The sequence below is a fragment of the Pseudophryne corroboree genome, chromosome 1 (genome assembly GCF_028390025.1).
Source record: "Pseudophryne corroboree isolate aPseCor3 chromosome 1, aPseCor3.hap2, whole genome shotgun sequence".
NCBI lineage: Eukaryota > Metazoa > Chordata > Amphibia > Anura > Myobatrachidae > Pseudophryne > Pseudophryne corroboree.
Window position 1 is genome coordinate 1154625435 of NC_086444.1, and position 72089 is coordinate 1154697523.

Here is a 72089-nt window from a genome sequence, read left to right on the forward strand (position 1 = left end):
CATGCGTACAGATTGTAACGCGCAGGCCAAACGGCGAAAAAATCCTGCGTCTTTTTTGATCGCTAGGTGAACGCCGGTTGATTGACAGGAAGCGGACGTTTTGGGGGTTGTGACTGGCTGTTTTATGGGAGTATCAGGAAAAACGCAGGCGTTCTCAAGCGTTTTCAGGGAGGGTGTGTGACGTTAACTTCCGGCCCCGATCAGCCTGTTTATATCACACTGTAGAAGTAAGTCCTGGGCTACGCACAGACTGCAAAAATCGTTCGATGGTGAGTGAGTTGCAAACGGATTTGCAGCTGACCGGAGTTTGCGATAATTTTTGCATGGCATACGTAGACTTGCACGCGGTGGTCTTTCACTCTGTCTGGGCGGCGACTATCTGATTGCAAACCTCTGCAAATTCGCAGAGGTGCGATCAGGTCTGATTTAGGCCCTACAGTAGATTGCCTCACTTTCAAGATTTACTTAAGGCATTTATAGACTAAACAGAGTAGTATTCTAAGTAGAGATGAGCGGGTTCGTTCTAAGATAACACAGGAAAGTCAAAATTAATAAAAGTCAACATTAATGGAAGGATGGGATTAAGTAACAGTTTCACTTTTTTCCACCACACCCTTTTCATATTAAACCCGCGGTCTTACAAAATCCCGGGGAGTGGGTCAGAAACTACAGTCATCCGAGCGTCGGATCAATCCTTGTCCTGCGTGTCTATTGATTATGGTGTCAGGATCATAAAGCTACATCTCTCTGCTGCTGTGTCATCTGCAGTCTCCTCTGAGACGCCCTATACCCCTGGACTTCATTTAAAAGACCAAACCAGAGGTGGGGGAGGAAACTGCATTCCCCACTTGCCTCTGCAGCTAGGTGGACAGATTAATTTGCCTCCTGCGGTTCCTTGCTGGAGTAACAGAGTGGAGAAGTTTATCTCCTACAAAGGAATCCCACGTAGGAGCATGTTGTATCAGCTGGGAAAGTCAGTGTGCAGTGGGGGCAGCTTCTAATCAACTGCGCTCTCTCCACAACAGGTTTTTTCTATTTAACTAACACTGTGATAAAGGACAAGGATGTCTTCTTAGAGACAGATACAAACAATGAAATGTTATCGGCTACGTCACGGTAAGGAACAGTTCCCCATCTCACATAAAAACAACACAAGCATTCTAGATTCTTTCCCATGCAGGGGATATTCGTCAGTCTCCCGATATAATAATAAGGGGGAGATTTATCAAAGCTTGGAGAGAAAATTGAAAGAGATGGGCCTAATTCAGTAAGGATTGCAAATTAAGCTAATTAGCAGAACTTGCAATCCTTTGGATCGCATGCTGGGGGCCGCCCATCGCTGGGCAAGCCCGCCCAACATGGTGACCCCTCTTCAACAAGCAAAAATTGCGAACGCATCGCAATTTCTGATTGTTAGTAGAAATTGAGGATGCCTCCTGCCGGCGCAGCTTAGCTGCACCCGCAGGAGGCCCTCCACCATGTTCTCGATCTCGGCGACTGCGTGTGATGTCACAAAACTGCCACGATCATGCCCCTGACACGCACCCGTTCGCACCGCACCGCCCCCCCCCCCCCCCCCCCCGTTTGGCCGTCTCCGCCCTGGAAATGGAGCATTGCCGCCCTCCCCGGGCACAGGGCCCAGAGACAGTATGGGCGCATGTGCAGGACAGACACTGTGCTTGCGCCCGCGGGGCGAACGCAAGAATTCCAATTGGACCGCCATTTGCGATCCATCCTGAATTACCCCCAAAGTGCCAACCAGTCAGCTCCTGTCATTTTTTCAAACACAGCCTGTAACATGTCAGTTAGGAGCTGACTGGCTGGTACTTTGTTTCCGTCCACTGTATCTCTCTCCAACGTTTGATACCTCTCCCCCCTACATGTTTTAAATCAATGAAAGAAAAAAGGTATAGAAACGTTACAGACAGAGTGACAGACATCATTTTGAGCAGTCACAGAGAAATAAACATGTTTCCTGCTTGTACACTGGGGGTAATTCCAAGTTGATCGCAGCAGGACATTTTTTTTAGCAGTTGGGCAAAACCATGTGCACTGCAGGGGGGCAGATATAACATTTGCAGAGAGAGTTAGTTTTGGGTGGGTTATATTGTTTCTGTGCAGGGTAAATACTGGCTGCTTTATCTTTACACTGCAATTTAGATTGCAGATTGAACACACCACACCCAAATCTAACTCTCTCTGCACATGTTATATCTGTCCCCCCTGCAGTGCACATGGTTTTGCCCAACTGATAACAAATTTCCTGCTGCGATCAACTTGGAATTACCCCCACTGTGCACATAAATACATGGGGGTGTCTATAATCATATAGGAGATACTTCCCCAAATGACAGCTCTTCAACTGCTCGGCTTACTGCCAGTTATCACTAAATGCAATAAGTTTGGGTGGTGGCTAGCCAGCGCAGTAGTGTTGCGGTCAGCAACTGCATCCAGTGACGCAGTTGCACTGACACAGATGGCCATGTTCAGTCAGTGAAATTGCACTTGCCATAGGTTTGGTGTTGCAATGATGGTGCGTCTCAGTACATGCTGTGACGTAATACTGTAGCTGTCGGTGGTATATTATCAGTCACGGCCGGGAGCAGTTGTGAAGTTGGGGCAACAGCCAGTTTAAAACTAAAAGAGGGGAGACACACCAACCGCACCTCCAGTGGGGCAGATGTATTAAGCCTGGAGAAGTGATAAAGCAGAATCAGAATCAGCTTTATTGGCCAGGTGTACACTAGGGGGTATATTTACTAAGGTCCCGATTTTGACCGAGATGCCGTTTTTTCTTCAAAGTGTCATCTCGGTAATTTACTAAACTCAAATCACGGCAGTGATGAGGGCATTCGTATTTTTTGGGTAGTCCATGAAAATAATTCCGAATGAATACACCATCGGTCAAAACGCGGCTGTTTAAGTATGAATCTCGGTCATTTACTAAGAAGTGCAAAGCAAAAAAAAAAATAAAACACTGCCGTGAAAAATTACAACTCGTAAAAAGGTGCTAAAAAAAAACAGACCTGCTTTTTTAATCCGTGATTGTATAGGCATGCAGGGATCCATGAGATCCGTGCATGTATATCAGTGGGAAGGGGTGGGAAAGTGGTTATTTTCTAAAAAAAAATTGCGTGGGGTCCCCCCTCCTAAGCATAAGCAGCCTCGGGCTCTTTGAGCCGACCCTGGTTGCAGAAATATGGGGAAAAAAATGACAGGGGTTCCCCCATATTTAAGCAACCAGCATCGGGCTCTGCGCCTGGTCCTGGTTCCAAAAATACGGGGGACAAAAAGAGTAGGGGTCCCCCGTATTTCTAAAACCAGCACCGGGCTCCACTAGCTGGACAGATAATGCCACAGCCGGGGGTCACTTTTATATAGTGATTGAAGGGGTCCCCACTCCCCCAGGGTACCCCAGCCAGGGGTGACTAGTTGGATTTTTGATGCCACGGCCGCAGGGCACTATATAAAAGTGACCCCCGGCTGTGGCATTATCTGTCCAGCTAGTGGAGCCCGGTGCTGGTTTTAGAAATACGGGGGACCCCTACTCTTTTTGTCCCCCGTATTTTTGGAACCAGGACCAGGCGCAGAGCCCGATGCTGGTTGCTTAAATATGGGGGAGCCCCTGTCCTTTTTCCCCCCATATTTCTGCAACCAGGGTCGGCACAAAGAGCCCGAGGCTGGTTATGCTTAGGAGGGGGGACCCCACGCATTTTTTTTCTCCGTTTTACAGTGTTTATTTAAAAAAAAAAAAATGAACCCCAGCACGGATCACACAGATCCGGCCGAGATTCAGTTTGAAAAAGTCGGCAGTGTTTTGCTAATTACTGCCGTAAAAAAGGTAAAAAAAACACGAATGACATCGACATCGGAACAAATGAAAAATCCGAATACGACAGCTTAGTAAATTAGTCGTAATAAATTCAAAAAGTTGCAGTTTTACACTTTCGATGTCATTCGTGATTGAACTTTGACCTTTTTCCGAAAATTACGAATGTTAGTAAATATACCCCCAGGAATTGTTTGTGGTGCATTACATCGCCAAGCAGCAACATGAAGGGGCAATACATAGCATAAGAAGGGGGAAAAACATAGCATACATTACAAACATTACACGTATGAGTTCATACTGCACATTGCAACTGTACAATAGACTCTACATATTACATGTAAGACTAAAAACGAAGGCTGTTTGGCAGGGCAGCACCGAGGCAGCCATCCGCGGAGCCAACTAGAACTCAAACAATGCACATAATACAGAAGATTTAAGTACAGGTTGAGTATCCCATATCCAAATATCGAAATACGGAATATTCCGAAATACGGACTTTTTTGAGTGAGAGTGAGATAGTGAAACCTTTGTTTTTTGATGGCTCAATGTACACAAACTTTGTTTAATACACAAAGTTATTAAAAATATTGTATTAAATGACCTTCAGGCTGTGTGTATAAGGTGTATATGAAACATAAATGAATTGTGTGAATGTAGACACACTTTGTTTAATGCACAAAGTTATAAAAAATATTGTATTAAATGACCTTCAGGCTGTGTGTATAAGGTGTATATGAAACATAAATGCATTCTGTGCTTAGACTTAGATCCCATCACCATGATATCTCATTATGGTATGCAATTATTCCAAAATACGGAAAAATCCGATATCCAAAATACCTCTGGTCCCAAGCATTTTGGATAAGGGATACTCAACCTGTATTACACATCAAAAGATAAACCACACAGACAAAAAAGACAGAAAGAATAATGCATGATTGGTGTAGGCATTTTGGGTAATAACTTCCATGGGCTGTGTATTCCACCCTCACAGGGTACCAGGTGCAGCAGCCATCTTCGGCGCACTGCGTAGGATTACCCTGGGTGGAGTAGTCCATCCTTTGAGGGGTAGCCCTGTAAGGTACTACTGATGTTCTCTGCCAGAGGGTTAGTGGGCATAGTCCTGGTGATTTCATTTCAGAGGTTTGATGAGTCCACATAATGTTCTGGATTTCTTTCTTGATGTTGTTCAATGTTTGTTCAACTGTTTTTTTTAACTGTTAGTTTTCAAAACGCTTAGAGATAGGAACGTTTTGAGTATTGGAACGCACAGCTGACACACAATATGTAAATTGACAGTTAGGAGCTGATTGGTTGGTGTGTTATCACTTTCCCCTTATCACAGCTTTATCACTGCTTTATCACTTCTCCAGGCTTAATACATCTGCCCCATAGTCCGGGAGTCAACAGGAAGCCACTAGGAAGGCGGGGACCTGGAGCCTGGGAGGCAAGCAGACAGCTATTCAATGAAAGCTGATTGGAACCAGAGTCTGGAGGGGCTGGCTGATTCATCGCTGCTTTCCTGTGCTGCTAAAGACTGCTCACCGGTGGCTTTCCGCTAACTCCTGTCTGGCGTTTGGGGGTGAGGTTGGCGTGGCTCCCCTCTATTTGGACATGTGCTGCAGTCCCCAGTACAATTATTACGTCACATAAGAGGAGGGCTGGCACTAAGCACAGGGCCGTCTTTTCGTATGAGCTCAATGGGCTCTTGCCCAAGGGCCCCAGGAGAAAAAGGGCCCTAGGCTGATAGCTGAGGGTCTCCTCTTTCCAGGGGTACCATATTTTTGAAAATCGGCCCTGGGGAACCGGAGATATCTGACTTCAAAGCAGTGGTCCCCATCCAAGCCTGTTCATTGTTCTTCCCAGCCAGATATCTCGGGTTCTGTCTGACTTAGAGTTTTTCTGAGGGTATACTCCAAAAGCTGGGACTCTCCCCTTTCAGAGGACATTGGCAGCTTGTCTGCACTTTGCCCAGAACCACAGATATCAGCCTTCAAGCAGCTGGTCCCTGATCCAGCTCCACACGCCTAATATGCAGTTTTATATTTTTGTTGGTGGATTGCTCTGGCTCCTGAAGTCTGATCCCCAAGTCCCCAGTTCCACCTGAAAGGTAAGACACTCTAGTATTTTTTTATCCCATTAAAGCTAAGAAATCGATTTCCAGGAACTGGAGATATCTACAGTAAAGCAAGCTGCCCTGACCCTCGTAAAATAATGAATATTAAGCCCACTCCACTATCCACCCCTCCCCTGTGTATTAAACACCCCTTACCGCCCTGGAAGTCATGTAGCAGGGCCCCTTCATTCAGCGCAATGCCCTCTTCTACAGTTTAGTGTTCTCCCTCCCACCCCATCTGTGCAGTAAAGGAGTAATTAGCAGAAATTATTTCTCCAGGTCCTACATGCTGAGCGAAAGATAGAACCCCCCTACCCCCCGCGGGACATCAAAGCTGCCTACCCCCACCCCTACCGCTGATGGGTGGGTAGGGGCCCCAGTGCATTGCCGTGCCCAGGGGCCTACACTGCTGTTAAGACGGCTCTGACTAAGCATGTCTTAAGGACTCACTGGGCACTACACTAGGCAGAGGCAGCAATGGTGCCACTTCTCAGCCTTGTGGTGGCACTGTTCACACTGCTCTCTGTACTGACCGTGTATTTTAAGTCCCCTAATGGTCTTAATCTTTTTAATTCCCCCTTCACTTTGTTGTCAGCCTTGTTACTGTTCACTGTCAGGTCTGCTGTGTGTCTTTGCTACAGGTGATGTATAGTATAAATAGTACTTATATTGCTATGTTATGAGTGTTTTTGTTGAGCTCTGAGGACAGCAGGCGCGCTGTGTGGACTGTCTTCCAGGAAAGTCAGACACTGGTTGACGTTCTTTTTTCTACTCTGTTGTAAGATTCCTGTAAATGTGCCTCTTCTTGATCCGGCATTCTTCTCTACAACCCCCCCATAGGCTCCTTTCACTTCTAAACCATGGAGATAGTTTTGACAGGACTCATAAAAACCTTATAGTTGTGAGAAAGCTACGTAAAGGACAGGGCATAGGGTCATATTTGCTTATAGAAGAAATAGGAAAGTCATTATTGGACTTCCAGATCTTTTCATGCGATGGTCATGTATATACTTTTCTGTTATTACTTAGGATCAGTTTGTGGGTGAAATGGTTTCAGATTATTATTTTTTTTTATGGCTACTAAACTGTATGTAAACTACTGTACCAACATGAATAATTATGTTCTGATGATATTGTCCGTAGACTGGCATTGAATACATTTAAAGGTATAAAACTAATGCTTGTATTCAGTGATAGGTGATTTTGAAATTTGTTGAAATTCCAGCGGGTGATGATCGTGAATCAATTCATGAATAATCCCAGACTGGGACAAAAGTAGAAAATTAATTTAGGTGTCCGAGAAAATCAGGCCAATCACAGTGCATCTACTTTAAATCAACAAATTGGCGATAAGCACCAAAAAAAAAGTCATATGTTTGCCTTTTTGCTGCTGTGGCACTACACATCCCAGCATGTCCTGCACAATTCTGCTATCGGAGCATGCTAAAACTGTGGCAGAGCATGCTGGGATGTATAGTTCGACAGCAGGTGGAGGACCACCTATTGGCACCCACCTGTTGTAGACCCTTTGATACTCATTGTTTCCGTATTGCTCTATGGTAAACTGTGTATGAATTCTATTATTTGTGACTGTGACTTGTAACGTGAACTGTGGCTTATCAATGGCCTGACCTCTCACTCTCCAACTGTCACATTCCCTGTTCTCTACATGCTCATATTGTATATTATTTATCCCTACTGTGACTCACAAATCTATAAAATGCTGTATGTATAGGGATTCTTTCTCTGTACAATGGGCCTAATTCAAGGTTGATTGCAAAACAAAATTTTCCTCTAATGGGCAAAACCATGTGCACTGCAGGCGGGGCAGATATAACATGTGCAGAGAGTTAGATGTGTGTTCAAATTGAAAGCTAAATTGCAGTGTAAAAATAAAGCAGCCAGTATTTACTCTGCACAGAAACAAATAAATAACCCACCCAAATCTAACTCTCTCTGCACATGTTATATCATAATCTGCCCCACCTGCAGTTCACAAGATTTTGCCCATTAGAGGAAAATGTTGTTTTGCAATCAACTTTGAATTAGGCCCAATGGCCCTCATTCCGAGTTGTTCGCTCGTTGCTGAGTTTCGCTATATTGCGATTAGTCGCTTACTGCGCATGCGCAAGGTTCGCAGAGCGCATGCGCTTAGTTATTTTACACAAAAGTTAGGTATTTTACTCACGGCATAACGAGGATTTTTCATCGTTCTGGTGATCGGAGTGTGATTGACAGGAAGTGGGTGTTTCTGGGCGGAAACTGGCCGTTTTATTGGAGTGTGCGAAAAAACGCTGCCGTTTCTGGGAAAAACGCGGGAGTGGCTGGAGAAACGGGGGAGTGTCTGGGCGAACGCTGGGTGTGTTTGTGACGTCAAACCAGGAACGAAACTGACTGAACTGATCGCAGTGGCAGAGTAAGTCCCGAGCTACTCAGAAACTACAAAGAAATTTCTATTCGCAATTATGCGAATCTTTAGTTCGCAATTCTGCAAAGCTAAGATTCACTCCCAGTAGGCGGCGGCTTAGTGTGTGCAATGCTGCTAAAAGCAGCTAGCGAGCGAACAACTCGGAATGAGGGCCAATGTACCCATATTTGCACATTTTCCCTTTTTTATTTAATTTAATGCTGCAATAAATAATAAAACAAAACATTGTTTCCGTGTACATAAGCCCCAATATACAGTAGGTGACTGCGGCAATACATTGCTTACCATCTGGTGGGTTTATCAAAATGCACTGACCGGTCCTAAGAAAATAATTTGCCATTTGGCAATTGTGCGGGATGCAAAGCAATGTGTGTCTGCAGATTCTGGCGACGTGGTGTCAGAAAATGGAATGACATAATCCAACCTTCCTGCCAAGTTTTGTCAGATGAGGATGATGAAGAGGAAACTAGACGCAGCTGCCAGGCTGAAAAAAATTATGCCTGATTCACAGTCTGCCAACCAGATTTTTTTTTTCAGTAACATGGACAACATGGCAAGGCAGTTATTCATGTTGTCCAAGTATCCCCCCTCCCCATCCAGACGCTCTAATTTCCCCGCAGCCGCCCACATACGGAGCACAAGTGGGTGGTCTGAGGCGGTCATTGAAGCCCTGCCCCCACTATACAATGCATGTTTTCACAGCAAAGTCTAGCAGGGGGCGGAGCCACAGTTAATCAATAATGCCATCACCCCCCCCCCCCCCCCCCGACCGCACAGCACACCTTTGCGGCTGCCATGCCCCCTATGCACCAACCATGCTGTAAAGTTGGTACGTGTGCCATGCATAGTATACTGTGCCCACTGTTTCTGATGGCAGCCTTTGTGGCATTGTTACATAGAGTGTGTTTTACTCAATTGTTAAAACATGTTCACACACCCCTCCTATTTTGTCATATTTATTCACGCTGACATGTCTGGAGCTGGTATGTGTGACTATAGTCTCTCATTAAATAAGCTGCCTGGCTGCTTATGAGCCTCAATTGCTAAGACACACTCGTAGCTCCAACTGTCTCTCTGCTATCTCCTCCTGGATGTCCCAGCGTGTTCTTAAACTTTACATGTCTAAGACTGAGTTGACCATCTTCTCAACCTCCCCCATAACCTCACCTCTCACAATTCCTCTAGCTCTCAAGTGCGCTGTCTTGGAGTCAACCTTGACTCCTCCCTCTCCTTCAAACCACACATTCAGCACCTCTCACAGTCCTGCTGTTTCCAACTCCAACAGAATCAGACCCTTTCTCACCCTGGAGGCAACCAAGACCCTCATCCACTCACTGGCCATCGACAGACTGGAATACTGTAACCTTGTCTTATCTAGTCTGCCTGTCTCCCACCTCTCTCCACTCCAATCTGTCCTCAATGCTGCTGCCCAGCTCATCTTCCTCTCCAAACTTACTATGTTTGCCTCGCCTGTCTTTCAAGCCCTACAGTGCCTCCCCTTCCCCTTCAGCACCCAAATTCAAGCTTCTCACACTCACTTACAAAGTCCTCACCCAATCTCCTACTATTTACTTCTCAGATGTTCTCTCCCATCACACTCCCGCCCATCCACTTCCCTACACAAATTAATGACACCTCTCCTCCCAACTGATTACTTCCTGCCACTTCCGCATCTAAGATTTTGCCCATCCTGCTCCTTACCTCCGGAACTCTCTGCCTATCGGGCTCTCCAGCTCTCTACAGAACCCAGAACAGGCTGTATTAAAGCCTTCCAGCTCTTGCTGCTTCTTGCTCTCCATCTATCCCCATCTGTGTCACCCTTGTCTGTGTGCCATTGCCTTTTCAACTGTATGCTCTCACAAGTAAGACCCTCTTCCCTCGTGTGCTCTTCCTTCCCTCACTAGTGCCATCATCTCTCCACTGCCTACAACCAATCCATTGGGTTCTGCCATCCTGCTGCTTATTTGGGTACTATGACTGCAATGTTCTGTACTGTAAGCCTTTTTTGTTGTTGTTTTGTTCCTTCTGTTTGTGTTTATATACCTTGTAGGCGCTGCAGACCCCTTGTAGCGCCATATAAATAAAGAATAATAATTATAACATAGGTCCAATATACAACTATGAACCCCTGAGTCCTACCCTCTTACTTCACACCCCTTTACCACTAGATAAATTTACCCGTGTTTTTGCACGGGGGCGCGCATCAACACAGGTTTTTAGTACGTGGAAACTGCTCAACACGGGTTGAGTGACCCTGGAATCCTACCCGTGTAGCTACCTGGGTTGAACACAGTAACACGGTAATGATCCAGGTAATTGTGCAGTGGAAATGGTCATTACCCGTGTTTTCAGACCCGAGTAACGAGTGACATCAATAGCTTTTTACAGAGCTTACCAGGGTTAAGTTGAAACCGATCCGACCTGGGAATAACCCGTGTCGAAGTGCAGTGGAAACGGTTGAGCCGAAACGGGTTGTAGCCAGGTAAAAATCCTGGATCGGACCCGGTACTCAAGTGGAAAAGGGGTAACATTTTCCATTGGCAGTTACCCCACTACACCTTTATAAATTCTCCACTGGCAAAATATGGGGTTTATTTACATATCTGCTACATTGTTTAAGAAAAACGGCAAAAACGTATTCATAACCCACAGGGGACTGTCAGTTAAGTTATTTACACTGGCGGTAACAGTCCTCTTTTTAATAAAACGGTCAATGTATTGTGACAAATTAATTTGAGAGCACCGTTTACACTGATGAATCCGCATTCTTTCCAGTTCCTGATAGAGTTCAATTTCTTCAAGCATTTCTGATGTCTTCCTAGTGTATCCCTTATTCCCTTATTTCATTATCTCCTTCAACTCGGTAAGACAAGTGCTGTCCATTACACTGCGGTGCTCAGGCTATGCAGCCGATCAGTTACAAACCAGCAGCTGTGTTCATGCCAAACAAGCCGATGCCACAAGCCGACATGTAATTTTATACTGTCGTGTCGCTTATTGTGGTTCTTGTACAATGCTGTTGCATATATGTACTCAGAAATAAGGAGAAGCAATCTTTGTGACCCCAGCTGTTGCCGTACTATTCTCAGCTATGAACATCATCTGATGTCAGCCTACATTTCTACACCAGGTGAAGAGAGGAAGAAATGTATCGCCAATAAAGACACAGAGCAATATTGACCGCGGGAAAAAAGTCAGCTTTATTTCATTATTTATTGGGAGGTGGAAAAAGTTGTGGGGGTGAACAATGACTGTCACAGTGTCGCAGTCATGGCCATATGGGTGGCAGTTGATTTACCGTCAGTCAAAATACCGACACGATCAAAATACAGACATTCATTACACCTACATGTTCAAAATGTCGACATAGTCAGAATCCCGACATGTTCAAAATGCCAACATGCATTTTTAAGGAATTTTTGCCCCAAAACAGACTTGTTCATGCTTTACCATCCCATGCATGTCGGTATTTTGAACATGTCGGTTGACCTGGAGGGGGAACATGATGGCGAGCGCAGCGAGCCATGCGTTGGGAAGTGGCACACTTATACAGTGTCCATGTCGACCTATGTTGACATTGACACATAAAACCCCAGAAAAACTCATGTCAGTATTTTGAAATGTCGGTATTACATAGAACCATAGAATTTGACGGCAGATAAGAACCACTTGGCCTATCTAGTCTGCCTCTTTTTTTATCCTTTGGGCAATCTCAACCCTTTTGAACCTTAATTCTTTGTAAGGATATTCATATGCCTTTCCCAAGCATGTTTAAATTGCTCTACAGTCTTAGCCTCTACCACCTCTGATGGGAGGCTATTCCACTTATCCACTACCCTTTCTGTGAAGTAATTTTACCTTATATTTCCCCTGAACCTCCCCCCCTCCAGTCTCAGTGTATGTCCTCGAGTTCTAATACTTCTCTTCCTTTGAAGAATGTTTTCCTCCTGAACTTTGTTAAGACCCTTGATATATTTGAAAGTTTCTATCATGTCCCCCCTTTCCCTTCTCTCCTCCAAACTATACATGTTAAGATCTTTTAGCCTTTCCGGGTAAGTTTTGTGATGTAGGCCATGCACCATTTTAGTTTCCCTTCTTTGTACACTCTCTAATGTATTTATATCCTTCTGGAGATATGGTCTCCAGAACTGGACACAGTATTCCAGATGGGGCGATACCAATGACCTGTACAGTGGCATTATCAATTCTTTTTTCCTGCTACTGATTCCTCTCCCTATGCAACCAAGCATCTGACTTGCCTTTCTCATTGCTTTGTTGCATTGCTTTCCTGCCTTCAAGTCACTTGAAACAGTGACTCCTAAATCCCTTTCCTCCTTAATAGTTTCCATTATAGTACCCTTGATACTATATTTAGCCTTTGGGTTTTTGAGACCCAGGTGCATGATTTTGCATTTTTTTTGCATTAAACTGTAGTTGCCACGTTCTTGACCATTTCTCATTTCTCAAGCCTACCTAGGTCATCAATCATTTGTTTTACCCCTCCCGGTGTGTCTACCCTGTTGCATATCTTTGTATCATCTGCAAAAAGGCATACCTTCCCTTCAATACCATTTGCAATGTCACCAACAAAGATATTAAAGAGAACTGGACCAAGTACAGATCCCTGGGGTACTATACTGGTAACATTTCCCTCCATAGATTGCACTCCATTAACTACAACTGTCTGTTTCCTATCCTGCAACCAGTTTCTTATCCATTTAACTGTTTTATAATCCACCCCCACGCTTTCAAGTTTATTTAGCAGTCTGCGATGTGGGACAGTGTCAAATGCCTTACTAAAGTCTAGATATGCTACATCTACAGCTCCCCCTTGATCTATTATTTTCGTCACAGAGTCAAAAAAGTCAACAAGATTTGTTTGGCATGATCTCCCACCAGTAAATCCATGCTGTTTTGCATCCTGTAAGTTGTTCGATTTAAGATATTCCACAACTCTTTCTTTTAATAGTTTTTCCATTACTTTCCCTACTACTGATGTAAGGCTTACTGGTCTGTAGTTACTTGCTTCTTCCTTGCTTCCACTTTTGTGCAGTGGAACTACATTTGCTCTTTTCCAGTCTTCTGGAATGGCACCTGTACTTAGAGACTAGTTAAATAATTCTGTTAAAGGTGTAACCAGAACATCTATTAGCTCTTTGAGTATCCTTGGGTGTATCCCATCTGGTCCCATTGATTTATCCACTTTTAGTTTTGAAAGTTCTGCTAGGACCTTCTCCTCTGTAAATGTACTTTCATCTACCTTATTTTTATGAATGTCCTTGCAACTTAACTGTGGCCCCATCCCTTCTTCTGTAGTAAATACTGAGCAAAAATAATTATTTAGGGGATCTGCTATTGCCTTGTCTCCCTCCACCAAATGCTCACTCTCCATCTTAAGTCTTATTATTCCTCCATTTGATTTTCTCCTTTCACTTACATACTTAAAAAAAGTTTTGCCCCCTTTATCTACTGACTGGGCCATTTTCTCCTCAGCTTCTGCCTTTGCATGTCTTATCACTTTCTTAGCAACCTTCCATCTGTCCAGATACACCTCTTTGTCATTATTATTTTGAGTCGGTTTGTATTTCCTAAAAGCCATCTTTTTTTGCTTTCACACTAGTTGATACTTCTTTTGTGAACCACACTGGTTTCCTTTTCCTGGTGCTTTTCCTAACCCCTTTGATACAAAGGTCTGTTGCACTTAGTATTGCACTTTTCAGTTTTCCCCACCTCTCCTGCACTCCTTCCAAATTCTTCCAGTCCGCCAGTGAATCACTTAAACATATCCCCATATTTGCAATGTCAGCATTTCTAAAATCCAACACCTTTGTTTTTGTGTGACAGGAGTTGGATCCTGTCTTTATACTAAGCCATACTGCTTGATGATCACTGGATCCCAGGTGCTCACCCACATATGTGTCGGATATCCTATCACCATTTGTAAGAATTAAATCTAATATTGAGTCTTTGCGAGTGGGCTCCCTCACCAATTGCTTGAGAGATGCTCCCTGTAAGGAATGGAGAAATTTGCCACTTGTAGCTGAACTTGCAAAAAACCCCTCTTAATTTACATCAGGTAAATTAAAGTCTCTCATGATTATGACTTCTCCCTTTAAAGCCATTTTAGTGATGTCCAACAATAGGTTCCTGTCCAAATCCTGGCCTGGTGGTCTATAGATCACCCCAATGCGAATAACGTCCTTCTCTGCAGTTTCTATGGTGACCCAAAGGGCCTCAGTTTTGTCTTCAATATTTTGTATTAAAGTAGCATTTATGCTTTTTTTCACATACATTGCCACCCTCCTCCTAGTCTTCCTATTCTATCCTTCCTAAATAAATTGTATCCTGGTATAGCTATGTCCCAGTCATGATTCTCATTGCACCATGACTCGGTAATTGCCACAAAATCTAAGTTATCCCTTGTCATTATTGCAATTAGCTCTGGAATTCTGTCTCCTAAGCTCCTAGCATTTGCACACATAGCTTTAAGAATTTTGTCTGTGCATTTGGTATTAGTAGCTATGTCCAGACAGTACAAAATAAATTACAAGTTTAAAGTTGAAATTACCTGTTTGGGGATGTTGCTCAGTGTTTTTTTTTACTAATCAGGAATCACACTCTGTCCTGTACACCACGACTACACCTCAGTAAATGTAAAGATACTGTATAGTACCCTGACCACAATGGCCAAATGTCAGGGCCGAGTGTTTTTGTGAATCCGTTAACCCTGGACCAACCAAAGGTGTAGGCTCTGGGGTATGATGAAAGCAGGGAGGACGAAGAAAGTTCCGTTTCATATATTTATTAAAGGCAACAATTCCAGTAAGGAGTTAAATGACAAATTATTAATAACTATATATATATATATATATATATATATATACTGACGTATTGCAAAGAATGGTATAATGATAAGCAGGAACAGTCTTAAAGATGTATTGAAGAAATGTTCATAGAACTGAGTTTTTAAACAGTCTTATGAATGAATGACGAATTGTCCAAATGAAGCAATGATTGGTGCCAAACTGTAAGGAGTGTTAACTGGATATTGCAGACATAAATGAAAAACTGTAGAGACCTGTACTGAAGCTTAAAGATTAAACTGAAAGGCTGTGAAAAATTGTCCTTGATTGCAGCAACAATGAAAATACAATACTGAATGGGTTACTTGCGAGTTCAGAAGATAACACAGCACTGTGAAACTGCAGCAGACGACAATGGTGATGAATGGGTTAAGTTTAGAGCTGAACAAACGAGCACCTGAATTTAGTGGAATCCTCCAAAGGCTGTGTGATTGAAGCAGGCTGACAGGGTAACCTCTTACAAAACTCTGGAAATCCACTTGTTTGCCACTGGGAGAGCGATTATATGACAGCACAGCAGGGAGTTTGGTGGATCTTTTGCAGTGAAGGCTGCAAGCAGACCTCTGGGAGCGGAGGCGATATCTGGACCACGGGAATGCACGGAGAGAGCACAGAGCTAGGGCATAGAGTAGATACAACAAAGCACTGGCTCAGAGTAACATAATCCCTGCCTACTTAAAGGCAGCACAAGCACGGGATTGGCTAACACTTACCCACAGGTGTTTCACAAGTGCTCTCTGGTGCTCATTTGGTCTCCAACATGGCCGCCTCCTATACTGCAGACACACAGCGGTGCCTTTGGCCATTTGGTCCCCGCACTCCCAGCTCCCAGAACCTGCATCACCTGTGCCACTGACCACGCCATGTCCCCACACGGCCGCACAGCACCGCGAGCAACTGCACTGGCAACGGATGGACCCCAGAACCCGCAGAGGTGAGAGATCGGTTTGTGACACCAAATAACCAAACGAGGTAAACACCAGAGAGCATGCATTAATAAACTGTTTCACTGTGCAACTTCCCCACACATGCAATGCCAATTACAAGGCAATCATTACACATATACATACATTAGAAGTTGCAAAGAAGTTCATTTGCAGTTGGTTTTTGATGTTTTCTTTCAGTTGAAGTACAGGCTAAGTACAGTAAAGGCTGAAAACCCACTTATATTTCTCCACTTTGATTTCTACACCCTATCTATGTCAGCCTGGCTTGTCAGCCATGTATCCCTTAATATGTAGACCAAACACCAAGTGTTTGCATTTCCCCTGATTAAGGCCACACCCACACCTCACTACCCATCACCCACAGAGGGTCAGTGAGGAGAGCAATAAAATTAAAACAAACAAATGCTGAGGGGGACAGATACCATCACATAAGTACAAAACAATAACAGATCAAACTACTTTTTTAAACATATTACAATTACCCAAGAATGCAGTTATATCAACTAAGCCCAATGTAACAGTGTCTGCTGGGAGCAGTAGTTCGAATTAATTACCCAAGAATGGTATTCTGACTATGTCAGCTTTTTTGAACATGTCGGCATAATGAATGCTGGTATTTTGGCCGTGTCGGTCAATAGCTGTCGAGATTATGATCATTGGTATTTTTTGTTCGTCGGTAAATCATACTGAACCCGGCCATATAATCCAGTAAAAGGTGTAGATCACTAACAACTCAAAGCTTAGAGGTGGGACAACTACCAGCCGATAAAAGTAAAAAAAACCCATCATGTTGACCTTTTTCTATGTCGACCTTGTTCACGTCAACCTAATGACCGTGTTGACCTATTCCAGGTGTCGACCTAGTCACTGTCGACCAATAGTGGTCGACCTACTGACTGTTGACCTAATGCATGTGGACCCAATAACCCATACCCGAATATACAGTATAGACATCTATTTGCATCTCTGCGGATACTGTAGATTGCCCATTTTGCTAAAATTCCAAGACTGAAAAAGTATTTTTCCGAAGAGCCAGTGAGAGATTAAGAAGCCTGGTAATATAGGTTCTTGTATTGGATAGAGATCACTCAGCCCGATTAGAAGCAATGTCTTCCATCGCTTATTCTTTGACATATGACGAAAGATAAAAAGAATAACCAGAGCAAAAGTACAATACTTGAAAAAATGTGTTGATTAAACTTATCTCTTTTTTAAATCTGCTTTATGTAAGTCTTCAGTAGAATGGCAAGTAAGAGGGATTGTGGGAAATTGTCTGCTATTTCTATATACAGTAAGTACAGGGAAGAGGACGAGTGTCGCTCTCCCATTTCTGCCATGCTTCAGGTCTATACATGACCCCTGGGGGTAAATTTACTAAGATGGGAGTACTATTTAAGATGGGATGTTGCCCATAGCAACCAATCAGATTCCAGGTATTATCTTCTAGAAGGTGCTAGATAAATGAGAAGTAGAAGCTGATTGGTTGTTATGGGCAACATCCCATCTTAAATAGAACTCCAATCTTAGTAAATTTACCCCCTGGTACGCTCTATGCTTTCTGGGTCTGTTTCTTGTCTCCACAGCCGCAAAGCTATGAGGTGTAAAGCCAATCGGCCCATTATATGTATTTCTTTTCACCCTTCGCTTCCTGAAAAATTCTGAATATCTACCAATAATTCAGTTCCTGGCATTAACTTCTTACAGGAACTATTTTCCAGCCTATTGCCTGTTTTTTTTGCACCACTGGAAACAGCGTTAATAGGTCAGTTATCATTCGGCTGGATGTGAAGACGTCATATCTGCCAGTGTGATTGTAAAGCTTCTGATTTATCCTGTCAATATCTCTGATACATCTCAGCTTGTTTTATTGTGCTGCAAGTAATACAGGTTCAGATGAAACGTGAAATTCAGCGTTAGTGTCCCAGCGAGACTCCGACTTCCATGGAAACTCTTTAAATCATGAAGGATGAGCCCTGTCTCCCAGCAGCATTGATTCCTCTCATGTAATTGCCTCAAAATCACATCCTAAGTTCCTCAAATTCCCACACATACAAAGCACCGGGAGCAAACCCGTGGCTGCTGGGAAGGTTCAATCAAAGTGCTTCTGTGGATCCTGCAATGAGAATGTGACTTTGCAGGATCAGATCACAGCCAAATGTGTTTAATTATAGTATGAGCAAGACACTCTGCTTTACATATCTTGTGCCAGACAACGGCTCCGCGTTGGACCACAGATGGGTAAATACGACATGACTTGGAATCTAATATGAAAAAGTGTAGTGTGACTTGTAAGCGCAAACACACAGAGAAAAGAAACAGATGTCTAATTTCAGGCATTGTCGTACTAAGTGTTTCTTGTGTATACTGTTATATTCAACGGGATAGGTACCCCGGGCGTAAATGAGCCTCTGAGGCACGATTTCAGAGTACCTCGCTAAAGAAGTCATCACAGTAGTGGATTTGAGGCATATTTCTACACTCTGATTACGCTTTTATTCCTTGCCCTAGTCTACCAGTCATAGGTGTTTCTATACACCACACACACTGCACCCGTAGAATATACTTAGACCTCTGGAGTCCCACGACAACGGCTCTGCAGTACAGGCAAAAATCACTTGGAAAATGGCCGCCACAGCCATTTCCCAGTGATTTCCGCATGTGCACAGGAGGTGTCCCCAGGAACAAGGCACAGGCGCCCTGTTCCCGTAGACCTGCATATGCGCAGTAGGCTCTGGTTTTAAGCCAGTGTCTACTAGCTGCCGGAGAGGAGGGGGCCAGTGACAGAGGCACCACACAGGCCCCCTCCTCTCTTAAAACACCCCTGCTCCCAGGCCCTCATAGACATGGATTGCAGGCAGCATTGTAAATGTAAGCCATAGTAATGGAAAAGGTGTTAAACACCTCCTTGCTGTATGTGTGATTCCAGCGCTGCGGCTGCGTCACAGCCTGGGATCAACATTGTGACCAATGGTTGCGATGTTCCCTGCAGACTACCAGCTGGCTAAGCAGGCCATGGACTTGCCAATCCCGGAAAATGGGGGGCAACAAGGAAACGCCGGCCATCTCCGCCCCTGCTCCACCTCCCGGACCCCCTTGCCTGTCAATCAGGCAGGGGATATTGGAAAATTGCAAGAAAGATGCTGGATCTGTTCTCCACATGTGCAGAATGGGTCCTACCCCTGCACCGTTTCATTGATAATAAATGCTGAATATTATTATTAATATTGTAATTATTATTAATAATAATAATAATAATAATAATAATAACAATAACATTTATTTATATATTGGTAGCTTTTACAATTTACAACTTAGGGGTAAATTTACTAAGGTGGGAGATTTTTAGAACTGGTGATGTTGCCCCTAGCAACCAATCAGATTATATCTATTATCTGCTAGAAGCAGCTAGATAAATGGTAAGTAGAATCTGATTGGTTGCCATGGGCAACATCACCAGTTCTAAACATCTCCCATCTTAGTAAATTTACCCCTTAATTGGTAACAAAACAGAAATGAGACAAGACTGGGTAATGACAGTCAGACAGAGAGATAAGAGGCACCTGCTCGCAAGCTTACAGTATATAGGGAAATAGAAGTTTAATACAGTACATAATAAGTGCTATATATTGCATATTGGTCCATACAGATTGCAGAGGTCTTGGTGGGCTGTATAATCCAGGCACACAGCAATGTTGGCCTGGGGTCAGTGGGATGTGTGCGCATAGGTAGAGAACATATGTGCAGTACGGATGGTGTAAGGGTTAGCATTACTGCCTCACAGCACTGAGATCATGGGTTCAATTCCCACCATGGCTCTACCTGTGCGGAATTTGTATATTCTCCCCGTACTTGCGTGGGTTTTCTCTGGGTACTCCGGTTTCCTCCCACAGTCCAAAAATATACTGGTAGGTTAATTGGCTCCCAACAAAAATAATTAACCCTGGCGTGAATGTGTCTGTGTGTACATGTGATAGGGAATATAGAATGTAAGCTCCACTGGGGCAGGGACCGATGTGAATGGGCAAATATTCTCTGTAAAGTGCTGCGGAATATGTGTGCGCTATATAAATAACTGGTAATAAATAATATATGTACATTTTGTGTGAACTGTGTAGAGGGCAGGTCATTGGGTAGGATAGCTTATGAAGGTTTGAAAAGCTGCCAGAAGAGGTGAGTTTTCAGGGAATTCTTGTAGGCTTGGAGATTAGAGGAAAGTCTTATTGTGCATAGGAGGGCATCCCACAGAGTGGGTGCTATCAGCAACAATGAATAGAAGCAGGGAATGGGTGTGGGCGAGAGACACAAATCTTTCACAGAGCAGAGGGGTCGAGTTGTGAAATATTTTGAGATAAGTGAAGAGGGCTTATAGATAAGCAGGAGTGTCTTATATTGAATGCAGTAAAATATAGGCAGACAATGTAAGGACTGACAGAACAGAGCAGCTGCATTCAAAATAGATTGATGGGGTAAAAGTCTGACTAGGGGGAGATCAGTAAGAGGCTATTGCAATAGTCAATGCAGGAGAGAATGAGAGCATGAATTACAGCTTTTGCAGTGCATTGTGGGAAGTATGGGCGTATTTTCCTAAATGTATGTAACATGATTTGGATACAGATTGAATGTGTAGAGCAGGGATAACCAGAATTTTGGACTCTACTCTAAAGGCCGAAATCTTTCACAGTCTACCAAGTAGGAACATTTGCTACAAAGTCACACCAAAATAAGGGGGGGGCCTATACCAGTAGTGTCTGTGTAATTAATTTGAAAACAAATAAACATTATTTAACATTATTCATTTAAATATATTCAGTTATGATTCAGTTAAATAGTATCATTGTAATACATCCATTATTGGACCAACAGGGCTCCTGTAGCCTCTTTCAGCCTCTGTTTATGGTGTGGCTGTACACGCTGTCTTCAACATCATGCTTCACTGCCGGATCACCAGTGGGGTAGAATTTGGTATAGGTGGCAGAGGAGTGTGATGGAGGTTAGGCCACACGGTAGATGACTTAGCCAGGTCTTATGTTTATTTACCAAGCAGAACAGGTTTACAGGGTGACACAGGGTTAGCGCTGCAGGCATGTATAATAGGTGCACAGCGCTGTGTATGATGTGTGTACCAGACTTTGTCCCTCATTCCGAGTTGATCACTCGCTAGCTATTTTTTGCAGAGCAGCGATCAGATAGTCACCGCCCACGGGGGGGTGTATTTTTGCTTTGCAAGTGTGCGAACGCTTGTGCAGCCGAGCGGGCGAAAACGTTTTTTGCAGTTTCTGAGTAGGTCTGGACTTACTCAGCCCTTGCGATCACTTCAGACAGTCTGGTCCCGGAATTGATGTCAGACACCCGCCCTGCAAACGCTTGGACATGCCTTAGTTTTCCCTACCACTCCCAGAAAACGGTCAGTTGACACCCATAAACGCCTTCTTCCTGTCAATCTCCTTGCGATCGGTTGTGCGATTGGCTTTGTCGCTAGAAGCATTGCACAGCAATGATGCTGTTTGTACCCGTACGACGCGCCTGCGCATTGCAGTGCATATGCATGCGCAGTAGTAACCTGATCGCTGCGCTGCGAAAATTGGCAGCGTGCGATCAACTTGGAATGACCCCCTTAGCCAGCAAGCAGCAGGTAGGGACACACCCCTGTGTCTGTATACACAGTGGTGACAGTGGAATATACACGCTGACCTATATGTAGTGGTATAGCGATGGTGGTGCAATGGAATTATTTGCAGTCACCAACCTGTGTAACAATGGGGGTAATTCTGATCTGATAGCTGGGCTGCGACTTTTGCAGCCCTGCGATCAGATAGTCGCCGCCTACAGGGGGAGTGTATTTTAGCTGTGCAAGTGTGCGATCGCATGTGTAGCAGAGTTGCACAAACTTATTTTGTGCAATCTCTGCGCAGCCCAGGACTTACTCTTCCAGTGCGACGAGAACAGGCTGATCAGGACTGGATTTGACGTCAGACTCCCTCCCTGAAAACACTTGATCCCCCCAGCATTTTTCCGGACACTCCCTGAAAACAGTCAGTTGTCACCCACAAACGGCCACTTCCTGTCAATCTCCTTGAAAGGTCCGTGCGAATGGATTCTTCGCACCATCCCGTTGCAGGGCGCCGATGCCTTGTGAGATGCGCCGGCGCAGTATGGTGCATACGCATGCGCAGTTCGGATCTGAACGCCCGCTGTGCGAAAATGCACAGAAGCGATCAGATCTGAATGATCCCCAATGTCTCTACTAAGGCATCGCTGAAGACTCGCAGGGGCATGTCCTACTAGCATGGAGCTGAAGGCGCACGGACACGTCGCAGTAGCGCTTAGGGTCGGAGGTTGCGCCTCCTTCAGTCCGGAGGTCCTAGTGAAGTGGACGGAGATGAAGAGCAGGGTGTTGTCTCAGTATGCTCTCCGTGTTAACATGGTTTCTTCCAAGTGGTCCAAATCAAACAGTCCAAAATCTACGGAGAAAACCTGTTGCTTGTGTAGAAAAAATAAAAATAAAACTTTATGATGGATGAGCAATAACCAGGAGACTCTGTAATCATGGACATGATGAGGGCTACGCGAGAAAGGAATCAAGTCGCCCTCCCCCGCAATCTGACAAGCGGGCGCTAGCAACACATTTGTTATAATAAAAAATACAAAATGGTGAGGAAGCCAAAACAGATTTTCCCACTGTACAAATACCCTGAGCAGACAAATATCTTACAGATAAATGTGCTGAGAAAACACTTCTGTAAGCACTATCGTACGAAAGGAAATCATTCTTCTGTTTCTTGCTATTTATAATGCAGCTCACTATAAACTCTACTTTGTTATAACCACTGTAACCTTCTTCTTTTGTATCTGTTTCTATAATAGTCTCTCTGTCACCTCTGTCTGTAAAAAGTTTCACAGTCTACCCAATAACTGGGAATTAGATGTGATAGCGAAGATAAAATGAGTAAAAAAAATTAAAAATATATAACACATAAATAAAAATAGAAAACATTAACCATCAAGATTGAATTTGTATCACTGTGAGGTTTATTCAGGTGATTCATGTTGCTGTCTCAGCAAAGGGTTGTATTACGCTCAGGTAAGAACACCCAAATGGTTAAAAACCAACAAATAATATAATAAAAAATATTTCTTGGTTAGTGGTATTTACAGATTTACTCAGAGCTTCCATTGTGGCTCCTTTCATCTGGAAAGTTCTCTTCTCCTGAAGGTCATGCTTTACTGTCGCACAAAGGTGTAACTACCATAATAGCAAAATTGATGCTACTTTTTGGCAAACTTAGGCTGTTACCATGGATACCACGGTTTAGGGAGCACCTAGAACACTGAAGGCTCTATTAAGTTCAAAAACATGTTCAAACCTCCAGAAACGCCTTTTTTCAGAGGGCTGCGGCATTTTTGATCATCACGAGTAGAGATGAGCGGGTTCGGATTTACTCGGTTCTTAACGCCATAATTATCGCAAAGTCAAATTTTCTGGATTTTTCTTATTGGCTAACCAAAACACGTGACATTCGAGAGCCAAAAAGGAGATTCGAGTAAATCCGAGCAAAACCCAACCCGCTCATCTCTAATCAGGGGTATTTAACAAGGAGATCATGCAGCCAATATTGGAGATACCTGTTCAGTTCCTCCTTTCTATGATCACAAACACAGCTTCCTATGGGGACTACATAAAACACAATTTAAAGAGCTCCAAAAAGCGTAGCTTTTCCAAGCATGGCCACACTAGCTAACGCCATTTATGGTTGGCGTTAGCCCATTGTAGCTTCCTGTAAGGGTGACATTTTCACTCCCCCCCCCCCCATTGTCGCACATGTGCATTAACTATTGTAAATAATCACTTTAATTTTTAGACTTCTCTGGGATAAGAGCCCATCTTGTGACATCTGGGGTATGGTAAACTGTCCTGAAAGGTATTCCAAATTTCAGTGATGTGGCAATGAAAAATTAAACTCTTCTGGGTTTATTGAAAACTATTAATAGACCCCTCGGATACATAATGCTTCTTTCATGTTGCTTTTCATCTGCTGCATCTCCATCTGTCATGGGTGCCACTTCCGAGTGGTAGGATGCCTTCTAGCCCTCCCCCAGGATTAGCACTGGCCCTGCATACTAGCAAGGGGTACAACACATGTGGGAGTTGGCGCCAGTCTACTCTGTCAAAGCCATAAATGCATATGTGTTTTTTTCATGCAGGAGTGTAATACCCCACATTGTGATAGCCTGTGTCACAAATCAAGGCAGTGGGACTACTAAAGACAGCCCGGAATGAATTACCTGCCTCAGACCCTTTAAGAGACCTGCTGGGGGCGGGACCTACCTGGCTGGGTGATTGACAGCTCGTGTAGGAGGGAGACCTGATTGGCTGTGGTATACAGGAAGAGGAAATGAGGTCAGATGCCGGGCTGAGGAAAGAGGAGATGCATGTGGGAGAGTGAGGAGGCAGTGTGAAAAGTTTGAGAGCAGCTTTCCGGCGCCTACCGACGCCGGTGACCTGTCCCGTGTACGTCGGCAGGGGGAGAGGAGGCGCGTGTCAGCAGAGTACGCCAGACGGTGGAGGCACACACCCGGAGAAGCAGTGTGTGTCAGGCGCCACGAGTGTGAAGGCGGGAGAGGCGCGGTAGCCCACAGCACAGCCAAGCAACAAGAACCATGAGTATAGCCCCTGCAGCAAATCTGTTATTCAGAAACTGCTTGAGAGTGATAGAAACAGGCCCTGCTGTCAGCATCAGAGAGACTGAGTGTCATCACACTTAACCTCACTGGGTGCGCCTGCGCAGAGGACTATACATCCTCTGTCACACTACAGAAAACAGAGTCCCTTTTGGGACAAAGATCACCCTTACCAGGGAACTTTAAAGGGGCTACTGACCTAATGGCGTTTACTTGATCAAAAACAGTGAGAGGTCACAGGTGTGATTCTTTTGAAAGGATAACAGTGGATCCAATGCTACGGGACAACAGAGATTTATCTGACACCTGCTCTGCTGAGTTAAATAATTAACACAGCCACAGTTCCTCTTCAAGTCCCACCTTTGTCAGTAGTGGCTCCCCAGTGAGACACAGGGGGATAACCGCGTTGAGATGCCGCGTTACCATTGAGGGTGAGAACTCACTGATGTCACCATACCTAAACCCTGTGCACAGGTCGGGTTTCAGAACCCGTTTAAGTGGGACAGTAATAGTACTTGAGTACCTGAAGGTCACGTTACTTGATGTTGATGTGTTATGTGATGCTTCTATTTTGTGATGTTTCTATGGTGTGATATTTATATTATGTGGTGTTTATATTGTGTTGACTGCTACTAGGCAGTAGGTCGGTTTCAGTGGTGCTGTCACGTCGTGCCCGGGGTAGTGGTGCCCCAATAGTTTTGCACTCCGTTGGGAAACACGGTTAATACCTCCCACTGCCTGACAACACCAATAAACCGAGAGTAATAGTGAACTTTATTGCACCAGTGCAGGAGTGAGTAGATATTATTTAAAGCACAAAACAAACCGTATTTAAGTTGTTGGGCATTATACGTATAGACCACTCTTAGTGGTAGCGTTGGGACGCTCCCTTTGTAAAGCCTTGGTAGTCCAACTTGGATCGTGAGTCCATTGTGGAGTAGTGCTACCACAAATAGTCGCCACACTGTCAAGTTCTAGCGATATGCACACGTTAGGGGTACCTTGCGGATCCATTGTTATTATAGAGAACAAATAAGTGAATTGCACTAAAGTGTTATTATTGCCTTGAGATTTATACCAAAGTGTTACAATGTTACCTCATTCTACTTCAAAAGAATAAAACTTCAGCTGTTGAATACCGTTGCCCGTTTTCTTCTAACCACCGAGAACAAAGAACCTGAGCGAATATGACTACAGTGCATCCTTCACAGAGGTAATAAGAGAATACCCACGACCCGTGTACTACAAATAAGGAACCCCTACAAAATGTTGATCTGGAGCCCACACTTTTCTAGTTGGTGTTGCTGAATAACTGTATTGCTAAGAGAGGCTGCCCGTCACTTTTTATGGGATCCGGTCAGAATCCTGAAGGTCGGGATTCTAAACAGCAGGATGCTGTGGTCGGTAATTTACTATTGGTCCCGCTTTCCGGCATTTCAACCAACCCCAACTCAGGCCTACCATTTGGAAGAGGTCCTTTTCCTTCTCATTCCCCCCCTAGCATTATCCATGCCACGACTGCTCAATCTCTTGTGTCTACATGTTCCTGCTCAGTGACACAGATATGGTGGGTACAGGCTCATTGAATGCTGAATTACCATTCCTCGATCTGTGGCTCACCCCCACTTGCCAATTCAAGCTGAGGCATATTTCCATATCCTCGCCCCTGTTGCTCAGTCTACCCTGACTTTATTTCACTGTCTGTGTTTTGTGCTTTGCTATATGATTACTGCTATAATTATACACTGCAGTGGTTGTAGATAGTTCAAGGGGTGTCCCAAGAGAGGGTGGTCACCTCAACTATCTGTATGCTGGGGGTCACTTGCAGGTACTTTCCTAAGTACGTTGCAGTATTCTCAGCAAGATGCCATGAGGGGACAAAGCTTTGACGTGGTGAGCCATGATTGGATTGGCTGGACAGTGGTGAGCTGCAAATTCAAATTGCCGCTCCACCATTAACTGGGCCTGAATCTCGTCAAATTCAAACCAGCCAACAACGGAACCCAATGCCAACTCGCAAGAGTTGGCTATGGTGTCCATGGCAATCTGGACCCTGATCACTCCTAGGGTGTCCTCCTTTGGGTCTATTACTGGGTGCTGTTCATCAGTCCATGTGCTGGTTCCCGGGAGAATCTTGGCGGTGGCATCAGAGAAGGTTACCAGGATGAAAGCAGCAATTGGAGGCAGCGGGAAGGAATGTGAAGAGACGTGAGGTACAGTAGGAGATTTAGGAGAGGGGTGGCGGGTGTGATTGAATGCTTTGTAAGTGACGGTATAGAGATTGTATTATTGCATTTGGGGTATTAGCACAGACCTGACCTGTTTTTTTCTCTCAATAATGTCAGTACGTGATAAATCCTTACTACCGCTGATGTAATGGTGGTATGTGAGTGCTGGTTAGCAGAAACAACTTTATGGCAAAGGCGGCTGTTATAGATAAAGATAAGGTACTAAGGAATTATCATGTGTATATAGGGGGTCATTCCGAGTTGATCGTAGCTGTGCTAAATTTAGCACAGCTACGATCATTCACACTGACATGCGGGGGGACGCCCGGCACAGGGCTAGTCCGCCCCGCATGTCAGTGCCGCCCCCCCCCCCCTGCAGAAGTGCAAAGGCATCACACAGCGGCGATGCCTTTGCACTTCAAGAGTAGCTCCCGACCAGCGCAGCCGGGAGCTACTCGTCGCTCCCCGGCCCGCAGCGGCCGCGGCCCGTCCCCCCAATGGTCCGGCCACGCCTGTGTTGGCCGGACCGCTCCCACTAAACGGCGGCATAAAGCCGCCGTCCAGCCCCCTCCCGCCCAGCAACCGCCTCTGCCTCAGAGGCGATCGCTAGGCAACGACGGCTGCCATGCGCCGACACACTGCGGCGCTGGTGCATGCGCAGTTTCGACCCAAACGCTGTGCTGCAACAAACTGCAGCGAGCGATCGGGTCGGAATGACCCCCATAGTGTTATTCATTATAATGACATGGGGGAGGGGGATTCTTTGCCAATTAAATCAATAGATTGTGTCTGATTAGCATCTTAAATGTTTGTATAATTATTTCACAGGGAAGACCAGGGTTCTGCACCTTCTTATGTTGGAGCAATTGTGACATCACTGGAAAGTCACCTGCCGGGAGCTGTGATCTGACCTCATAGACCACGTAACAGAATATAACACATTTCTCTTATTACGTGTGTTCAATCGATGCAACGACTGTTCCCGCTGGTGCTTTACAATTCCTGCTCTAACTGAAATAAAATTAGTCACAGCCCAGTATAATGGACATACTTTGTTTTTTTAATAATGTTCATGTTTCTCAGCTTTGATAAATATTTTTGGGTGCAATTATATTTTAAGAACAGATTCCATTATCTGAAAAATTGTTTTACATGAAGCACAAATTCCGTCTTTCATCTCAGAACCAGCCGGGACGCAGTTTACGATCAAATGATTCAGAAATTAAAAGCTAAAATACTCGGAGAGTGAAGAAAGGATTGGGAAATACAGAAAGGATTAAGAATGTTCTCGTGGCATAAGCCAGGCTGAAGATATGTATTTGCTTACAGACTTCTGTCTGTATTCAGAGTACAAGAATTTGGTTTCTGCTTATTCTGAAGAGAGTTTCTGCTTATTCTGAAGAGGCGCTGGTGTCTGAGGTCACAATTGTGCTGCAGGGGAGACGGAGAGAGACAGCATGGCGCACTGGAAGGAGGAAGAGATCCGGGAGCTGCTTGCTATTAGAGGGCAAGAGGAGATCCGGCGTCGAGTATTAGCCATAGATGCCTACCCTCCCGCATTCTGCGGGAGACTCCCGTTTCACTGTGGAGTCTCCCGCTGCCCCGGAAAATGAAATAAACCCCCAGGATTCCCCACTTCCCAGTTGGGTTTCGAACTGCGCATGCGCGAGTCCCGATGTGATTGGGGGTGGGGCATGTATGAGCAACGCCGAGTGACGTTGGGATACTTGCCGGTCACCGTGAAGTTGTTGTTGGCACTGGGAGCGCACTGGCATCGCACAAGTGTGACCTGCCTGCCTTCCTGGCCTCCTGCCAGCCACAATTTTGGAGAGGTGGAGAAGGACAGGGGCCGGAGGTGGACTCCAGTACTAAGGTACAGCCTCACACTCTGTCACACTATGCGAGACACGACTGACACAGCCTGCAGTGAGACTCCAGCCCACATGCTGGAAGCTGACAGCAGTGTCTCTCAGGACGTCCATGACCTGCATTCCACAGTATGCAGATCAGTATCTAAAGTAGGGTGGTACGGGGTACCATTAAGAAATGTGGTGGCATGCAGTACCACCAGTCCACCGCCAGCGCCGCAGGGTGCAGGGTCTCTGTCCGCAATGAGCATGCAACCCCTGGCAACGAGTAAGAAACCCTTGACAATGAGCATGTAACACCTGGCAATGAGCAAGAAACCCCTGGCAACGAGCATGTAGGGCAATAAGCAGGGGGCATTATGCGTGTAAGTGGCACTACAGGGGGCATTATGCGTATAAGTGACACTAAAATGCCATGGGAGGGTGGCGCAAAATGTATAATTATGCCATTGCATGTATAGCGTTACCCAGAAGTGCCAGGAATGCTGACGCCACCAGGAGAAGATGCAGAAAGCTGCATTTTTTGCCATGAAACCCCTGGCAGCAAGTAAATAGAAGCTTTACTGTGGGGCATAATTTGTAAGCGGTATTTTTGTGTGTAGGACATAAAATGGTGTCAGTGGCATAATATGTAATAGGCATTACGGTGTGTGGTATAATATGTAATAGGCATTACGGTGTGTGGCATAATGTGTAATGCGCATTACGGTGTCTGGCATAATGTGTAATGGGCATTACAGTGTGTGGCATAATTGTTAGGGTCTCCTGCTCTGTGCTGCCACGTTGTCATGGCAACCGGGAGACAAGTGCTAGCGGAGTAACCTGAGCGTAGCTGATACTCCGGTTCGGGTCTTTTGCTGTGCAGTGGTTACAGGCTCTGTGCACGGCAGGGGATCCGGTGCTGGTTTTTGTGCTCACAGTCTGTGAGGCCTTTGTGGACAGTGGGGCCGATGGGGTTTTTATGGACCGCCAATTCGCCCTGAAACACTCTGTTCCCTTAGTACCCTTGGCATCGGAAATTGAGATTTGTGGGTTAAACGGGGAACCATTATCCCAGGGTAAAATTACCTCTTGCACTAGCCAGATTTCTTTGTTTATTGGAGCCACACACTCTGAAAAATTGTCCTTTTATGTGACTGTCTGTACTTTTGCCCCATTGGTGTTGGGGTTACCCTGGTTAAGGGCCCACAATCCTCAATTTGACTGGGTCTCTGGGGAGATTCTTAGTTGGGGTACTGATTGTTTCAGGAGTTGCTTGAGCCTTCCAGTCAGGCTTTCGCAGCTAAGTTTGCCAGGATTGCCAGGATGTTATGCAGATTTTGCGGACGTGTTCTCCAAAAGAGTTGCAGAGGTACTACCTCCCCATCGCCCCTATGACTGTGCCATTGATTTGTTGCCGAATGCTAAGCTTCCCAAGAGCAGGTTGTACTCCCTGTCACGTCCTGAGACTCAGGCTATGGCAGAGTACATTCAGGAGAACTTGGCTAAGGGATTTATCAGACCTTCACAGTCTCCAGTTGGGTCGGGGTTCTTCTTCGTGGGTAAAAAGGACGGTTCGTTGCGACCCTGCATCGACTTCAGGGAATTGAACCGTATCACGATTAAAAACTCATACCCACTGCCTCTCATTTCGGTCTTGTTTGACCAGCTTCGTACTGCCACCATTTATTCTAAGATTGACCTACGCGGTGCGTACAATCTAATCCGAATAAGAGAGGGGGATGAATGGAAGACTGCCTTTAATACCCACTCAGGGCATTATGAATATTTTGTGATGCCTTTTGGGCTCTGTAATGCCCCGGCAGTCTTCCAGGACTTCATGAACGATGTGCTCAGGGAATATTTGGATAGATTCTTAGTTGTATACTTAGATGACATCCTAATCTTCTCCCATTCCCTGGAGGAACATCGGAAGCATGTACGCTTAGTCCTCCAGAAACTCAGAGACCACCGGCTTGGGGCGAAGCTGGAGAAGTGCGAATTTGAAGTTCAGCAAATCGCATTTCTAGGATATATTATCTCCCCAGAAGGTTTCCAAATGGAGGGTTCCAAGGTACAGGCAGTCCTGGATTGGGTGCAGCCCACTAGTTTGAAGGCGCTTCAGCGTTTTCTGGGCTTTGCGAATTTTTATAAACGATTTATCGCTGGATTTTCGTCTATAGTGGCGCCCTTGGTGGCACTCACTAAGAAAGGGGCGGATGTTGCTCACTGGTCTTGTGAGGCCAAAGCGGCTTTTGCCCGTCTCAAAAGGGCATTTGTCTCGGCCAAGGTGCTGCGACACCCAGATCCAGAGCGTCCTTTTGTGGTGGAGGTGGATGCCTCTGAGATGGGTATTGGGGCAGTGCTCTCTCAGATGGGGGTGTCTGATAATCGTCTTCATCCCTGTGCTTACTTTTCCCGTAAATTTTCGCCTGCCGAGATGAATTATGACGTGGGTAACCGGGAATTGTTGGCTATTAAGGATGCACTCGAGGAGTGGAGACACTGGCTTGAGGGGGCTAAGTTTGTGGTCTCAATTCTCACCGACCATAAGAATTTGGCATATTTAGAGTCAGCGAAGCGCCTCAATGCCAGGCAGGCACAATGGGCTTTGTTTTTTGCTCGCTTTAATTTTTTGATAACATATTGCCCTGGGTCAAAAAACATCAAGGCTGATGCGCTCTCGCGGAGTTTTGCTCCAATCCAGGAGACCACAGAGGAGCCATTGCCCATTGTGTCCCCATCATGTATTAAAGTGGGCATTACCCAGGACCTCTTGTCATTGGTCCTTAGAGCACAGGAGCAGGCTCCTCCAGACCTTCCTGTAGGTCTTTTGTTTGTGCCTCCTAGGTTAAGACAGCGAGTGTTCCTGGAATTCCATGCCAAGAGGTCGGCAGGTCACCCGGGTATTGCCAGAACTCGGGAGTTGCTATCTAGGGCGGTGTGGTGGCCCTCGGTGGCTAGGGATGTGGATCAGTGGGTTCGGGCATGTGACATCTGTGCCCGAAATAAGACTCCTAGAGGGATTCCTGTTGGCCCATTACATCCACTCTCTATTCCATCTAAGCCATGGACCCACATTTCAATGGATTTTGTGGTGGACTTGCCCAAATCCTCGGGGATGACAGCCATCTGGGTTGTCGTTGACAGGTTTTCGAAGATGGCGCACTTAGTTTCATTGGTTGGGCTGCCATCGGCCAGACGCCTGTCTGAATTATTTATGCTGCATGTTGTGCGCCTCCACGGGTTGCCACTTGATGTGGTCTCTGACCGCGGATCCCAGTTTGTGGCCAAATTCTGGAGGGCATTTTGTTCCGATCTCCAGATTTCTGTCAGCTTGTCGTCAGGCTACCATCCGCAGTCTAATGGGCAGACTGAAAGGGTGAACCAGTCCTTGGAGCAGTTCCTCAGGTGTTATGTCTCCAAGTGTCAGACTGACTGGGTTGCTCATCTGTCCATAGCGGAGTTTGCCTATAACAACGCGGCTCACTCTGCTACAGGGATCTCTCCCTTCCTTTGTGTGTATGGGCATCATCCTAAGGCCAATTCTTTTGACCCCCTGGACTTCACGCCTGGTGGTTCCTCTGTGGTTTCGGTCCTTAGAGGTATTTGGAGGAAAGTGAAGAAAAGAAAGCCCTTGTGTCTGTGTCATTAGTGACCAAAAGGGTTTTTGATAAGCGGAAAAGACCATGCAGCTTCAAATTAGGAGACTTCGTCTGGTTGTCTACCAAGAATTTGAAGTTGAGACAGCCATCTCATAAGTTAGGCCCCCGGTTCATCGGTCCTTATAAGATCACTAGGGTTATCAATCCGGTGGCATTTCAGTTAGATCTACCCCGTTCTTTGGGTATCAATAAAACATTTCATTGTTCCCTTTTAAAACGGGCGATTAGTAATCCTTCTTCCAGTGGAAGACCTTCCCCTCTTCTGATACGTGGCCAGAGGGAGTTTGTTGTTGAAAGGATTCTTGACTCCAAGATGGTTCGAGGTCGGCTGTCATTTTTGGTGCACTGGAAGGGGTATGGCCCAGAGGAGCGGTCGTGGGTGCGCAGTTGTGATCTTCATGCCCCCAGACTGTTATGCTCTTTCTTCTCGCAGTTCCCCGATAAAACCGGTGGTAGGGGTTCTTTGACCCCTCGTCAGAGGGGGGGTACTGTTAGGGTCTCCTGCTCTGTGCTGCCACGTTGTCATGGCAACCGGGAGACAAGTGCTAGCGGAGTAACCTGAGCGTAGCTGATACTCCGGTTTGGGTCTTTTGCTGTGCAGTGGTTACAGGCTCTGTGCACGGCAGGGGATCCGGTGCTGGTTTTTGTGCTCACAGTCTGTGAGGTCTGAGTGGGGCGTGGACAGCACCTGCTATATAAACCCTCTTCTCAGGTTAGGCAGATGCTCCTGAATCTTTGTTGGTTAGTCAGTTCCTGAAAGCTAGCTAGTACTGTGTAAACTTTGTATTTGTTTGTTGCTTACTGCAAATAGGCCTTGGAATTTGGTATTACACTCTACCAATCCAGACCTAGCAGTAAGACTGGAGTCAGTCGTTTAACCTGCTGGGGTTCTTTTGCTACTCTGTGAACCTAGCAAGTTTGCGGCTGTATTCTCAGACTTGCCTGCCAAAATCCTTTCTCACTGTGCAAGGTGTTCAGGTGTCAGTTTAGTGGCAGTAAGCTGAACCAGTGCACTGCAAGTGAGGACTAGGATTGTGGAGACTCTCCTTGTGTCTATTATTCCATCTCTGACCAAGGAGTTTACTGCCACACCCGTTGGTAACCCTTTAGGGTTTTGCTGTTGCCCTTAGCAACAGCATTTCGGGTTCTCTACGTATTAAATCACTACATCTCGCTTCTTTCCATCTGAGCATTCCTAATACTAGGGAGACACCCAGTTTCTTAGCCTTTGGGCTTCTCTGTTCACTTTGTGTTTATTTTGTTACCCTATCACCTTCTGTATATGTAATGTCATATTCCCCAGTCTGTCTGTGAGTTCATTTGTTTTGCATCCCTCACCATTCAGACACCAGTACATTCCTGCTGGCACTGGTGTGCATAACAATAATGTGTAATAAGTATTACGGTGTGTGGCATAATGTATAATAACTTAAGCATTACGGTGTGTGGCATAATGTGTAATGGGCATTACGGTGTCTGACATAATGTGTAATGGGCATTACGGTGTCTGGCATAATGTGTATTGGGCATTACAGTGTGTGGCATAATGTGTAATAAGCATTATGGTGTGTGGTATAATATGTAATGGGCATTACGGTGTGTGGCATAATGTGTAATGGGTGTTACAGTGTCTGATATAATATGTAATGGGAATTACAGTGTCTGGTATAATGTGTATTGGGCACTACGGTGTGTGGCATAATGTGTAATAAGCATTACAGTGTGTGACATAATGTGTAATGGGCATTACAGTGTTTGGCATAATGTGTAAGGGGCATTACGGTGTGTGGCATAATGTGGCCTTGCCCCTATTGTCAAGTAGCCACTCCCCTAGTTCCATGTAACCACACCCCCTCATGACACATGACCATTCCCATTTTTACAAAATTTTTGGCTTGCGCCACTGATGTAGATCTCCCGTTATTGCCGGTGCTCCAATCCCCTCTCCCTCCCACTTTCACTCAAGGACTTGTCCCTGACTGTTCAACCTCTCTCATCCCTACCCTTTTGTCTGGTATATAGAGGGTCATTCCGACCCGTTCGCACGCAGCGGTTTATCGCTGCGGTGCAAACGGGTGCGGAATGCGCATGCGCGGCAGCCGCAGTTCCCATGCGCGATAGGGGTCTTCTTAAAGAAGAAAGCGGTCGCAGGAAGGACCGCAAAAAAAGATTGATAGGAAGAGTGCGTTCCAGGGCGGATCCGGACCGTTTGGAGCCATTTTTGGGGAGTGGTGAGTATAACGCAGGCGTGTCCAGGAGAACGGAGGGCGAAGGAGTAACGTCAAAGCCGGGCCCATCATCGCTGGATCCATCGCACAGGGTACGTAGGTATAGGCCTAGTCTTGTTTTGTGTGACATTTTTTTAGCTTAGCAAGGCTGCACAAGCGATCGCAGCCCTGCTAAGCTAAAATACACTCCCCCATAGGCGTGGGCTAGTTGATCGCAGCAGCAGCAAAAAGTTGCTGGCTGCGATCAACTCTGAATGACCACCATAGTCTCATGTCATTGTTACACACCCTAGCCGGGTGTCATTTAGATTTAGTGCAGCTGCAGGCTTGTCCTGATGGATGCTGGAGAAATAATTTATGTAAAATACGATGAACTGAGACAGACACTTAACCCCCTGATACACATGACAATGGACTAGCTGATCTCCTAGCAGGTTCATACATATTACAGGTGAAAAAGTATTGATCTGTAATAAGTTTTTCAGGCACTTTAATGTAAGCTCCTCTTTAAAACTGGCAAATGCACCACAGCGAGGGCCGTGTAAAAGAAGCATAATGCAATTGCGACCAGACTGCAACCCAAAATGTAAGCTGCCCACCTGTGACTGCAGCTGTCACCGTCACTGTAGCATACTGCAGCACCTCTACCCAGGACCCTTTCCTCTACTTTGTCTTCTGTCACTGTTACTTGCCAACCCTCCCGCCGCTCCCGTGTTGTTAACCAGTCTCTTGCAGCCCCGCAAACTTTATTAAATATCCCAGATCCTCCTAGCGTCATCTTTTATGCAGACTAAGCATGTACAAATCCACTGTACACGGGGGCAGAGCTTGAGGTCCGAATACCAATAAAGGGACTGGCTGACAGGGAAGGGCGCAGCCGCTGTCAACCTGGCCCCACAGTGTCTGCATTGTTCTGTCTACCCTCTGACTCTGCAGCCTCTCTGCTGTCTGCTCCATTCTGCTCCCTAGTCTGCTCGCCTACCCTCTGTCTAGGGCCCTGCTGGGCAGGGTGGTAAGGGTGCATATATGTGGCCATTATGTTGTACCATATTATTATTGTGGGGCCGGACAGTGATATCCAGTGCAGAGATGATGTGCCCAGGTGGTCTTCAGGTTGCCGAATGTCGGGATCCCGGCGCACAGTATACCGGCGCCGGCATACCGACAGATATTCTCCCTTGTGGGGATCCACGACCCCCCTGGAGGGAGAACAAATAGCGTGGCGCGCGTAGCCCACAAGGGGCTCATTTGTGCTCACCACGCTGTCGGTATGCCGGCGGTCGGGCTCCCGGCGCCGGTATGCTGGTTGCTGGGAGCCCGGCTGCCAGCATACCATACTACACCCATGTGCCCAGCGGCCAGCCCCTTCCCATGTCATTGCTGTGTCTTGTACAATGGAGCAGAGCTGCAGGGTAAGATAATAGGTATATAGTAATAAGGCGGGTACGCAGGGTGATATAATAGGTATATAGTGAGTAGGGTATGCAGGGTGAGATAATAGGTATATAGTGAGTAGACTACAGAGAGTATATGCAATATATACATATTATATCACCCTCTGTACCGTACGCACTATATACATATTATATAACCTTTTGTGGTATACTGCTCTTCGTACTATAGTTTTCACCTGTCACTGCAGGACACACTCCTTAGTGGAAATAGATACGCCCATGGGTGGGGCTAGACACGCCCCTTTGGCTGGAACATGACACACACCCTCAACGGCGCTCCTACAATCTCCCTGAAACTACTTTTCAAAAGTAGGCAAGTATGGTATTAGCCCTCTCCACCAGAAATTGCTCCGTTCTCCTCTTGCAATAAGATTGAGCGAGGTAGCACAGTGCAAGCAGCTGCATCAGGATCTCATTTGCTGTGTAAAACAGCAAAAAAACAACAAGAACTCAGGAACTCCGGGTTACTCAGCAGTAATTCGTCGGCCATGGTTAATGCAATGCAGTGAGCAGTCACCACCCACTTTGATGACCTCATCTCTGTGTGCCATAAAAACAGTCCATTTCTTATGACACACAGTATATTGAAGGGCTGACCCGGGTTCTGTCTGAAAGGGGTCGACTCGGGAATAATCTGGGTTAAATGTGCTGTGTGACAGGGGGTTAGGAACTGTGACCCGGGTTTTTCCCAGTTTCCCAAATCCGGGAAAAAAACAGAGATTTTGAGATTTTTCTGTCTGAAAGTGGTATATAGTCAGACAAGGCTGTCCCCATGTTCTACTGTGCAACAGTGCCGAGAGGGGGATAGTGGGTACCTATAACCTGGGCCTATGGGGAAGCCCAAGAGTGCAGAGATGGCTACCTGCAATGTGACCACACATTCTACTGACCCTCCTTCTGTGAATACGCCCCCCTGCACCCAAAAGTATCGACAATCCTTCCGCTATGATCATGTGACGGCTGAGGAAGGAGGTGGTGGTGTGGAGGTTTATGTTGTAAATGTGAATGCTGAGTAGAGTCCAAACCCTGACTTATAACTGCAGGACAGTACACAAGAAGTAAAAGTGAAGGACATACCACATTTAGGGGCTCATCTATCAACAAGAGATAAAACTTGTTGTGAATGATAAAACTCGTTGCATATGATAAATGGTGCTCCAGCCAATCAGCTTTTTAACTGTCATGTGTTTGAAAATAACAGTTGGAAGCTGATTGGCTTGAGCACCATTTATCAAACGCAACGAGTTTTATCATACACAGCGAGTTTTATCACTCATTGATAAATAAGCCCCTTAGATTTCACTTTCAAATTAAGTCCATGATTCCAACAAGGATCCAACGATGAGGTTATAATTACCTTCAATTTGCTTGTGTGGAATTGAGGTATTTGGGATACAGGTTAACGGTGATATTGGACACAAATACTCTTTTAAATGTTCCTCTTGTGATTGCTACATTCATGTGTGGTAGCTATAACGGGATCCGATCTCTAGGTTGACCACTATTGGTTGACAGTAAGTAGGTCGACATGGTTTCTAGGTCGACAGGGACTCTAGGTCGCATGTACTAGGTCGACATGACAAAAGGTTGACATGAGTTTTTCACTCCCCCCCCCCCCATTTTTTACTTTTTCATACTTTCCGATCCACGTGGACTACAATTGGGAACAGTAACCTGCCATGCGAGGGGATACGGTGCACTAATTGGGGTTCCCGGTCACTCTACGAATAAAAACGACACCCAAAAAATGTAAAAGACTCATGTTGACATTTTTTCATGTCGACCTAGCACATGTTGACATACAGTCCCTGTCAACCTAGAAATCATGTCGACCTACTTACTGTCGACCTACTTACTGTCGACCAATAGTGGTCGACCTAGACAGTGTCAGCCTAAGTCTATTCTATCTAACATACCACACCCGCTATAACATGGAACTGACTGATATTGTGTGAGGCAGTGACCTCACCAGCCACGAGATTATGTTAGTAAAGTTGCAAGTGACAGTGCCCTAGTCAGGATGTGAGAAGAAGAATAGAGACAAGAATTAGATAGTGAAACGAGCAGGGTCCTCAGCAGCACAGGGTAGTAATGTGATGCTCCTGATGAAGGAATATTCTGCTGTCAAACTAATCTCTATAAGGGTCATATTCATCAATATGCCCCGAAGGTGCCCAATACTTTGGTATCCGACTTACCAACTAACTGGTCCTGAGCAATTCAACATACAGTAACTCCAGTGCGGGGACAGCTGCTCCAAAAAGCAGAATTTATTTTATAGAGGATTTTACCCTTTCTGCATCATACTGACTCTTTATAAATCATCCAGGCATGTATTGTTATCTCCTATATATTTGTCTAAATCTGTGACTCCGTGCCCGTAACGCTGGGTGGAGTCACAGCGGTGGGCGGAGTCAGCAAGTCTCTGCTCCTGCTGCCTGTCCATCTCTCTCTCTCCCCTCCCCCCACCCATCAGCAGCTCTGATTCCCCGGCCGCGGCGCCGGCCCAACAACAACGGCTGATGCCGCCCCCGGCATACACATTAGGAGGGACGGGTGGCGCAGGAGAAGGCTCTCATAGCCCTCCCTGCGCCGTGTACACAGACCCGCCGCCTCCTCCGCACAAATCCCGCTGTCAGCTCTCCTGCTGTGACAGGAGGCGAGTGCTGCAGTGACGTCATCTCCTGCAGCACTCTCCTCCTGTCACACAGCCGGCACACACTCTCCAGTCTCCGGGGGCTGCCAGCATCTACAGGCAAGCTGGAAACACCCCCGGAGCGAGAGAGAACAGACCCGCGAGGCCACGCCCCTTTCCCAGCAGGCCACGCCCCCTTTTCGGCCGCGGGGGGGGGGAGAGATGTGTGTAACAGTAATGCTGAAATGCTGACCCAGTGACGCCTCTGGACACTGTACTGTTTACCAGCCTGCAGCAGCCGCCCACAGCCCCAACGGTGAGTCCCTCCGGCCATCCTACCCACTGTTTCTATGTCTGCTCGCCACTTTACACAAGTCTCCTCTTCTGGTGCCCTCCCCCTCCACTACTTTCCCCCCTCTCTTCATCAGCTTCCTCACTGGGGACCCTCCCTGCCGACCCGCGTCTCTATATCCCCTCCCTACCACCCCGCGTCTCTCTATCCCCTCCCTACCGCCCCGCGTCTCTCTATCCCCTCCCTACCGCCCCGCGTCTCTATATCCCCTCCCTACCGCCCCGCGTCTCTCTATCCCCTCCCTACCGCCTCGCGTCTCTCTATCCCCTCCCTACCGCCCCGCGTCTCTATATCCCCTCCCAGCCGCCCCGCGTCTCTCTATCCCCTCCCTACCGACCCACGTCTCTCTATCCCCTCCCTACCGCCCCGCGTCTCTATATCCCCTCCCAGCCGCCCCGCGTCTATCTATCCCCTCCCTACCGCCCCGCGTCTCTATATCCCCTCCCAGCCGCCCCGCGTCTCTCTATCCCCTCCCTACCGCCCCGCGTCTCTATATCCCCTCCCTACCGCCTCTCTCTATCCCCTCCTCCCTATGCCTCTGTATCCCCTCCCTACCGCCCGCGTCTCAGTATCCCCTCCCTACCGCTCTGCATCTCTGTATCACCTCCCTACCGCCCCGTGTCTCTGTATCCCATCCTACCGCCCCGCGTCTCTGTATCCCCTCCCTACCGCCCCGCGTCTCTCTATCCCCTCCCAGCCGCCCCGCCTCTCTGTATCCCCTCCCTATCGCCCCGGGTCTCTCTATCCCCTCCCTACCGCCCCGCGTCTCTCTATCCCCTCCCTGCCGACCCGCGTCTCTCTATCCCCTCCATACCGCCCCGCGTCTTTCTATCCCCTCCCTACCGCCCCGCGTCTCTATATATCCCCTCCCTACCGCCCTGCGTCTCTCTATCCCCTCCCTACGGCCCTGCGTCTCTCTATCCCCTCCCTGCCGCCCTGCGTCTCTCTATCCCCTCCCTACCGCCCCCCTTCTATCTATCCCCTCCCTACCGGCCCGCGTCTCTCTATCCCCTCTATCCACTCATACAAATATTGAACCGCAGCAAGTCGTGCAGGGGTTAAGGGGGCGTAGCCCCTTTCGACGGTGTGAAGAGCGCCCGTAGGGCGCGATGAAGCACCTAGTGTATACTATATGCTGCCCCGTGCCAATCTATATAGGAGATATTTCCACTAATACCTCCTGTCTGCGATTACAGCTTCCACTTGTTGGCGGAGTTCATGTATTCTATTTAGCGTTTACACTATCTAAATGTAGACAGACATCAATGATACCACTTGAAGAAGGGGTGGATACAGAGACCTAATAACAACTGGCTGCAGGCGGAGCTGCAAATGATAAAAGGTCTTCCTGCCCTTTTTGATTTGAATTTGGAATAACCACATCAAATTAATTAACCCCAGCCGACCCCCTGGTTCAGACTTAGAAGAATAACCTGAAATTGCAGGATTGGCACTGGGCACATGAATAACACAGCACAGGAGGATTCGGTAGATGTAAGGTAGACAGTTTCTAGAACTCTATTACTGATCGCAATCTCATCTCTCTCTCTGACTGCTATATTGACATATCCGCGCTGTTCCGTCTCCCGATGGATTTCACAGACACCGTGTAAGGTAGAGCAATTTCATTTGATTTCACCTTCCCTTCATTCATCAAACAGTACACTGATGAGGCTGAAAAAGAGCCTGTTAGGTATTTCTGTGCCGGAATAGGCCAGATGACTTCATCAGCGCAGGGATTAAACACAGGGGCCCTCATTCCGAGTTGTTCGCTCTGTATTTTTCATCGCATCGCAGTGAAAATCCGCCTAGTACGCATGCGCAATGTTCGCACTGCGACTGCGCCAAGTAACTTTACTATGAAGAAAGTAATTTTACTCACGGCTTTTTCTTCGCTCCGGCGATCGTAATGTGATTGACAGGAAATGGGTGTTACTGGGCGGAAACACGGCGTTTCAGGGGCGTGTGGCTGAAAACGCTACCGTTTCCGGAAAAAACGCAGGAGTGGCCGGAGAAACGGTGGGAGTGCCTGGGCGAACGCTGGGTGTGTTTGTGACGTCAACCAGGAACGACAAGCACTGAAATGATCGCACAGGCAGAGTAAGTCTGGAGCTACTCAGAAACTGCTAAGTAGTTAGTAATCGCAATATTGCGAATACATCGGTCGCAATTTTAAGAAGCTAAGATTCACTCCCAGTAGGCGGCGGCTTAGCGTGTGTAACTCTGCTAAATTCGCCTTGCGACCGATCAACTCGGAATGAGGGCCAGAGATGTCTGCTACCTGCACCGTCCTCCAGTCTCCGTGATCTATATACGCAGCATAGGAAGCAAACAGGAATGGCTTCAGCTAGAGAAAGTCACACCACCTTTGCTCTGTATTGTGCGTCTTACTCCCGGCAGACACACCTAATTGGTGATTTTGGATGTTGTAGACAGGTCTCTAGAAATAAGCATTATGGGTTATTAAAATAAGCTTTCTATATTGGAGCATTTGATCTATGGACCTGTCATTTTCAAGAAGTTCCACGTATAGGCTTCATTTCATATAGAGATATCATTTGTGCTGTGTTTTATAAAGAAAAATAAGTTCATAACTGTGAAAAATTGTGCTATGGGGCCCCTATAGGTATAGCTACATCCTTGGAACCACTAGGCATTAGAACTTTGGTGTCATGTGATTAAAAAATTTATATTTAGTGTAGTATTCCAATCTGTAACTGACGTTTTGGCGGCTATGTAAGTCTTACATACACACTACGGTTGGAAATTTCCGCATGATTTTAGTATCGCAGCAGGAAATATCAGAGATACAGTATCTCCTGGTTTCGGCAAACGCTTGATGACACAGTCTCCATTGCTCCCAATCGGGACTGCGGTCTGAAGAAAATTAAATTTGCCATTTTCCAAAAAGCTTACTTGGCTCGGTATGCTAACGTCATATTTAGATGATCGCCAGCCAATAGTAGTCTACGGGCTGCACCTATGCATCATTTTATCAGAGAGGGATACGAACCTTTGCCAGGACAGGCTCTCTTCAATGTGTCTTCAAAGATAAATACCCCCTAAAAAACCATTCTGAATCTTTGAGATAAGTTGCACAAAAATGCACCGGGAATAAAGATGAAGGCAGAAGATTGCCGGTCTATGTCGCCGTCCTATTCTTGATTTGTTCAGTAGGATCATAACACTTCACCAATCCTGGCACCTAGCTTCATAATGTCTAAGTCACAGTATCAGCCAGGTCCTAGTATGGTCTCCAGGCACAGTCCTTAGTCCAGTCTTTGGTGGTCATCCTTCTACTTCTGCCTACCCTAGTGGACATTCTTTTCTGCTGGGCCTGGATGGTAACTGAGGTGCTGCCCATCTCCACCTGAAACCTCCTGCTGGTGGTGGCTCCACTGTATCTGTAAATAGCATATGTCCACAATGGATCTCCAAAAGGAGAGCCTAATCATTGGAGATGTCACTAAATATGGCATTCTCCCTGGATTAACCTCTTTGTTGATTGGAAATTCTAGGTCCCTGGCTGGAATGGACATATGGTGCTCTCTGACTGGTTCTTTTGAGGCATCATCCCATTAAAGAGCCGGAGCTTGTCGTAGCTATATGCAGATTTCACTCTAGACAGTATGCATCTGATTGTGAGTCAGACACGTCTGTCCATGTGCGTATGCCTGGTGCTGTGCCTGCGTGGTCTCCAATTGTTTTTTATGGTGCCTGTGCACTTTACAGAACGGGGAAAGGAGAGTAGGGACAAAGCCATGGGGGGGTCGGAGCCATTATGAGGGGGATCTGGGGCGCAGCAGAAAGAGGGAAGGCCCCCGGGTAGGGAGGGCGGAAACTGAGGTGACCTGGTCTGTTAAACTAGTAGAAATATATATATTTTTTATTATACTTAACATATGCATGCATGGTAAAGAGGAATGGAGTGTCTGAAGGAGAATAGGTATTGTTGGGCTTAACCTTTATTTGACCTCTTCTGAACCTGGCTATCACAAAGGGATAAAAAAAACACGCAATTATCTAATATCTCTGTGTAATAGTGGCCACTGTTAGCCCTTTGTTTGGTCACATTTACCGTTCCACTCTTACTACACAGAATTGGAGAAGTCGCGATGACTGCAGATGCTGTGAAAGTCTTTGAACTAGGCGGCTCATTTGCAGTGTGGCTGGTGGGCATTTTGGGTTCTGTGCAGAGTATTTGATTTGATTTTATCACCGTTTGAATCTTTTAATTAATCGAATGCAAATATCTTATTCAATGCTAATAAGATAATACGAGTTCCAGAAAATAAACGTCGAGAGCTGACAAGTCTGGATCGGAGTTGAAGATGAAATGTGCTAGAGCTTGTTGAGCTAATGTTTTCTGGCTCTCTGGTAAATCAACTTGCAACTGGAGCAAATGTTCCTGTGAAGACTAATTAATCATATATCAGCCTGGGAAACGGGTACACGCTGTTTATAATGGTAACACAGAATAGTTGTTGTTTGGTGATGGATGATTGGTGGCTCAGCCTCACACTGTCTTGTGTTGTTGCATGGGCTCCCAAGCGTCACAGCTGACTGTCGGCCTCTTGCAGCTGTCCTGCTCTGCTCACAATCTCGGTAGCAGAGCGGAAGCGCACATTAATGGTGTCTATTTCTTAAATATAAACTACCATCGTGTCTACAGTGCTGGCTGGTTGTGGCTGCAGGCCAATCATTAATTAAAAGCAAAGGTCTGATTGGTTTCCAGGCTACATCCTAAGCAGTTATGTACAGTATTTGTGCTGTTATTAGAGGGCAGATGTACTAAGCCTTGGACAGTAATAAAGTGGAGAGAGATTGAGGGGGGAGATTACTAAACAGTGAAAAGTGTGAAGAAGTGAGCCAGTGGAGAAGTTGCCTGTGGCAACCAATCAGCATTGAAGTAACATTTTTAATTTGCATACTATAAAATCATACACAGCTGCCGATTGGTTGCCATGGGCAACTTCTCCACTGGCTCACTTCTCCACTCTTTTCACTGCTCGTCCACCTCTCCCAAAGTACCAGCCACTCAGCTCCTGACTGTCATTTTTCAGCCTGTAACATGGTAGCTATGAGCTGGTTGGCTTGTACTTTATCTCTCCACTTTATCACTCAACAAGGCTTAGTACATCTGCTCCTAAATCTCTTACATTATGGGCTGGATTCCAATGTTCATCTGACCCTCCCGCCCTCGCCGGCGGTATGCTAATGTTCTGCCGACGGGCGTGACAATTTCATTTCAGCTCGCTACCCCGAGGTGTAGCGAGCTGAAATGCGTGTAAAAAGACCCGTTTGGGCGCCCAAACTGTTTTTTTCATGATCATGCCCATTACTTTAGTCGGGATTAGGTGCTTGACACGCCTAAACCAGACTGTAATGAGCGCAATCAGTGCGATAACGTGGCACATTTGAATATAGCCCCCTCTATCGCCAGTCACTTTAGACGGGATATAACGGGTGCGATATAATTCGAATCCGGCCCTATGTATTGACAGATATTTTCATACATGGCACAGAATATTTCAATCAGTCACATCAGTCCATGGACCTTTGAAGCTTGCAATCTATAATCCCTACCACACACACCCACCTTCATTTTGACACTTATTCTACCATTACAGTTTGTTTTAAGAGGTGGAGCAGTGTCAAAGCCATATGCAATGGAGCGATTTTTTTGCCACTTCGCATGTTCTGCAATGGTCTTGCTACCTCGGTTGCAGTGAGGCTTTAGTCGCTACGTGATTGACAGTTGGAGCGTTTGTGTGCGATAACGGGGGGTATTCAAATGTAGGCGTTTCGTGAGCATTTTGGGAGGGCGTGTCTCATCTTGCGACTGCAATCCCGTACGCAGTAAAAAATATCTCTGTCACCTTACTTCCGATGGCCTGTACAAATTCCGGCGGCTGTGACATTTGCAGATTAGATGAATAATGTGGTCTTCGCTCTGTCTGACAAGGATTTTTTTCCTCGACTGATTTGACATCTGACTGTGGAATCGTTCCAATGTTTTCTTTGCTGAATAAATGTTCATGGGTGTAACTGTTGATAGTGTTCACTGGACCTGCCTAGAGATTTTTCCTAGAAATGGCCTGAGGACAACGGGAGAAACATTTGATAAAGTAACTTTGCAAAACCATAAATTAGTTTAATACATTTGTATAAAAAAAACACCCCCATATTTCCAGTAGTGTAAATGTATCATTTTATTTTCCATAAGACTAAGAAAACACTAATAGGCTCATTTATCAATAAGTGATAAATTTCACTGTGAGTGATAAATTGCACCAGCCAACCAGCTCCTAACTGTAATTTTTCAAACATAGCCTGTGACATGGAGTTACGAGCTGATTGGCTGGTGCAATTTATCACTCACAGTTAAAATTTACCACTCATTGATAAATGAGCCCATAAATTGTTTACCTCATTCCATCTACAGTACACTGACCTGCAGCAAGATGTAACCTATGTACTATCTTATGTTATATTAATTGTTTACTATGATGATGCTTGACCTCTCCTTCGGAAGATACAAGAATAGAGGCCCTAGTGGCAAGTGTGTGTGTGTGGGGGGGGGGGGGGGGGGGTCATTGTTCTGCGATTCCACACATGACCTCATTCGTTATGGATCATGACATCACACCCTTGCTCTTATCTTATGATGGGACGGCCCATTAGCCTGAGAGGTCTCTCCAGTATTTGGAAGTCTCCGAACATTTCTGGACATTAGGCATGTATGACTGAATAGCTAGGCCATGGAATCCACGACATACAGGGGTTGAAACTCTACATGCACATCACAATTGACTGTATATTCCCGTGTGTGTACTGTAACCTGTTAAATCACGTTGATGTCATGTTTTCACGTCACATAATTTTTTTTTATCAACTAGTCTTTATGATCTAATCTGAAACTGTAATTACCTCAATAATGAAATAAACATAATTATTGTGACTGAGGCGGAGAGATCATTGCTTTCATCTTATTTAAAAATCCCAGTTTACTTGCATGGAAAGCTTGCACGGAAACCTAACTGGAAGTGTCTTGTTTGGAAATATCAATCACCCAGAAATCAGCAATTATCCCTGTTTGCCATGTCTCAGAATAAATATATTTTCTCTTTCTTTCAGCCCTGCCGGATTTATGCATGTCAGCTAATTACGTTCAATTGCATGGTGAATAATGACTTGCAATTTGCCTATAAGTAGTAAACTAAAATAATGATTTGCCACTGAAATAGAGAAATTATTTTATCATAGAAAACCTCAGCCAGGTGTCTGATCGCTGTGGGGGTGTTAATGTTACCTGTGCACGGTAATTATTAATGCTATGACTGCCTTTAAACAGCTAAACACAGTGGCTTAACCTATTTATCAGATAATGTTTTCGTGACATCCCACAAAAACACCCAACTGATTTTTTTTATTTTTTTTTGGTGGTGGTGGTGGTGGTGGTGGTGGGGGGGGGGGGATAGTAAATTTCCCCATAATGTAATATGGTGGAACCACAGCAGATATCTCATTGTATTACATCTCCGATGTCTATTGCGGTCACTGCATTTACATCAGCAGAAGCAGCTACCATAGGTGGGGGCTGCTAGACTGTCAGATTTACCAAGTTCCGGAATGCAAAGCATTCTTGAGTTTGGCCCTGGAAGATAACACCATCTTCAGATGGCATTGTAGCCTATGGGTTATTTACCACCAGGGTGTCCCGTAGGAACCCAATCCTCCCCAATAACGGCCACTGCACTTGAATGGTCAGTAGATCTTGCATGCTCAGTAATGGAGCAGGGAACCAAAAGAAAAGATATTTCATCACATTAGCGACCATTTAACTTGTTACACATCACAGGGATGGGCTCTTTTCAAAGCCTGTGTCCCTGTCTGACGATCCATAAGGGCCCAGATGTATCACAAGCTGGCGACCCATAATTTATTTTTGTGGCCAATAGCGATGATAAGAAATCATTATTATCGGGTCTAACACCAGATAATTGGTAAATATGCCCCTTAGGAAGCGCATATCAGCCAACCTGCAGCAGATCCTCTGTGGTGGTGGTGCCACGCGAGTTTGTGCAAATGCACTGGGGTTTCAGCCAATATGTGTGAGCCAGAGGAGGAAGATGGCGGAGCTGTGGAAAGGGCGCATTTTAGAGATGTTACCTTTTGTCTTTACTGGGTTTGGTGAACCAGTGACCAGTATGCAGTTTGGGTGGGAAAGTCACGGATCTTGGTGACCACTTTGTCTCATATTTTTACATTTTTCCAATGTCAGATGGACAAGGTAGGACACAGATGGTGGCACTTATTGTCTGGTTTCTGCTATCATTCCTGGAACTGATTGAGACTGGGGCATATGATAAAGGAATGGAAGCTGCTTCAGATCCACAAACGCCATTTTGATTTTTGTTTACCAAGAAAATTTTATGACAAACTTTTGACTGTGAACAATATGCATACAAACCACACAAGTACTTTTTTGGAGTTTTCACTCAGACTACAAAGGTGATTACACACAAACACCCGAGACCACAAAACCTACTACAACAGATTTAGCATGCCAGTGTTACCATCCAACAGTAGTATAGCATGCCAAGTAAGTCATACATTTCCTAAAAGTTATTATCTCATGGTGTGACAGTGGTTGACAAACTTTAGCTTCAGTGGGGGATATGGGTCAGAAACAAATAAAGGGTTAGGGGGTATCTATCAATCCTTGCAGAGAGATAAGATGGGGAAAGATAAGGTACCAACCAATCAGCTCCTGTCATTTTTCAAACACAGCCTGTAAAAGATCAGTTATAAGCTGATTGGCTGTTACTCCATTTTATCACTCTCCAAGGCTTGATACATCTCCCCCACAGCCTGTAAAATGACAGAAGCTGATTGGTTGGTACTTTATCTCTCTCTCCACTTTATCTCTCACCAAGGTTTGATACAACACCACTGGACATTTATTTGTTACAAGAGTTTATGTAACCAGTGTTACCTCCATTTTTGGACTGGGGCGCTATATAAAATACCTCTTTGTAGCCATGCCCTGAGTACTGGGTCATGCCTTATAGGACAGCCAATCGATAATCCATTCACATGTAAAGTTCCTGCATTGACGCAGATTCATTGTCTACTTTAAAGCCTGTCATGTCTGGTACTCTCTAAAGTGTAGGACAGGAGCCATTGTCTGAGAAGCAGTGAAGCCTGGCTTTGTTGGCCATCTGAAGGCTGTGAACTTAATAAGCCCTGAGTGTCCGTCAGAGACAGCCATGAAATGGGCAATTCCTCACAATGGCCAAACACCAGTAGATTAAGTAACATTTGTTGATCGTGAGACTAGGATGGAAAATTGCTGTTTTTCTCCTTAATCGAACCACTACATTTAAAATGCTGAACTGCAGTGACCGGTAACAGACATGTCTATTACAGCTTGTTTTCTGTGCTACGTAGTAATTAATCCATCCTTCGGAGTATTTAAAGGAGCTACTGTATACCTACTATATATATATATATATATATATATAGAGAGAGAGAGAGAGAGAGAGAGAGAGAATTAGAATTTTATTTATTGGCTAGACAAGCACACATCACTGGCATTAAAATGATTACAGCAGACATTCCCATACTCCTCCATTACAGTCCAGGTTTTAAGGATATCCATAAGCTTAGATGGTTACTTCAAATCGTCTGAGGTACTAATTAAGTCACCTGTGCTCAAGAACGGATATCCGTAAAACCTGGACTGTAGTCGTGGAGTTTGGGAAACTGCATTACAGTATTATTACTACCAGTTATTTATATAGCACACACATATTCCGCAGCTCTTTAAGGAGAATATTTGGCCATTCACATCAGTCCCTGCCCCAGTGGAGCTTACAATCTATATTCCCTATCACATGTACACGCACACACATTCACACTAGGGTTAATTTTGTTGGGAACCAATTAACCTACCAGTATATTTTTGGATTGTGGGTGGAAACCGGAGTACCCGGAGGAAACCCACGCAAGTACGGGGAGAATATACAAACTCCACACAGTTAGGGCCATGATGGGAATCGAACCCATGACCTCAGTGCTGTGAGGCAGTAATGCTAACCAGTACACCATCCGTGCTGCCCTAAAGTAAGCGCTAACCTTCTAAAACAATTTCATTGATTACCATTTATACAATGTATATTACTTTACGTGTTGTTCTTGTCTTTTTACTTCTCAATAAACCTTTTTTTTTTGTTTGGGGGGGGGGGGGAGGAATATAGAATGTATTAATATTAACATAAAAGATAAAAAGTTAGCCTTAGGAGTATAGATTGTAAGCGCCACTGGTGCAGGGCCTGATTTGACTGACTGAGTAAAGTGCTGCGTAATATGTGTGCGCTATATAACTGTTAATAAATAAATAATAAGATTAAAAAGAAAACAGTAAAAGCATGCTACTTTAAAAGCCTAGAAGGCTTTGGAGCATGCTCTTACTAGGGTGATAAAGATAGAATGTCAAGGTTGTGTTGGTGACAATAAAGAAAGCCCATTTTGAATGCCACTTCGCTGTATAAAGGTGACAGCTGAACCAATCACGGCACTAATTAACATATGTTGGAAGCGAGAAGGCTTCTTTCTCAGGACCGGACAGATGGCCCCTGCCACTCTGGTAACTCTCTGCTCCTAATCCTTGTTTGCTTCACTAGCCGGGGAAATTTGCATTCATCCCACAATAAGCCATTCAATAAAACTCACTCTCCTTCTCTTTGTAAGCACCTCAAACACACTGCGGGCTCTTGCTAATATGCAAAGATCTTACAAAAAGAACGATTATTATCACACAGCGTTTTGGAAAAGAGTATGAAATGTAATGAGTGCAATCGCGGGACGGGGAGATATCTCAATCCAAAGGATTTCTTGTATCGTCTATAAACATCTCTGCTTGTCTATTCAAGACCAATTTCAAAAAGAAATTTGAAAAAGCCATTTCTCTCGGTAGGTGTAAATCAATATTTAGTACAGCAGAGCTGTAGGACAGCACAGCAGAGACTGCCGCGTTTAAAACTTTTATTTTGTTCCTCTCCACCTCCGGTTTCACGTTGAACCTAATTGCAAACCGCATGGACGGTGATTCTTCCTTCGGCATTGGTATGTTTATATATATATATGCAAATATGGGGGCCAAACTAGTACCGAACCGTCATGGACAGCTACAAATGTCTGAGAGTAAACTAAATAGCATTACTGGCACACCGCTAATTAATTTAAAGAACTTTGCGTTCTTTAGGGGTGTGGTTCATCAAATCGACAGTGTCTAGGTCGACAATGTTTAGGTCGACCACTATAGGTCGACGGTCACTAGGTCGACATGGATGGAAGGTCGACATGGATGGAAGGTCGACAGGGTTTCTAGGTCGACATGTGCTAGGTCGACAGGTCTAAAGGTCGACATGAGGATTTTTTTTTTTGTGTGTGTCGTTTTCTTCGTAGAGTGACCGGGATCCCAAATTAGTGCACCGTGTCCCCTCGCATGGCTCGCTTCGCTCGCCATGCTTCGGGCATGGTGCCTTCGCTCCGCTACCGCTTCGCTCGGCACACTTTACCGTTCCAATCGTAGTCCACGTGGATCGTTAAGTATGAAAAAATTCAAAAAAAGAAAAAGAAAAGGGAAAAACTCATGTCGACCTTTAGACCTGTCAACCTAGCACATGTCGACCTAGAAACCCTGTCGACCTTCCATCCATGTCGACCTAGTGACTGTCGACCTATAGTGGTCGACCTAAACATTGTCGACCTAGACACTGTCGATCTTCAGACCGGATCCCGTTCTTTAGTATACTGTCATATATAGTTTGTTATTTAAGGTTAACACAGTAATATTAATTTGAATGTGTAATTGTCTTCTCTTTCCTAGGTTTTCAGAAAAGCACTGTTCACTAATGTTATCTCCTTATATAACCGGGTATGGGACTCGGGGTCGACAGTGTCTAGGTCGACACCTATTGGTCGACAGTGACTAGGTCGACGCATGAAATGGGTCGACGTGCACAAAGTCGACATGAAAAAAGGTCGACATGAGTTTTTTAATGTTTTTTTGATGTCGTTTTCTTCGTAAAGTGACGGGGAACCCCAATTAGTGCACCATGTCCCCTCGCCATGCTTTGGGCAAGGTGCCTCACTGCACTAGGCACAGGTTACCGTTCCCAATTGTAGTCCACGTGGTTAGTAAAGTATGAAAAAGTAAAAAAAAAATTTTTTAAACTCATGTTGACCTTGTTCATGTCGACCTAATGGTCACGTCGACCTATTTCCTGTGTCGAACCTAATCAATGTCGATCAATAGGTGTCGACCTAATGTGTGTTGACCTAGACAGTGTTGACCTAGAGTCCGGATACCATATAACCAGCTGTGCAAAAAAAGAATGAACAATATGGGGGAGATTCAAATGTTTGAAAAGTCAGTCGGGAGTCTGTTTTTTCCTATCTAATAGATAGGAAAAAACAGACTCCCAACTGACTTTTCAAACATTTGAATCTCCCCCTATATGTTAGTAATTACATCTTGCATACATAATACGTGTACAGTATACGGTATGGCGGGTTGGGTATGTTATATCGACAGTCATATTGTTGACTTTCATTATCTCAATATGTTCATAATGTCGACGTTGACCTTGTTGACATTCATCATGTGGGCTGTGATGAAATGTCACATGTTAGAAAGTTGACACATCGTCACTGGGCGCCCAGCAGTGACTTATATGCTCCAGTGCAACTTCCGCGTCCTGGCAGTTTTGTGACTTCCAGATAGGACCTCCGATCCTCCTGTGTACCAGGTGAGTATTTCTCCCCTAACCCTATTCCCTAACCTTCCCTCTAGTACCCCGTCCCCACTCTTAGTCCTCTCTTCTCTTATAACTACAAAACTCCCTGGTCCCAAACTTTACCTCATTCCATTGCAATAAACAATGATAAAACAGAAGTCCTGATGATAGGTCACAAGACAAGACTGCAGCATAGCCAACTGACAGGACCTACGCTTGGGGATTCAGAACTACAAAACACTGAACATGTGCGGAACCTTGGGGGTAATTCCAAGTTGATCGCAGCAGGATTTTTTATAGCAACTGGGCAAAACCATGTGCACTGCAGGGGAGGCAGATATAACATGTGCAGAAAGAGTTAGATTTGGGTGGGTTATTTGTTTCTGTGCAGGGTAAGACTGCTTTATTTTTATACTGCAAATTAGATTGCAGATTGAACACACCACACCCAAATCTAACTCTCTCTGCACATGTTATATCTGCCTCCCCTGCAGTGCACATGGTTTTGCCCAGTTGCTATCAAAAATCCTGCTGCGATCAACTTGGAATTACCCCCCTTGTTTTCGTGCTGGATAGTGGCTAACACTTAAACATCAGGTGTCAGCCACAATCAAATCTCATTCTTTTACCTGAGGAACATAGCCAGAATCAAGCACTTAATTCCCTCAGAAGATCTGCCTAAAGTCATACATGCATTTGTATCATCACACCTAGACTACTGCAATGCCCTCGACCTTGGTCTCCCAGCGGAAGAATTGCACTGCTTGCAGATGGTACAAAATGCAGCTGCCAGACTATTAACCAACCAGCCCCATTCCCGCCACATAACACCCAATCTCTACTCCCTTCACTGGTTGCCTGTAAAATGGCGAATCGTTTTTCAAGATTGGCTTAATCACTTTCAAAGCCCTACATGACCAGGGCCCAAGGTACTTGATGCAGCTTCTGAATCCTAACTGTTCTACTCGATTACTACGATCTGTAGATGAAGGACTATTAACAGTACTTAGAGTCTCCCTGAATTCATCTGGGGGGCGAGTTTTCAACTTTGTGGTTTCGACTCTATGGAACGCTCTTCCCCGCACAGTGCGAGAAGCCTCCACACTAGAATAATTCAAAAATAGTCTAAAGACTTATCTATTTCCTCAAGCATTTCACTAATATCTACTGTTGAGCTTTTTTTGTATTTTGAGTTGTAAAGATAATTGTAAAGCACTTTGAGTCATAGTAGGAGAAAAGTGCTATATAAATATCATTATTATTGTTATTATTTATTGTTAGATCATTTCATCTTAAATTTGGATCTCTGTGGGCTACGGTAGTCCCACAAATTTAGTGATTTTTGGTTAGCAGTGTTTTTTAACAGTGACTAGATTGCTTAGAAATTAGGAACACAGGGGTGTGTAGGGGTGCCGGCGACAGTATAGCCGGTGCTAGATTGGCCTGCATGCAAGCACAATCTAGTAGGTCGCTCATTTCACCGCTGAGTGAAATGAGCGCCCCCCGCCCCTCCTCCCCCCTCCCATCCATCCGCCCCCCCCCCCTCGCTCAGCACACATCACGCTGTGCTGAGCTGGGGGGAGAGATGTGTGCTGAGTGGTCTGTGCTAGACCGCTCAGCACACATCTCCCTCCACATCTCCCAGCCTGTACGGCCCTCAAATCTAACTCTCTGCACATGTACATCTGCCCCACCTGCAGTGCAACATGGTTTTGCCCAGTTGCTAACTTTTTTGGTTTGCTAACAAACCTGAATAACACCCTTAGTGCTATACAGCCACAGAAAGTAAATATGTATATCATAGACGGAAAGGTTGTACACCAGCCTGTAACCTGGAAACACCATAATGTGGTGCGACATTCGCAGCTGACTGAATAAATCTCAGTGTAAAGCTTAGCCGCAGTGTCAGTTTGCCTATTATGTGAAGAACACAGAGATGAGCAAATTCTCTATGAAATTTCACATAACTCGAGTTTCGCGACAGGACAGGCTGTTTCGCCAGGTGTGATAACATTTCCCAGTATAGTTGTGGCTCTACTGTGGCATAATGTGAATAAGGGGCTGTACTGTGGCGTAATGTGTATCAGGGGCTCTACTGTGTTGTAATGTGTATAAGGGGCTGTACTGTAGCGTAATGTGTATCAGGGGCTCTACTGTGGCATAATGTGAATAAGGGGCTGTACTGTGGCGTAATGTGTATCAGGGGCTCTACTGTGTTGTAATGTGTATAAGGGGCTGTACTGTAGCGTAATGTGTATCAGGGGCTCTACTGTGGCATAATGTGAATAAGAGGCTGTACTGTGGCGTAATTTGTATAAGGGGCTCTACTGTGTTGTAATGTGTATAAGGGGCTGTACTGTAGCGTAATGTGACTAACAGACACTACTGTACGGTGTAGTGTAAATTTATACTATTCTGTGACCAAGACCCTTCCCCATGAAGCCAAGCCTCTATCATTTTTGCATGCGCGTTTGGTGCACACTGTACCTATTTTAAATATATGAGGGGAAGGGGCACTGATCCTCTTTTTTGCACAGGGCACCAAAATGCCTGGTGAAAGGCCCTGCTCATGAGAGATTACAGTCCAGTGAAGACTGGTATGATAATGGGGAAGCGAAAATATGCGTGAAGTTCTGTGCATGCAATGTGGGAGCAGTTATGGACGACTTGCCCTAGTGTATCAGCCCCGTTAAGAATTACCCAGTCCCAAAACTCTAGCTTTGATGTTAATTTGAAGTGAAGTTCAGGTAGTTCATAGTCATAAGACCAGTAGAAGATGCTGCAAGAGCCGTGCGTGTAGACCATTACTCTCTAGTACTGTTGGACTGTAATTGCTTACAATAGCTAAAATATATTATCTTTTTCCATCTCTTCCTAGACTCCTCTATCTCCGTGTTTAACGTAATGTTTTTCCAATGTTAAAGTTACGTTCCTAATCTGTAATTTAAACACTAACCAAAGATCCATTTTATAGATTGCCTATGCGTTCCTGCAGCCCATAAGAGCCTAACGGACTGGACAAACTGGTTATCTTGCAACCAGATTGGCCTAACATTGCATTGTGTGTGACTTCACAAACCATAAATGTATCATTTGATACAGTTCCAATGTGTCAGAGAGCATAAATCACTATCGTATAACCAGAAAGATTAACTTTTGTTGATGGTTTTGGGGGTTTGATGATGGTTTCTGACAATTGAATAATTTCTAAAGTAATTTTCCGATCTTCTAAATACTCTAGAATGGTCTATTAGCATAGCCAGATTAAGGGGGGATGCAGGGCATACTGTACCCCCGGCCCCCCTTTGTCAGGGGTCCCCCACGGCCAGAGCACACTGACATCACTAGCTTTCCCTCTTAAGCAGCAGCAGAACCAGCAGCCAGAATGTGAGTAGGACAGTATGCAGTGCAAGTAGAGACACAGGAATATAATGTTTCATGAGCTACCGACAGAGCTTTCTAACCAGAGGAGAGATAGGAGGGTGGAGAGAGCTGTAAGTGACACAGGGATCCCAGCTTCTCCTCCTCCCCACCTGGGTGTCTGAGTCCTGTGTAAACTTTTATGCAACTAAACCAGTTAAACACAGGTGACGCCAATCATATATTAAGTGGGAAGTCCAGGTAGAGAGCATTTTGTCTCCTGGAAGGTATGCACAATTTAATATACATACCCTATCTTTCATCGGGGCCCCCCTGTCTTAAGTGCCCCAGTAACCCCCAAGGCTTAATCCGGCCCTGTCTATTAGCCCTGGACACATACACTATAGGACAATCATTCAATGAAATCTTATTTAATCCAGTTGTCTAAGAATCAACACAATAGAGAAAGTAAAATATAATTAGAGGCAGACAGCCAGATTGATCTATAATCTGATCAGGTCAGGTGGGACATATTCACCCTAAGGACAACAGCACTGAAGGTGAATGAAGCGTATTGTAATCACTTCATTTAAAGGCCCCTACACATTTGGCGATCCGCCGCCGAGCTGCCCGGCGGCGGATACGGCCGAACCGACGGCGGGGGGGTTAGTGACGGGGGGAGTGAAGTTTCTTCACTTTCCCCGTCACCCGGCTCCATAGAACTGCAGGCAAATATGGACGAGATCGTCCATATTGGCCTGCATGCACAGCCGACGGGGCACCAGCGATGAACGAGCGCGGGGCCGCGCATCGTTCATCGCTGTTGCCTCCACACTGCACGATATGAACATTATCTCATTCATTAATGAACGAGATCGTTTATATCTTGCAGTCAGATCGCCCAGTGTGTAGGGCCTATGGTGGCCATTCCGAGTTGTTCGCTCGCTAGCTGCTTTTAGCAGCATTGCACACGCTAGGCCGCCGCCCTCTGGGAGTGTATCTTATCTTAGCAGAATTGCGAACGAAAGATTAGCAGAACTGCTACTAAATAATTCCTTGCAGTTTCTGAGTAGCTCCAGACCTACTCCTAGATTGCGATCACCTCAGTCCGTTTAGTTCCTGGTTTGACGTCACAAACACTCCCTGCGTTCGGCCAGCCACTCCCCCGTTTCTCCAGCCACTCCTGCGTTTTTAGCTGGCACGCCTGCGTTTTTTAGCACACTCCCTGAAAACGGCCAGTTTCCGCCCAGAAACACCCACTTCCTGTCAATCACACTACGATCATTCGAGCGATGAAAAAACATCGCTCGAGCTTGTGCAAATCTCCAAAGTTTTGTGTTAAATTAATGAACGCATGCGCACTGCGTACCATGCGCATGCACATTTTCCACCTAGTCGCTCCGTTGCGAAAAACGGCAACGAACGAACAACTCGGAATGACCACCTATAAGTCTACATTGCGTTCATGCTACAACATTATTTCACACCAGAACTGTATTATGTGTGAAGTAATCGCGTTTTTCACTTCTGATTAAAAATAATTAGATTATACACGTGACTGTTTAGCAATATAATAGATGTGATTATTAGATGTGATTATATAGCAATATAGTTGTTTGTTTTAGGAACAATGAAGACACATGTATTGGTAGCAATCCTGGGTGCAGACAATCGTCCTCTCCCCAGAATGACGTTAGTATAGTTGAAATGATAATAGATATAGGCAGACATTTACTAAGCAGTGATAAGAGCGGAGAAGTGAGCCAGTGGAGAAGTTGCCCATGGCAACCAATCAGCACTGAAGTAACATCTATTATTTGCATACTATAAAAATATACAGAGCTGCCTGTTGGTTGATGGGTAACTTCTCCACTGGCTCACTTCTCCGCTCTTTTCACTGCTTAGGAAATGTCCCCCATAGTAGGAGATGTATCAAGCCTTGGAGAGTGACAGAGCCACCAATCAACTGTCATTTATCTAGCACAGACTCTGAAATAATAGGTAGAAGCTCATTGGTTGTCTTGGGCTACTTCTCCACTTTATCACTATTCAAGGCTTGTCGCATCTGCCCCATATTGTTGAGGGCTTAGAACAAACACCCAGTTCTACACATGTGTGTGCATGCACAGTGCAGAGATCACAAGTGACAGTCTAGGGTGTAATCTAGAGTGCCCAGATTTTGCTAGTGTTCTGCTACTGCTGGCACCCACTATTATTATTTCCTAAAAGCAGAGCGAAGGTTGCAGGAGCGTGTTCACTATTGACAGCCCCCCCATCTTGTACCATCAGGATAGGAGACACTATGGGCGTAATTCAGACCTGATCGCAGCAGTAAAAATTTTTCCCTAATGAGCAAAACCATGTGTACTGCAGGTGGAGCAGATATAACGCGCAGAGAGAGTTATGGGCCCTACACACTTGGCGACATACACGTGTGATATGAACGATATCTTTCATGTCGTTTAGTGTGTAGGCACCAATGATGAACAATGCGCATCCTTGCGGTCGTTCATCGTCTATTTTCCCTCGTTTAGCATAGCAAGCCAATTTGGACGATGGACGGTAATCGTTGAAAATTAACATCGTCCAAATCGGAAACATCGCCAAGTGTGTAGGGCCCAGATTTGGGTGGGGTGTGTTTAAACTGAAATCTAAATTGCAGTGTAAAAATAAAGCAGCCAGTATTTGCCCTGCACAGAAACAATATAACACACCCAAATCTAACTCTCTCTGCACATGTTACATCTGCCCCACCTGCAGTGCACATGGTTTTGCCTGTTAGAGAATGATTCTGCTGCTGCGATCAGGTCTGAAATAGGCCCTATGTTCCACCCTTTCTTCTTGTAACTTTGGGGGTCATTCTGAGTTGATCGCTAGATAAAAATGTTCGCAGCGCAGCGATTAAGTGAAAAAGCGGCACTTCTGCGCATGCAGCGCAATGTGCACGTGCGTCGTACTTTCACAACAGCCGATGTAGTTTTACACAAGATCTAGCGAGGCTTTTCATTCACAATGTCCGCCGCAGAGTGATTGACATGAAGTGGGCGTTTCTGGGTGTCAACTGAGCGATTTCAGGGAGTGGTCGGAAAAACGCAGGCGTGGCTGGGAGAATGAAGGTGTGTTTGTGACGTCAAATCCGGAACTGAACAGTCTGAAGTGATCGCAAGCGCTGAGTAGGTCTGGAGCTACTCTGAAACTGCACAAATTTTTTTGTAGCCTCTCTGCGATCCTTTCATTCACACTTCTGCTAAGCTAAAATATACTCCCAGTGGGCGGCGGCATAGCGTTTGCACGGCTGCTAAAAACTGCTAGCGAGAGATCAACTCGGAATGACCCCCTTTATGCTTTAGGTATGTGTATTGCATTGTATTAGCACAAACGGGTCTTGCTTAAAAGCACTGTGCAATGTGCTTAATTGTGTTGTAATCCAAAGCAGCCTATCACCTATCACCAAACCGTGCTGCAAAAATGAAAACTATCATTTGATTGGTCGTTTACAGCACACTCAAGCACATTTCATCGTGATAGTAAATGAGCTAACTATAGGTAAATGCATTATAACTTACTAAGTTCCTTTCTGAGCTTAACTATAAAAGGTTAAATATTAACGGTCTTCAACAGACACTTAGACAAAGCAGGGCTCTTTCTTTTGCAAAGGGAAGAAAAATAGCGTTTCCAGTTCTCATGTTAGTTGTGACACGTCTGTGAGAGACGTCCTGTGTTATTTTTCATGCGCCAGCCCTGAGATGTCTTTATACGTAAATGGAAAGTGCCAGTGGTTTCTCAGGAACACAAAAGCCTTTGCTAGGGCTGTGTTCACAGCTAAGTGCCAGGACAGGCATGTACTAATGGGAGAGAATTCAGATCCTCCAAGTAGTGACAGCTTTATAACCCATCATACAATGGGCAGAATCTCTTTACTGATGAGCCTAATTTAGTCAGCCCCTGCACGCCTCCCCCGCTGCTCCAGTGAACTCTGCATTGTCTTTTTCTTTTTCTTTTTCGGCTCTGCTGAAAAATTGGACGTATCAGTCACAGTAACCCTTATTAGCAGGTCGTGGGCACCTTCTTAATAGTTTCTGGTGACGAAAGACAAAAGGAGGCGCCAGATCGTTTTATTTTGACTCATCACAATTGCAGGCGGTTTCATTCACCGGAAAGGTTACTGAAAGGGACCAAACGCCTATGCGACTTTCCTCTGTGTAATAGAGATATTTTGGGAATATCTTCTTCATTCTTGACGTCCTTATCTGAATGAGAATGACTTAGTTTTGCACTGAGAGGGGCTCGGTGGCTCTTAGAAAGTTCAAGGCGTTAAGTTGCATGGGCTGGGCAATTGTGTCAGAGACACTTTATCTATCGCCAAACTGTTCTGCAGCTCTGTGATAGCTGCCACACATTATGATAATACAAAACTTGGATAGACTAATTTTTACGGAAACCAATAATTCTGGGAGATTTTAACGAGGCTAACTTGACTAAGGAGCTGCCCAGGTATCGCCAGCATGTAAAATTCCCCACACGAGGTGACAACATCCTGGACCACCGTTACACGAACATTAAGGACGCCTATCACTCTGTCTCCTGGGCGGCTCTCGGGCTCTCTGATCACTGCCTAGTCCACCTGCTCCTCACCTATAAGCAACGAGTGAGGACCGCTAAGCCGCTGGTCAAGTCTGTGAGGAGGTGGTCCAGCGAGGCAGAACTGAAACTGCAAGCATGCTTCAAATGCACTGACTGGAACGTCTTTGAGGCTGCCGCGGAGGACCTTAACGATCATGCAGACACGGTTACGTCGTACGTCAACTTCTGTGAGGACTTATGTGTGCTGTTAAAAACTGTCCGCATCTATGCAAATAACAAACCCTGGTTCACCGCGAACTTGAAGCAGCTACGCCTTGCCAAGGAGGAGGCACACAGAAGCGGAGACAAAATCAGATACAGACAGGGAGATCAAGGCAGCAAAAAAAACGTTATGCCGACAAGCTTGTGTCCAACTTCTCTGCGAATGACCCACAGTCGGTAGGGAAGGGTCTGAAGGCTGCCACCAACTACAAGTGCCCCACCTCCTGCGTTGACTCCAGTCAGCAACTGGCAGAGGACCTAAATCGTTTCTACTGCAGATTCGAGAGGTCCTGGGATACTTCACCTCATTCTGTCGATGCACTGGCTGTTACAATGGAAATGCTCTCTCCGCCCCATGGCGCCATGTCTACTCTCCAGGCAGAAGTAACTAAGCTATTTAGGGAGCTGAGGCCCAAGAAAGCACCAGGGCCAGATGGCATATCCCCATCCATCCTAAAAACATGTGCCACTCAGCTGGCACCAGTCTTCATGGCCATTTTCAACAAGTCACTCGGTACTGGTGTGGTCCCAGCTTGTTTCAAGCACTCACTTATTATCCCAGTGCCGAAGAAACCTTCCTCTTCCGGTAACCTGAACAATTACTGGTATTGACTCACTTAAAGTCCATGGTAGGCTCCCTCCTAGACCCTCTGCAGTTCGCCTGCAGAGGGTAGATCGGCTGAGGATGCAGTGAATCTTGGCCTGCACTACATCATGCACCATTTGGATTCACCAGGAGTCCTGTTCGTGGACTTAAGCTCCACATTCAACACTATCATCCCTGGTCTGCTGCAATTGAAAATGCGCAGTTTAGGAGTACCATAAATGCAATGCTCCTGGGTGGTAAACTTCCTGACGGATAGGGAGCGGCGTCAGGACAGGAAAATTCATCTCCGGCGTCAGGACAACTAGCACGGGTGTTCCCCAGGGGTGTGTTCTTTCTCCCTTCCTCTTCTCTCTCTACACCAACAACTGCACTTCTGCAGACTCCTCCGTGAAACTCCTTAAATTCGCGGTCGACACCACGCTTACTGGACTTATTATGGACAGAGAGGAGTCCGCTTATAGAAGGGAGGTCGAGCGGCTAACTACCTGGTGCGGTACAAACAATCTTCAGCTAAATACATCGAAAATGGTTGAGATGATCGTTGATTTTAGGAAGCTTCCCCCTACATCTTCCACACTCACAATTGCGGACAGCGCAGTAGCTGTGGTAGAATCCTTCAGATTTTTAGGCTCCACGATCGCCAAGGATCTGAGGTGGAAGACTAACATAGAACGCTTTGCGGGAAAAGCCCAACAAAGACTGTACTTCCTACGCCAACTAAGGATGCTCAATCTGCCGCAGGAACTTCTGATCCTCTTCTACTCGGCAATCATTCAATCTGTTCTCTGCACCTCAATAATAGTGTGGTATGGCTCGGCCTCAAATCATGACAGGAATAGACTACAGCGAATAGTAAGGGCAGCGGAAAAAATCATAGGGACAAATCTCCCGGATATCTACCGGGCTAGGGTTAGGAAACGGGCAGAAAGGATCATCGATGACCACTCCCACCCCGCTCATTACCTTTTCCGGCGGCTGCCATCTGGAAGACGGTACAGCCTGTGGCTTGTGAGAACTGCTAGACACAGGAACAGTTTCTTTCACCAAGCGACTATCTTGGTCAACTTAACACTTGCTTAGTCTATTAATTTTCGCACTCGAACCATGTATTCAATCCATTATGTTCCCTTCTCTATGTTTATGTCACGTTGTTGTTTTCTTTTTCTTCCTTTTGTCTTTTCTTTTTTTCTGACTGAGAGCTGTGGTTATCGGAAACAATTTACTGATATACTTGGCAATAAAGATGATTCTGATCTATCTAAAATACTTTATGAGGGCTATTTATTGATGAGGGCTATTTATGAGGTGCGGTGTATTGGATTTCGCCAGTGCGATGGCTAGGAACGTGTTTGTGGTAACATCATTATAGACCACGATTCAAGTTTGCCGTTTGAAATACAGTATTCAGACTGACGCTCGAGTTCGGGGTCCATTTTCACCATATGCATTTGTGGGTCGCCATTTGTGGTTGACGTTGGCCGTTCATGTTACAAAATTATGTTTTGACATTTTTTTTAACATTGTTTATAGTATATTTTACAAATAAAAAATGATCATTTCAGCATTTCTAAAAATGCTCATCCTTCTCCCCTTTTCTCATTTAAATATAATTCACTCTGCTCAATTCCACCGGCTGCTTTTCCTGGATATGTTGGCATCTCGCTTAGCAGACTTTAGTTTTTAGGTGAAAAACGAGGTGCAGTCGTGAGTGCTGAGGAGCCTGTCACAATAACCAATTCAATAAATATACTTACCAAAACCTCTTGGAAATTAATTGTGCACTTCGAGTAAAATTGCAGAAAGTTCCAAGTAATAAGTTCTGCACAGTTCTAAGTGGAATATTGCATCGTGGGAGACAGAAAATCAGTAAAGGGAAGATACATAAGCCAAAAAAGTTGTAAATTTTTTGAATATGTGAAAATGGGTTGCTCCTGACCTGATTGAATTTTGCTGATGGCATTGTCAATAATACTCTGCGTGAACTGGGAAGTAACATTCTTTTGCTTGCGCTGAGTAAGGAGGAAAGCACAAAAGAGGATATTTAAAAAAGAACTGATGAAAAGACTAAGGGGGACATGTACTAAGCAGTGATAAAAGTGAAGTGAGCCAGTGGAGAACTAAGTTGCCCATGGCAACCAATCAGCTGCTCTGTATACTTTTATAGTATGCAAATTATAAATGTTACGTCAATGCTAATTGGTTGCCGTGGGCAACTTCTGCACTGGCTCACATATCCACTTTTATCACTGCTTAGTACATGTCCCCCTTACCCCCTTAGGGACAGATATACGAAGCCTTAAAAGGGGATAAAGTGGAGAGTGATAAACTACCAGCCAATCAGCTCCTAACTGTCATTTTTCAAACACAAGCTGTGACATGGCAGTTAAGAGCTGATTGGCTGGTACTTTGTCACGCTCCACTTTATCACTTTTCAAGGCTTATTAGTTATTACTTATTACATCTCACCCAAAAACTTTAGAAACAGGGTGTAATGTAATCAAACTATTGAAAGTAATAGATGGAACCATATGAAATGCGTCTATATAGGTGTTGCTAAGGAGTTTTAGGTGCAAGTGAATCAGATGAATTGTATCACTTCCATCATGTTTAATGTGTTGTAACTCTATGAAAAGGACTGAACAGTATAACATGAAAGAGACCTTATTGGTGGCTCCTAAATAGATGAAAAGCTAATCATAGCTAATGTAAAATAATACTATATATCAGGCAGTATATATTATATATATATATATATATACAGTATATATATATATATACACAGTATATATATATATAAATATATATATGTATATAGTTATATATATATATATATATATATATATACACACACACGTTGTTGGATGAAACTGAGCGGCTGAGATGTAAAGTGACAGAGATGAGAGACGCTCCGAGCTGCACAGTTTATTCAATTTGCAATCGTTGATCTGTCCCCAAAACCTGTACTGCCGGTTATTGGCTATTGGTACTTGTAATTATTATACACAATGAGATACAGGTCTGGCAGCAAAATAAAGTAAGAAAGAAATACACAAATGGAAGTCATAAAGTGATTCTGGAACAGCTCCACTGTAATCTCTTTACTCAACAACAGTTGTGACCCGTCCCGCACCTCCCACTCTGATCCAACCTGCAGTGTTTGCAGGGTAACACGTGTACAGCAGCAGCATATTGTGAGCAGGGAGTCAGAGTGGTGCTTATATGAGGGGGAGGGGAAGCCTGAGGTTAGAGTCATTTATTGCCTGATAATTACCCTCCATTATATATATAGTAAACATGTTGTTGTTTGGCTTGCAGGCCCTTAAGTGTCTACGAGGTGGTAAAAACATCAGTCTAATTAACTCAATGACTATAAAACTACAGCCTGAAGTGCAACTTCTGGGGCCCTCTTGACATCACCTTTTATGGTTTTATATATGGAGTAGCCTTGTGTAGATTGCCCCATTCATGGTTGAACTTGAAAGTCTACACCACTAGCTTAAGCAGTCTAAAGCTGGGTACACACCTTCCGACGCTGCGTAGCAGTGATACGATCAGAGGCGGATTGGCCAGAGGGCCTACAGGTAAGATTCCCGGTGGGCCGACGCACCCACGGGGCCTGTTTTGTTTGAGGACATGTGGTCCTATTATAGACATAATGAATAAAATGGCAAACAATTTGCATATATGAAAATGACTTTACCACTTAGCCTGTGATTGCAGATGATCTAGTGTATGCTCTGTCTGCCTGCTTGGATGACATATAAGATTGAGTGAATTGGGATACGGTTGGTGTAATAAGCAAGAAAATATATCTTTCTAAAAATTACCCGTATATATACTCGAGTATAAGTCGACCCGAATATAAGCCGAGGCACCTAATTTTACCACAAAAACCTGGGAAAACTTATTGACTCGAGTATAAGCCTAGGGTGGGAAATGGAGCTCTAGCCATACACAGCCCTCATACTGCCAGATATGCCCCCACAGTGCCAGATATGCCCTCATACTGCCAGATATGCCCCCACAGTGCCAGATATGCCCTCATAGTGCCAGATATGCCCTCATAGTGCCAGATATGCCCCCACAGTGCCAGATATGCCCTCATAGTGCCAGATATGCCCCCACAGTGCCAGATATGCCCTCATACTGCCAGATATGCCCCCACAGTGCCAGATATGCCCTCATACTGCCAGATATGCCCCCACAGTGCCAGATATGCCCTCATAGTGCCAGATATGCCCCCTAAGTGCCACATATGCCCCCCCCCCCAAGTGCCAAATATGCTCCCCCAGTGCCAGTTACTTACCCTCCGCCGCTCCCGCGCTGTCTTGTGAAGGAGGGACACTGAGGGCAAAGCGCGCGCCTCCTGTGTCCCTGCTGCGTCTCCGGCGGCAGCGGCGTGTGTGTGTTAAATGAAGTGCCGGTTCGTGAGCCAATCAGAGCTCACGAACGGTACTTCATTTAATAGACCTGCCGCTGCTGCCGGAGACGCAGGAGGGACACAGGAGAGGCACGCGCTGTGCCCTCCGTGTCCCTCCTTCACAAGACAGCGCGGGAGCGGCGGAGGGTAAGTAACTGGCACTGGGGGAGCATATTTGGCACTTGGGGGGGGGCATATGTGGCACTGACTCGAGTATAATCCGAGGGGGCTTTTTCAGCACACAAAAAAGTGCTGAAAAAGTCGGCTTATACTTGAGTATATACGGTATATAGTTTCCTAAATTCTGAAGGTGTATCATATAATGTGCTCATAACATTTAATTTTATTTCCTTTTAACTTCCCCCTGATGCTGGACATCCCCACTATCTGGAAAATCTTGGGGGGAGGGTGCTGCTGCCATGGCCATTGGCTAGACCGTACACCGTTGGTGCTGCCCAAGTGGGGCCACCAGTACAAATTTTTCCAGGGCCGTTTTTGTTCCCAATCCGCCCCTGGATGCGATGTAACGGTGCATTATACAATCCGCTGTACCATTATATACTGCTGCATGTAACAACAACGTGGAATTGTCTCGTTGGACATGCAGCACATCCAATTGGACGATTCAATGGACGACGGGCGGGAACAGCAGATCAGGGGTACACACTTTGCAATGTATATGATATATCGTGATGGGTCCAGGGTCTGCATCATCGGACGTAGATTTCCTGGACCCCAGTGTCCGAATCCTACAGCTACTGTATAGCTTGCGTAGGCTGGCCAGTGCCTCCAACCATCGTGAATCGGTCGCGATGTTGATCTGAGACTGCGTCCTCAGGCGCAGCACTCCGATCCCCGCGAATGCTCTTACAGGCGCCTCCTGATGCATTTGAATTTTAGTGACACGGAATTGCACAGCTGCTTCCCTGCGGCTGCGCAATTCCATCATGTAACTGGCCCATAGTTGCTCACGCAGAATTGAATGCAAGTACATTTGTGGAATGAATATTACAAGTTTTAACGTGAACTTGCGTCGCAATCTAAACATCCTAGTGATATTTGGTGGACCCCCTTCTTTAAAAGTAAAGCATTCATAACCTTGAACCAGAAATAATGACACGGAGACTTGAATTTTGGCAGAAAATTGCTAGCTATTTATTTGTCCCTATCCATTAGCAAACCTGTAATAGAGAATTAATTAATATGCCGATCCAGCCGGCATATGGTGGCGGCCCAAAAGAACGGCTCAATTAACCTAAATTAACCTTAAATAACTAACCATCTAAATTTACTAAAACTTATCACAAACCGGTAATAGGTAACAACTCAACCCCCACAGTGACTACCCACCGCTCCTGGGTGCCCTGCCGCTGCCTTCCCGGACGGGTGGTCAAGCGGCCATAAGTCGATGGAGGTGAGTGCACCTAAACCACACCAAACTGTAAAACACTACAGTTTTCCATACAAATACAAAACTGCCGTTCTTTTCCGCCAATAAATAGCCAACGATAAACCAGCCAACAACTTAACGCCAAAGCACCACGTGCCAGAATTTCTGACCACCAGGGCGGGAGGGTGGGAAAGCAAATCACCACCAAGAGAACTAAGATGGCCTCACCTTCCCTATATATATCAAACCCTCCCCTTAAAAAGGCTGTACTTTCCTAACAGCTAGGTCCACCCCTCACCAGATGTTTAACTCTTTCCTTTCCTATGCAGTCAATTCTCTCTCCAAACGTGCACAACTACAGGTCATTTGCAAACCAACTGCGGCTGAAGGGCAGTAACTGAGTTGTACCTTGGCAAGTCCAGTGAGGGTGTATAGCCGCAATTATATCATTTATTGTCCACAAGTGGAACTAAAAGCATGGAAGCCCAAAATTTCAGTTTCACCGTGCATGTATGATCTGGCTAGACAGTGCACACATGTTGGCCTGTCAGGGCAGAAGTTATAGTCCCGGGGGTGGATACTGCAGAGCCTCCATGAGATTTTAATAATAAATTGCAGTTAGAAAGAGATTTTCTATCATGTGACACGCAGCTATATACAGGGCCCCTGGGCTTTCAGGTATTTCAGGACCCCTCCATCACTTCAGTCTTTCACCCCACTACAGCTGACATATGGGAAGCTGAGCTTTTGACGTCATTTATTCAGTATTCACACGGACACTGATACCAGGTGAATCTGCTGACGTCTTTTCTCACAGCGCAATCGTTCCTCCTTTTCTTTTCTCTTTTGAAATAGTGCTATTGGTTGCTGTCTCTTCCCCACTGTCTCAAAACAAACTGACTACTAGTGTGCCTTGCTACGCATGAAGTTCTAGGGTGCAGGTAACGGTGCATCAGCAACTAAAAAAAATGGATGGACTCTTAGGGGGACATTTACTAAGCAGTGATAAGAGCGGAGAAGTGAGCCAGTGGAGAAGTGCCCATTGCAACCAATCAGCACTGAAGTAACATCTATAATTTGCATGCTATAAAATTATACAGAGCTGCTGATTGGTTAATCGGGCAACTTCTCCACTAACTCACTTCTCCGCTCTTATCACTGCTTAGTAAATGTCCCCCTTAGTCCCTGTGGGGCCCTAGGCTTCAGCCTAGTCAGCGTCATGGATGACACAGCCCTGGCTACATATGGTACATATAGCGGCATTTTGGTAAATATACAGTATCTCTGTGCTCTTTGGTGTGTGTCTTTAAAACCATGGCCCTCATTCCGAGTTGTTCGATCGCTAGCTGATTTTAGCAGCATTGCACACGCTAGGCCGCCGCCCTCTGGGAGTGTATCTTAGTTTAGCAGAATAGCGAACGAAAGATTAGCAGAATTACGATGAAATAATTCTTAGCAGTTTCTGAGTAGCTCGAGACCAATCTCACCATGTGTACACACCTTTACTCCTACACTGCGATCAGCTCAGCCCGTTTCGTTCCTGGTTTGACGTCACAAACACGCCCTGCGTTCGGCCAGCCACTCCCCCGTTTCTCCAGACACTCCCGCGTTTTATCCTGGCATGCCTGCGTTTTTCCGCACACTCCCAGAAAACGGTCAGTTTCCGCCCAGAAACACCCACTTCCTGTCCATCACACTCTGATCACTTCAACGATGAAAATTCTTTGTTCGGACGTGAGTAAATCTACTAAGTTTTGTGCTAAAATACTTACCGCATGCGTACTGCGTACCATGCGCATGCGCATTTTTGCCTTAATCGCTCCATTGCGAAAATCGGCAACGAGCGAACAACTCGGAATGACCCCCCATGTTTGAAGTATTAATGGTACAAAATTATAATTTTTATATATTTAGAATTAAATCTACTACCTGAGGACTTGAAGGGATTGAAGGAACATTTCAAACTATTTAGTCTTTCCAAATATACACTACATGGCCTTATGAACAATAGGACAAGTGAAAACGGTAAAAACAGTATTATTTACTCAACTTAGAATATATTTGTCTGCTATAGAATGTTGGTAATCCCAGATTAATTCATAGCACACTTATCTCTCACCAGGGACGACCCGCATGGTACAATTAGGATAGGGGTTGCACTGAATACAGAGCCGGCCTTAAGCATATGCAAACTAGGCAAATGCCTAGGGCATTTGGTATGCTTAGGGGCACCAGCAGCTTCTGCTGATTAAAATGATATGCGGCATGCCTATATTCTGTGTGTGACTGCGGCTGTATCTACATACGAAATGCTACGTTGCAGTGTATTCCTGGAAATCACTGTAATGTAGCATTTTATATGCAGATACAACCGCAGTCGCACACAGAATATAGGCATGCTGCATATCATTTTAATCAGCAGAAGCTGCTTGTACGTCCTAGCCACATAGTAATGCAAATAAGATGCATTTTCATAAACAAAAGGCGCCCAACGTTAGCAGAGCTGCCAGCTGACTCATGCCAGGCATCTCCTGCAGAACTAGCGGCAGTGCTAGGGGGCACCAGTCAAACTCTTGCCTACGGCATCATATTGGTTAGGGCCGGCTCTGACTGAATACATCATTTCTCCCTTGTGAATGGGATGCATACATATTTGTGCTTCTTGTCTTGTATCTCATGTAGCACTTGCACTATCTGTCCTTGTGTCCTGTGTTTACACTCACTTCAAGTCTGCAGCTTCCCTGTCCCTCTCACAGATAAAGCACAATGCCAGAGGTCTAGGGTGGTCTCAGCCCTTCTCCTCCTGGGGTTATCTGGGAAACCTCTGTGTAGTATTACTTCTCCCAGATCAAACAGTAAACTGTATATACACAAAGAGTTTACACTATCTCTAGATCTCCTAATTCTCATTACAAAGCGCCATGCACTCCTTCCTTAGCCATATGCAGTATACCAGGGGACTGCTGTCTTTTGGACATTTCACATGTAATCGGATCTTTTAGGAAGACAGAGACAGAAATACATGTAACCGCAGTAAGTGTGGAATGAGGCTCATAATGGGTATATTGTACCCTGTACTATAAGGTATATAATGGTATTAGGAGTTCTGCACAGAAGTTGTAAACAGGTACTTTAATACAAGTCACAGTAAGGTTCCAATTTGGAACTAAAGAAGTTGCTTTTATAATTCTTATATCTAGTTATGATTTATCTGTCACTACTAGGCATTCCGTCTTGGAGCACATGTGACATGAGTCACATGACCTCTCTACTCACCAAATGTAGGTATATATTCTACAGGAGCATTTAAATATATCCACATTTCTTGTGTAATGGAGGGAGCACTATAATAAATTACATGAGGTACATTAAAATCAGAATCAGAATCAGCTTTATTGGCCAGGTATACTTGCGTATACTAGGAATTTGTCTTCGGTTTGCTTTACAACAGCCAAGTAGGTAACAGATAAGCAGGTGGGGGGGGGGGGGGTAGGCAAAGTCACACAGATAGGTATACGGTAGGAACACAAGTGAGTTACATGTACGTTTAGTCAGTCAATGTTCAGGAGTTCAGCAGGCGGACCGCTTGGGGAAAGAAACTTTTGAGGCTTCTGGTGGACCTGGCGGGGACGGCCCTGTAACGCCTGCCTGAAGGAAGCAAGTTAAACATGCTGTGGCCGGGGTGTAGCTGGTCTTTTACTATCTTCATTGCCCGCTTTTTAGCTCTGGACAAGTACAGGTCCTGGACTGAGGGAAGGTCGGCCCCGATGATCTTCTCTGCGGTTACCGACTCCACAATCGCGGAGTAGAAGAGGAGCAGAAGCTTCTGTGGGACGTTGAACTTCCTTAGTTGCCTGAGAAAGAACAACCTCTGCTGCGCTTTCCCAACAGTGGCGTCAGCGTTGGACCCCCATTTAAGGTCCCGGGAGATTGTGGTCCCTAGAAACTTGAAGGAGTCCACTAGCGATACCACACTGTCAGCAATCGTTAGCGGAGGTGCACTAGATGACTTCTTCCTGAAGTCCACTATCATCTCGACAGTTTTGAGGGGGTTGAGCTCGAGGTTGTTGTGGATGCACCACTGGGCCAGCCAGTCTACTTAAAAGTGATAAATTGGTATTGTGATAATCCATTGCAAATTGTAGAATAGTAATGTCAACTGAGAGTGCATGGGGTGAGTGGGGAGGGGGGGGGGGGTTAATAGAACAGATTACCAAAGTCTCTATAGAGGACTGGGAATGCAGAGTGGAAGTAACTATACCTTCCCCCCTCACCACCACACACACACACACACACACACTTCTGCTATAATCGTGGAGAGGACCTTTACTGTGCGGTGCGCGATGACGTCATCGCGCACCGCACATCATTTCACTACTGTACAGGGCCCAGCAAAGGTCCTCTCCACGAAGGGAACTAGACGCGTAGCGGATAGTTTCCCTTCATGGAGAGGACCTTTGCTGTGCGGTGCGCGATGACGTCATCGTGCACCGCACATCATTTCACTACTGTACAGGGGGCGTAACTGACCACGCCCGTGTATGAAGCCACGCCCCTTTTGCCCGCCCGGGGCGCTGGAAGCCTTAGAACCGGCGCTGCATGGGATTTACATTTTCAGAAACTATTATTTTTTTCAGTTCTGTCAAACAAAATCATTTCCCACATTAGAGAGGGATAGTAAACAAGGGAATAGGCTTCTCGCTAAACAGAATGAGACACTTTACACGAACTTTTCTGTCATAAAAATGTACAATTTTATGCTAAATCTAGCAGCATAAATCAATGTCAACAGCAGCAGCTGGTTCTAATCTATGGACGAATACTGACATTTTTCCATGTCCATAGCACTGAAAGGGATAGTCACCTTTGTCCAATGTTTATATTGCTTTTCAAGGCTCTGTAAACATTCAGTTATAGTGCTGTCACTGATGTGTCCTGCAAAATGACTTAATGTCAGTGGAGTCAAATTCCTAAGAAACCCCAATGGATAAAATATAATCCAGGAGATTAAATGTAATTACAATATGAGTGACATTAAGGGTTAAACATGACATTAAGGGTTAAACACCAACTCTACTGAGTTTGGGCACTCCTGAAGCTCTAGGCGTGACCCCAGGTAGCATGCTGCCAGCATGGAGCGGGGGAATGATCATGGTGTCTGCATGCTGATATATTGGGCAGTGGCGCACCCAGGGGGGGTTTCCAAGCACCCAGGCAGAAACCCCCCTCAACCAAAAAAAAATATATATTTTTTTTTTGCTGCATGAGTATTATTAATGGCTGTCTAGCGTCCTCTGCAGCCTGCTTTCTTCCTGGTGGCACTTGTAAGTGTTAATAAAAGTTTACTTTATTTTAATTATCTTCTATATAATAGCCCAGATCTGTGA